This window comes from Siphateles boraxobius, unplaced genomic scaffold, assembly GCF_051911475.1.
Source record: "Siphateles boraxobius isolate OS27281-9 unplaced genomic scaffold, OSU_SipBor_1 49, whole genome shotgun sequence".
In the NCBI taxonomy this organism is placed as follows: Eukaryota; Metazoa; Chordata; class Actinopteri; order Cypriniformes; family Leuciscidae; genus Siphateles; species Siphateles boraxobius.
This window is the reverse complement of record NW_027509130.1, coordinates 3329512-3401600: the sequence shown is the minus strand read 5'-3', so window position 1 is coordinate 3401600 and position 72089 is coordinate 3329512. Positions and strand designations below refer to the sequence as shown.

The following is a 72089-nucleotide window of genomic DNA, read 5'->3' as shown; positions in this document are numbered from 1 at the left end:
TTAAAAGTTTTCTGTTTTTGAAGATGCAAAGTCCTGAATGCCTCTGAACAGTCTGTCTCTCTCATTCAATGCCTGTGTCATAAGTGATAATAAGCTATTTATAGTAAAGTAGTGTTTCAGTTGAAAACCATAGAAATATCAAAATAAATCATGCTACAGGCAGTTCAGGTCTGATACATTTAGAGGGCAATTTTTAAAACTGAATGATTTTAAAGAAGTGATTAAATACTGTTGTTATTAACCTGTCTCCTTGTGAACACTATTAGGTCCGAATGGCTCTGTGTGACTCTTGAATGTGCCTTTCCTAAGCTCCAGAGAACAACAGATTTTGTTGAAGAAAAAAAAAAGTCAAAGATTCAGTGTAGGGAAAGAGCGGTAACCGGTGTTGCACGAGGTGGCTACCCAACGACGGGTAAGATCCTCTTTGGCCAAGCTGAGGGCAACCTAAGGGCAGGGGGTCACCGCCGCCACTGGGCATCTCCAAAAGGGGGGGGGGGGGGGTTTAGGTGAGATGGCCATGAGTTGAACAGATGCCTGTGTTGGCCAGCGGCATCCAGATATCATTGAGGGGGATGAAGCTGTGAGAAGTTACGGCAGTCTGCCCCAGAAATGTAAGTTCCTCTATACCACTCACGAGAAACCGCATTGATTGTATGGCTTGTTTGTCATCGTGACAAGTCTACAACTATGCCAGGGGACAGCTCCCTGAAGAAAAGAAAATTATAGCTTAAGAGCTGATCTGAATGGGCTTTCAAGAGCCAGCAGAGACCATTGAACTAATCTAATTATCTGTTGTGGAGACAGTAACAAAAACTTTTGTAATGTTAGTTGCCTGATAGGCAAGGAAAATGCAGAGATTGTGTTGATGTTGAACTACAGTGTCAGTTCTGACTCCTGTAGGTCATTAGACATGACAAAGGACCATTATAAGACATGGTGGTGGCTGAAAGTCTGGATAACAAAGGAAAGGTCAAAGGTTAGTATAATGAATTGCATTCTGTCTAAATTACAGACTTAGGTGGCTGTTGAAAAATATGATATTGTTTACAGAGAGGGAGACTGTTTGGGACACATGGTATTGTATCTGTCTTACTGCTATCTGCAAGCTGAAGTAATGAATAATGAACCAAAACAACCCAGCTAAAGTCAAATGAATAATGAACAAACATGCTTTGAAACGGGTTAACTTTTTAGAGAAAAGACGTGAATATGAAAATATGATTGATTTATAGTCAGGTGTGTGTGTGTGTGTGTGTGTGTGTGTGTGTGTGTGTGTGTGTGTGTGTGTGTGTGTGTGTGTGTGTGTGTGTATGTGTGTGTGTGTGTGTGTGTGTGTGGTAATGTCAGATGAATAAATGTATATTAGATGCAGGTTAGGGTAGGATCAAATTTCTCTCTGTGGAAAAGAATGTGTGTAATACTCAAAAAAGTTTGTGTGTTTTAACGTGTGTGTGTCTGGGTAGCGTGTGTATAAATATATCGATACATATAGGTCCAAGGGCTCGATGTTTGCAAGCACACATGCTCATATATGTACATGAAATAATGAACATGCTCCTGAAAACTAAATTGTTCTGTTATTTTCAGTCTCTCCCATTCACTTTCAATGGTCGGCCATTGTGACCATTTTTGACCATGCCTACTCTCAGATAAATGAGGCCCACAATTAATCAGATGCAAACAGAAATATAAAACCAGTCCTAATTGAAAGAGAACAAGTTGACAAAAAGATTGAATCCAAGATTGATAAGCTATTTTTTATAGGCCGGTCATTTTTGACCGGGAACACCACAAGTGTGACTATGTGCCATATTTTTTTACAAAACAAAAGTTTCAAAACAAAATTCCTGGTGAAAATTGTAAGTTGACTAGTGTGATCAACAATAACAATTTTTTCCAGATTTTATTTAATATTTCCAAAATTATTCAAAAATGTAAAAAAAAAAATACTCAAAAAATGAAATGCCTACTCTCAAATAAATTAGGCCTATGATTATTCAGATGCAAATCAAAATATAAACCAGTCATAATTGAAAGAGAACATGTTGACAAAAAGATTGAATCCAAGATTGGGTGAAAATATGGTATAATGAGTGATAAGCTATTTTTTATAGGCCGGTCATTTTTGACCGGGAACACCACAAGTGTGACTATGTGCCATATTTTTTTACAAAACAAAAGTTTCAAAACAAAATTCCTGGTGAAAATTGTAAGTTGACTAGTGTGATCAACAATAACAATTTTTTTCAGATTTTATTTAATATTTCCAAAATTATTCCAAAATTATAAAAAAAAGACTCAAAAAATGAAATGCCTACTCTCAAATAAATGAGGCCTATGATTATTCAGATGCAAATCAAAATATAAACCAGTCCTTATTGAAAGAGAACATGTTGACAAAAAGATTGAATCCAAGATTGGGTGAAAATATGGTATAATGAGTGATTTATAAGCTATTTTTTATAGGCCGGTCATTTTTGACCGGGAACACCACAAGTGTGACTATGTGCCATATTTTTTACAAAACAAAAGTTTCAAAACAAAATTCCTGGTGAAAATTTTAAGTTGACTAGTGTGATCAACAATAAAAAAAAATTTCAGATTTTATTTAATATTTCCAAAATTATTCAATTTTTAAAAAAAAAAATACTCAAAAAATGAAATGCCTACTCTCAAATAAATGAGGCCTATGATTATTCAGAATCAAATCAAAATATAAAACCAGTCCTAATTGAAAGAGAACATGTTGACAAAAAGATTGAACACTCTCAGAAAAAAGGTACGGAAGCTGTCACTGGGGCTGTACCTTTTCAAAAGGTACATTTTAGTACCTAAAGGGTGCATATTGGTACCTTAATGGTACATATTAGCACCTGAAATCAGAGGTGGGTAATCCAGGGGTCAGAAAGTAAAAGTAATTTTATAAGTAAAATTATTAAAAAAAATAAACAAAATATGTTTATTCCACCCATCAGCTGATTTCACTAATAAGTTCCATCTCCTGTATGAATTAGCAAATCCAGGTGATTGGAATAAAATACTAATACTACTTTACTTTCTAAACCTGGACTTTACACCTCTACATAGCAATGCCACATGTCAGCCAAGAGCAAAGAAATAAACCAGAACTGGACCTTATCGTAGCCAAAACATATGTGTATATTAAATATGGAGTAATTTCAGCTACAGCCTTAGATGAAATCAACTGGAAGAGAAAAGAAGACATTAAATCTGTGAAGATCTCAGCAGAGGAGGATTAAACAACTACACAAACAGCATTACCAGCTTCCCTTATTACTAACCGGATTGACTTTATTTATGTCAGACTTCTACAGAAGTTTTATTGAGAATTAACAGAGGTTTAACTCTGTTTCATTTGAAGTCACCATAACAGTGATTAGTGTTTCCATTAGTTGGGCTCTTAACTCTTATTATATATTTTGTATTTTTTGGCTCCTGTGACAGTGTGTTTGTTAAACACATCTGCAACAGCAAAGGAAGCTAAAGTGAAATAAGATCAGGTGATGATGGTTACCTACTGATGGTTTAATAATCATCATGAAGTAGACTGATTTACTGAGATTTTTATAATCTAACAATTATCTTGTTCCACTAATATAATCACATTACAAACCCGGTATTACAGCAGCAAGAGGTCCAGCAATGTAACAGTCAGTTTAGACATTGTACCAAAAATGAATAAAATAAGTTTGGCTTACGCTGACACACACAGATATCAACAATCAGCACATGAATCTCAACAATGGTGACAGTCACAAATATTTAGATAAACAGATTAATTCAGAACATCACTGAAAAGCTACTAATTCACAACAAAAACAACAGAAAAAAATAATAGCAAATATTTAGAATCAAACTAAATTATAGGACAATTCAGCATAATTTATTCATGTTGCAATGCATGCTGGGAGTTTTGTACTGTGGTGGTATCCAGCACGCATTGCAGCATAGTACTTCTGATTGTCACCATTGTTGAGATTTATACGCTGATTGTTTATGTCTGTGTGTGTGATTATAAACTTTTGAGACTTTTGAGACAAAAAAAGACTTTTTTGTGCTCATGTTCGTTAAGGTCTTCTAACTTATTGTTATATTATTGCTTGATCTCATGCTGCAGGCATGCTACAAGGTATGTGATGTGAAAAAAAAATAATTGTTAGATTAAAATATCTCAGTGAATCAGTCTGTTTCATGAAGATTATAAAACCATCAACAGGTAACCATCATCACCTGATCTCATTTCACTTTTGGTTTCTTTGCTGCTCCAAATGTGTTTGACAACCACACTTTCACAGCAGCTAAAAAAAAACAAAATATACAATAAGAGTTAAGAGCCCAACTAATGGAAACACGAATCACTGTTATGGTGACTTCAAATGAAAAACAGAGTTAAACCTCTGTTAATTCTCAATAAAAACTTGTGTAGACGTCTGACAGAAATAAAGTCAGTCTGGTTAGTAATAAGTGAAGCTGGTAATGCTGTTTGTGGAGTTGTTTATTATTGGCTACGATAAGGTCCAGTTCTGGTTTATTTCTTTGCTCTTGGCTGACATGTGGCATTGCTATGCAGAGGTGTAAAGTCCAGGTTCAGAAAGTAAAAGTCCTCCTTAGTATTTTGTTCCAATCACTTGACCTGGATTTGCTAATTCAGACAGGAGATATAACTAATTAGTGAAATCAGCTGACTGAGTTCATGGGTGGAATAAACTATGGAAGGACTTTTACTTTCTGACCCCTGGATTACCCACCTCTGATTTCAGGTGCTAATATGTACCATTAAGGTACCAATATGCACCCTTTAGGTACTAAAGTGTACCTTTTGAAAAGGTACAGCCCCAGTGACAGCTTTCGTACCTTTGTTTCTGAGAGTGAATCCAAGATTGGGTGAAAATATGGTATAATGAGTGACTTATAAGCTATTTTCTATATGCCGGTCATTTTTGACCGGGAACACCACAAGTGTAACAAGGTAACAAAACAAAAAAATAAGAAAATTTGCACAAAAAAAAAGAGATTTAGTTATACCGTTTGGGAACAAAGTCACTAAATTTCAATCCAAAGCGATAACATTAACCCTCTGGGGACTAAGCTCTTTTTGGTCCGTTTTCTCTATTTTTACATTTGGGCTTATAAACTATATGTAATGGAGATGGAACACTATGTGTTTGGTATCTATGGATTCAGAAGACCCTAAGCTAACATAAGCACACATGTAATATGTTTATAAAGGAAGTATGAGTGAAAATGTACCATAAACTAGAGAATTTAAAAAACGGAAAACATTTTTTTCAAAAACGGAAATTAGATTTTTGGCATTTATTTTTCTGTAAATCACACATCACACAACAATAGTGAACAGTTTTTGAACAAAAAATATATTTGTCAAAGCCTTTGCTTGACAGATATGTGTAATTGTTAAATAAAATGTGTAAAGAACAATGAAAATTTTTACTTTATTTACAAATAGTCCCAGGCGTTTTTGTTAGGAATGTTTAGAATTTTCTAAGCAATGCTTTCTCCTCGTCACTCTCCAGTAATTGTTCCAGAGCTTGTTCCACCGTAAATCGTTTACTGCTTGCCATCATAAAAGTGCTAAAACAATAAATAATGCTATAATTGTATGTGTATATATATATATATATATTATAATTGTTCTGTCTCTCTCTCATAACTCTGTGCGCTCTCGCTCCGTAAAGCCTTGTTTATACTCGACGCGTCCGTTTGCTTTCTGTCATCTCTGCCACTCAACGCTGTTTGCGTAATAGTATACCACCCCTTGCAAGGCTACAGAGTCCTCTGATTTGATAGAATACGTCATGGTAACCTTCCTCTGATTGGGTAAGAAAAATATTCCTCCATCGGCAATTTTTCCATTGGTTGTTGCTCGTGAATCTGCCAAACAACATTGATTTCATTGGACTTTGACGAAGTGGTATTGCGCAACAAGGAAGTGTGTATACAAGCCGGGTAAGTTTGTTATCACTGTTTTCAGCTGAATCTGAGGAAGACGGCAAAAAAGACCGCACCTCTCTATCATTAATAGTTTTTAAGATAATTACACATTTGTAAAAGTATGTCATTTTGGGCGGTACCCCCCAATCCGTCCCCTGAGGGTTAACTATTTTCGGGAGAAAGAAATTCTTCTTCGGGTCAAATTGACCCGAACACCACATGAGGGTTTGACATCACAGGGGAGTTAAATGACCAAATATGTAAGTTGAAGATAATTCATAGCTCTAAAACAACATCATCAAACCTTATTGATTCGAATTCCATCGATATTTTGACAATTTATTACATATCGTGGGCTTTCGCGCTAATTGCGGAGCAGGCATGCTAGTCAAGTGATCAGCCGCACCGCACTGACCTCATTACAAACTATTATTAAAGTGATAAGAGCTGCTTTCAACAGGTAACATCTCATTCTCATACAACTCATTCATATTATGTTGAACAGTGTTTATACTAGGGCTGCACGATTAATCGCACAATATTGTTATGCGCATCTAATCTAATTCACCTGCTTTCAGATGGAGCGGCATTTACTACAAACAGCCTTAGTTAACCTGCAAGCTGAGCCAAATTGCGTTCAAATCGAGGCCATACGATATTTAATGCGAAATGGCTCAGCTTGTCAGTTAACTACGGCTCTTTGTACACAGCAAAAACTCAGTGTTAAATTAACACACCTGGGAGTGTATTTGAGTCCACACTCAAGAGTGTTAAAGTTAATGAGATATTTAAGTGATTAATTGAGTGATGATTGAGCATTATTGAAGAGACCTAAAGCAGAATCACTGAAGGAGAAAACCGGAATTTCAGGTCACCATTATGGAGATGAGTATTTGCTTTAGTTGGGGTCTTGACCATTATATTAATAACTTTAGATTTTGTTCAGCTGTTGTATCTGAATTATACTTGCCAGATGGACAAAGAATAAAATGATCTAATGGTGTTGGTTGTAGACATTCATCATTTAAACTAAACGTTTGTGATTTATGCAGTTGGTTACAGCATAACTGAGATTCTGCATAAATATCCAGAATTTGAGATATAATATAAAGGATTTCTAAGTTGTAAAAAAAAAAAAATCTTTCTTTTAGGCACACACAGATATCAAGATTCAGTGAATGCATCTCAACAATGGTAATGAGCAGAATTAAATTAGGAGAAGTAAATTACATAGACAATTCAGATCATAAGTTATTCATACCGCAATGCATGATGGGAGCCATTAATGAGTTGTGATTGGTGGCAACAAGGATTATTATTGTCACCACGGTTGAGATTCACAGGCTGATTATTGATGTCTGTGTTTATAAATAAATGCATTTCACAGTGATTTGATCAGAACAATTTTTAATAAAAGTTTTGGATTATAAGAAAAATATAATTAGCATATGCTGTAGAACCACTAAACTGTTGCTATCAAGGTAAACCAGATCATATGAATGAGTTTCATTTTTCAAATCACAGCATGATTATGTCAAATCATAACCAACACTATCAGATCACACTTGTCTTTGCTCATTTGACTGTAATAACTCAATAACAGCAGACAAACAAAATTTAAACTTAAAGTATAAGGATCAAGAGTCCAACTAAAGCAAACACTTATCGCCATAACCATGGCTTACAATTTTAGATTTTCTCCTTCAGTGATTCTGCTTGTTATGATCAGGTGTCTTCACTAATGCTCAATGATCACTAAATTAATCACTTAAAGTTGCAGTAGGGAGTTTTGAGAAAATGTTGACTTAGCCTGAAAATTTGAACAAGCACAACTTACAGGTCCAACCCCCTTGCTCTCTGCTGCGCTACAGCTCCTCCCTCCACAGCTCCTTCCTCCACAGCTCCTCCCTCCACAGCTCCTCCCTCCACAGCTCATCCCCCACAGCTCCTTCCTCCACAGCTCCTCCCTCCACAGCTCCTCCCCCACAGCGGAGCCTGCCGTGAACGCGCAGGCTAGTAAGCAGGACCACCGATGGCGGCGGATTATAAACAGTTATGGAACATTCACTAATAGGGACGAAACATCAACAATATGCTTTACATTGACTATGGCCTGCCCATACTTTGACTACAAACTTGGTCCTCAAATCATTATGTATTTTGCAATACATGTAACTTTATAACATTGCATTCTTTCTATTAGTTATAAATAGCTAGTAAGATAACGTTAAAGGATTAGTTCACTTTTAAAAAAACTTTTGCTGATAATTTACTCACCCCCATGTCATCCAAGATGTCAATGTCTTTCTTTCTTCAGTCGAAAAGAAATGAAGGTTTTTGATGAAAACATTCCAGGCTTTTTCTCCATATAATGGACTTCAATAGGACACAAACGTTTCAAGGACCAAATGACAGTTTCAGTGCAGCTTCAAAGGGCTTTAAACGATACTAGACGATGAATAAGGGTCTTATCTAGCGAAACGATCGGTCATTTCAAAAATAAATACAAAACTTTAAGTTTTATAAGCACAAATGCTCGCCTTGCTCTGTTCTGTGATGCACGTTCATAATCCTGTTCGAACTCGTTCATCAAAATGAACAAATCTTTTTTCGAGTCATTTCGTTCGTTGAATGAACAAAATGACTCGAAAAAAGATTTGTTCATTTGGATGAACGAGTTCGAACAGGAGAGTCACGAACGACGGTACGCGCTCGCGCTGTGCAAGAGAGGGGTGATCAGCGCGTACACGAGCGTGATTGACACTGCTAAGACATTCCTCCTGGCTCTGATTGGTTGTTTCTGACCGGGAGCGGTGTATTTCTGCAAATGGCAATAGGACCACAGGGAGGAGCCAGAGGAGCTTGATTTTTTCCACAGATTATCTGTCTCATATTCTACTGTCAGGACATAATGACAGTTTTAACAAATATTTGTTTACAAAAGTGACCTACTGGAGCTTTAAATCCAAATGAGCTTCTGATCCAAGAGGGCGGAGCTTCAATAGCTGTGGTGTATGTGTGTTAGCAGCTCCGATTACCTCACACAGACATGCACTAACATTTCAAAAACTTTTACCCTTTTATGTTCAAACCAGTCAATGATGGAGAGACTCAAGAAGAAGTGACGACATGTAGAAGCAACAGGGACATTTCTGAATGTTTAGTTGACGAATTTATGTAGCTTATGTGTAGTTATCTTCAAGTCATTGATTAGCATATTCTGTCATGATGATCTATAAATCGTGTTCCCCGGGAGGGGTTTGAGGAACCCTGTGTAGTGTTTGTTGTAGTCCTTAAAAAGGAATTTTTTTAAAAACAAATATCTCCATTTGCTTTGAACTTTGTAAATTTGAAGATGTTGTTTATGCTCAAACATTACACACTAACTAAAGTTTAAAAAAAAAAAAGAAATCATAATGAACCACCCTTTAATAATAAAAAAACAGCAAAAGACAGACAGGTATAAATGTCCAGCAGGTTTACCCTGGTAAAAGTTATTGGACAAAAGTGACTAAAGATAGGACCAACAATAAAAACTGAGGAGCTCCAAACCAAGGTCATGCCATAAGTCAAAACAAGTCATAGTGCTCGTTCAAATAGGAAGCAGCTGAGGTAATGAAACATTATCTGGAATTAATTATAACAAACCTAGATCTGAATTGTATTATAATTGTCTTGTATGACAATTTTAAGGTTTGTTTATATTCAGAGCTGTTAAAACATTGATAATGTTCTGTAATCCTTGTTAATAAATTGGATTTACTGCAGTAATATTGTAACCATCACTATAGTAAACACAACTATAATAATGATTAACCATGGTTTCACTACATCATTACTGTAGTATCCAAGGTAACTTGGTTTTAGTAGTAACCATAAAATATGATCTTAATAATATCTATGGTTAACTCTTGTAGTTATATATGGTTTATATTTAATCATTTTTAAAGGGAAGGCTAATCAAAGAAAACAGTAACTATGTTTTTGCAGAACATTATGATGCCACTGTGAAATTGACCTTTGACCCTTTGTCAAATTTAGTCATAATTATCAAATAAATTCTTGAGTTATGGCCCAAAATGTTTTTTGTGAGGTCACCTTTGGCCTTTGACCACAAATTCTAATCTTTTTAGTCTAGTTGGAAATTTGTCCAGATTAAATGAAATTCTTTCCAATGTTCCTGATATACCACATTTACAATAATGGGAAGTTATAGTGATCTTGACCTTTGACCAACAAAATCTAATCACTTTATCTTTGCATCTATGTGAACATTTGTGCCAAATGTGAAGAAATTCCTGTAAGCCGTTCCTGAGTTTTTGTGTTCACAAGTTGAATTATAGCCAAAGTCATGTTTTGTGAGGTCACAGTGACCTTGACCTTTGATCTCCAAATTCTGTTCAGTTCATCCTTGATTCCAAGTGAACATTTGTAACAAATTTGAAGAAATTCCCTCAAGGCGTTCCTGAGATATTGCTTTGAATATGCGGCGCAGTGAACATGGAAAGACAATAGGGGGCGATAGAGAGCAAACCTTGTGTGTATGCAGAGGGTCATACACACTCTTTTTTCTCAATTTTCCATCTATCTGAGGACCTCTCTGAAACATTGAGAGAAGCCTTTAAATAGTCAATGGAGGCCATTGCAGTGAAAATAAAGTGAGGACCGGCCTAAATGTCCTCACTTTGCAAAAATGTCCTCACTCCACAGGTTAAAAACTCACACTGGTCCTCACAAAGATAGCCATACAACACACACACACACACACACACACACACACACACACACACACACACACACACACACACACACACACACACACACACACACACACACACACACACACACACACACACACACACACACACACACACACACACACACACACAAACTGGCCGTGACTGCAGTGACCCGGCTTCAAAATAATCTTTCTTTCATGTTCTTGTTTCATCACAGCTTCCAGACAAAATATTATGACATTTTGTTTAGGAACTGTGAGGTTCTCACATGTCCGGAAAATTCACGCCCATTACCTTTACGGGCGAAGTTGCATGTGTTGATCATGTCAAATGTAAATAATGGTGTCGATACTGCAGTATCAGTATGAGCCAGAATCAGACCCAGACAGCGGCAATGAAGAGAGGCAAGCAGAACCTCCTCAAACACGGCTCTTACAAAACGTCTCTGAATGGTAATTTGCCTATATTTTTTTACTTTATACACGTTTTTTTTTACACAATAGCATTGAACTGACTGGCTACTAACGTTATATACATAAACAGCGTTTGCATTGTTTTTTTTTTCCATTTTTTTTTCATTTATTCATTCACTTTATTCATTCACAGAACACAACAAATTCATGTTTACAGATTTAAAGAACCATTCTGTAAAAGAAAAGGACCTCCCAGAAGCCAAATCCTGGCTTATAAATAGGGCCCTTCAAGACACATAATCAGCACTAACAACAACAAAGAATAATCCACCCATCCACACCCAACAACAACACTATTCACCACAAAATATCCACCCCCCAGCCAGCATACATCACGCATCTCATCCATCCCTCAAACAAAATCCAATAATAGGGGTATTTGAGAAAGTCAGATAAATCAATAAAATGTGAAACCTTCAGCCGTGTGGGTCTATAATGCATAATGTTGTAACAATTTGTGTTTAAGATACTTTTTAAATATATCAAGAGAAGGTAGTTCCTTTATAGAATTGTCAATCTCATTCCAGATCCCAGGACCCTTACATGCTATACTAAAGCTAGTACACTACAGCTTACGCTTTTTCCCTCGTACTAAAGTTCTCCTTCTAGTGTTATGGCATTGAATAGATGAGGTGACTGGAATGAGATGGCAAAGTTTTTGATGCAATTTATAAACTACGTTATATAGAATACAAGCATTCTGAAAACTGTTGCACTCAGCGAGCTTCAAAAGCTTATACCTATAAAAAAGCCAACATATTTTGACAATTCTTTTGTTAAACACTCTATATGTTGTTTAAACTTTAAGGACTCATCTAAATAAATTCCTAAGAATTTGATGTTCTCTAGTCTTTCAATTACTGTGTTATTTGATTTGTATCCTTTCAATGTTTGTCCGGCTTCTATTTGAACGAAATATAATAAATTTGGTTTTAGAAACATTTACTGATAATTTGTTACATTTAAACCAACTATCTACTTTAACTGATTCCTCATTAACAAGCTTTTGTAAAATATCCGGATTTTTATGAGACAAAAAAAGATTAGTGTCGTCTGCAAAGATAACCTGATGAAAAATATTTGATGAACTTATAATGTCATTTACATACAAAATAAAAAGAAGTGGACCTAATATGGAGCCCTGGGGGACTCCACAAACGATATCTGTGCATTCTGAATAACTATTGTTTATTTGGACAAATTGCTCCCTATCAGTTAGGTAACTTTTGAACCAGCAGAGTGCCTTCCCTCTGACACCATAGTGTTGCAATTTCCCAATTAGAATGTCTAAATCAATGGTGTCGAAGGCTTTTGATAAATCTAGAAATACACCAATACCAATTTCACCATTATTTATAGCGTCATAGATTTTTTCAATGAGATCCAGAATTGCCAAACAGGTAGAGCTCTTTTTCCTAAAGCCATATTGAGATGGGATTAGTATATTCATTTTATACAGGTAACCGCTAAGTCTGTAGTACACAACCCTCTCAAGTACCTTCAAAAAAGTAGGTAAAATGGATATAGGTCGATAATTTTGTAAGTAATTTTTTTCACCAGATTTATAAATTGGTATAACTTTTGCAATTTTTGTCATTTTTGGTACTACACCATGAAATAGAGAGAGGTTTATACAATAGACAAGTGGATCTAGAATTTCAACTGCAATACATTTAACAATTTTGCTACATATATCATCCACACCAGCAGTATAAGAGCTTTTCATATTCATAATAATTTTCAGAACTTCCATTTTGTCGGTAGGTGTTAAAAAAAAGAATTCAGGTAATTCCCTTTTAAATATTGTTGATATGAAGCTCCCCCTGGAGGATTTATAGATTTTGAAAGAGTTTCACCTATTGATTTCTGGAAGGACAGTTGCTTTTTGATTCCGGCTGAGCACAGTATTTAGTACTCTCCAGCAACGCTTTTGATCACCATGAGAAGCCTTAATTAAATCAGTGTAGTAATTTCGCTTCCTTATTCGTATTAACTTTGTGACTCTATTTTTAAATGTAGAATATTTTTCTTTATTTTGATTTGTTGGATTTTTAATATAGCATTTGTAAAGCTTATTTTTTCTTTTAATTGATTTTAGGATTCCCTTTGTAAGCCAAGTATTTTGATTGCTTCTATCTCCTTTAACAATTTTTTCCGGTATTGTGGTATTAATACTGTTGGTTAATTCATTGATAAAAGCACTATAGGCTTCTTCCGGAGTATTCCAGCTAAATACAGAATCCCATGTTTTATGCCCAAGATTGCCAAGCAATTTATCTTATTGTCCTGTTAATACTTTTATGCTTTTTTTAAGAGGTAATGTCTTCTTTTGTTGGTTTACGTTCTTGATCAAATCGAAAAATAACACCATAAAGTATATATACATGAAAAATACATTTACAACATTAGTACTTATACAAAATTCAGGTCCATAATGTTTGTAGGCGTTTGTCGTAGACACAAAATGGCATAACTAGTAGCCTAGTGGCTATAAAGCCAGCGCTGGCATTTGATAAAACTAAAACACAAGGCTACGTCTGAAATTATACATGCAAATACATTTAAAATGATTAAGTCTTAGCCTACTTACAGGTTGTGGCCCAACAACTGCTGCCTCTGGTTTTAAAGTTGGAACTGCTTCATGTTTTAATAACAGTTTCTTGTTGAATCCGGCATTGAATTCGTGGAGATTCTGGAAGCTGTCTTTCGTAAATGCGCAGCACAGAGAGCTAAATTACGATCGTCATTTTCAGGAACATAATCAAACATAAATTGCATCCATTGTTGACGAAGTACAGAGTCCGTGGGAAGCCTGAACACAGAAGACCTGACAGCTGGATGAACATAACACACTCGAAGAGCCGCAGAAATATGACCATGCCCTTTTTTGCATATTCGGAGGGAGGGTTGATGTAAATGTATGGGTTAGTGACGTCTAAAACCCTGTTGTAGTCCCAATCGAGTCGTTTTTCTAGGCATTAAACTTCCTGATTTTAATAGGACGATATCTCTGCTTACACTGAACTTTCAGCGCTGCAACTTTGTAGATACTGTTCATGCACAAACAGCAACACTATTTAAAATGAAAAAAGTCGCAATCAACCACCCCGTTAAAAACCCAGATAATTCAATATGCTTACCGAACGGTAGTGTCTGTCATTATAATTAAAATTTGGTTCCCTATTGAGGGGTTCACAACTGTTGAGCCATGAGTGGCTCCCAGCATGCATTGCAGCAGTTATTTTTCCTACAGTGTTTTTAAAACTCAAACTTTAGAATACCTGATCCGAAAACAAAGCAGTAAAATAGGTTGCAATAGAATCATAAAAAATTGCTAGTGCAATCAGCCAAGTTAACGATCAACAAAAGATGAATCAGCTATTTGTCACCATTTCCTCATGCAGTTATTTTTTATTTCTACAATTGGATTTGTAGAAACTTGACTTTAAGGTTTTTATCTATATCTATATTTTATCTCACTGGTGTTGTGATGGAATTCAGCGCTTGCTGCAATATTGCCACAATAATATTGTCACAAATCCATGCAGTCGTCAGCAGAAAAATAAGTTTTGATTTTTATAATCTTGCTTGTTTTGAAATTTCTAAGATTGTAAACTCCCATTTCCGCATTGGTTATCAACAGTAAACAGATGATAATGAGTGTGTGTTTGTTATAAAAACCATGAACACATATGCCTCCTTAAGAGAATTCCAGAGTTTCCCTTTGATTCACACCTTCAACATGCTTGTGCAAAAGCTAAGCTGGATCATTTGTAAGTAATGATTTAAAATTGTCTGAACTGGCATGATTTTAACTCTTCAATTCAGTGTTTTAGTTTGTTTCTGTTTGACTTTGATTTTCAGTGCTGCTGTTTCTGTGTCAACATGGTAAGAATGCCAATTGACTAATGTATAATGTATAATTTAGTTTAAACTTTGTTGTAAACTTTATTAAACTACAATTTTTTTAATTTTATTTCAAGTGATTTTATTATATATTCTCTGCAGGAATAAAAGCACGTGTGATCTGTGAAGGAAAGGCTGCCGTCCTCAGCTGTGGTGAGAAACTCAGTATTTTTTTTATATTTTTTAAGTAATATATTTTTGGCCTTTTGTGTCCCAAATGGATAGCATGAGAGAGACATGAATGGGGGAGAATTCTGAACATGTGTGTGCTTCAATCTTACCAATTTCCCTTTTTTTGATGTGTGTCAGAACATTCCTCTGGAACAATAAATATTATTAAAGCCACCTATGGACGCACTGATCACAGAACATGTGCTAACGGGATACCATATTCTCAGATCTCAAACACACGCTGCAGAGTAACAGTCACTAATACAGTTTCTCGTCGGTAAGATTTAAAGTTAAAAGTAAATGTTCACGATTTCATTTTAGGTATTTTACAAGAACAAGAAAAATATATTCCTAATGTCTATAAAGCTATTCTTAAGTACCTATTTTCTGTCTATGATTCAGGTGCAGTAGACTAAAGAGGTGTGTTGTTCCTGCATCAAACTCACTTTTCGGCGATCCTTGTGTTGGAACCTATAAATACCTGGACGTGACTTATACATGTCGGCCATGAAGTAAGCCAATTGTTTTATATGTAAAATTTTCAAAAATAAATTTTGATTTAATATCAATTAATAGTTGAATTGAATTAAGGATCAAAACTTCTTTAGCTTTAGATAAGCTATGCTCACGATAATAAATAATAATCTTTGTTGCTGCTGTTTTTTTTCTTTATAAGGTGCACTGCGAAGAATCTTGTCAACTGCTTCAAGATCCATGACAGCGTGTCAATAAGTATCTGAAAGTGACGTACAGCTGTATATAATTTTGTTTGTGCTGCTGTTTTTTATGTTTTGTGTGTTATAAATGGAAATGGTCCCTATTATAGATGTTAGATGCCACTATATAATATTGTATTTGGTCTATCCATTCACTCCTCAGTGAGACAAAACAATACAATACATTGAGATATGGGGTTCAGAAAAAAATAAAAATTCATTACAAACCTCATTTTACAACTTCCATTTTTATTATGGAAAGCTTTAATGATCATGTGTCAATGTGAATAATGGAAAGCAAAATGTCTCAAGTAAATTGTCAAGATGCTTGATTGGACAAACACATCTTGATCATAAAATGCTTTATTTTTGTAAATGAATGTCATTTTCTTGAGGTGAATTTTATCTCATTAATCTATCACTATTATTTTTCTATAGACTATTGTTTTATTAGTATATACAAAGGGTACAGCAATATTAATAAATCTAACCATTCATTTTTTTTACAACTATTAAGGGTAGACATGAACAGTCAATCAGACACTATTATATCTACATACATGTATTTAAAAATAATTTTTAAATTAATATAATGTTCATCATATTAATGGAAAACAATCATGTTATCTGGTGAGAAAACAACTCAAATTCTTGTAGAAAAATCTACAAAATGCAATAGTTATCTTTTCAGTTTTTTATTTCTTTTAAAGCAGTTTTGTAAACATCTGTATTGTAAAAATCACCAAAAATAAATATTGTGTAAATAATGTTGTAAAACTTAAGTACACCATAAAACAAATCTATGACTTCAGTTTTATTGACAACCACACACATATACCTTGAAGATCATGTTAAAAAATAACAATAGTTACATTAGCATGTCAAAATAGTTTTTGATTGCTTCCACTCATATAAACTGATCATGAATTTGGCAGCTTGCCATTACTAATCACTCTAAAGTGTAAACTATTTAATCTGTTATGCATGCAATTAGATGTGATAATTAAATTCAGCTTACTTTCTGATTGGATATTTTTTCATTTAACCTGATAATCTCCACTTTGTTTGTCCTCGGGGTTCCCCCCACACATCAGGATTTCTCAAGGCCTCTTTCCTTTCCCTTTATCTCTGTACTGATAAAACGTTGTCAGGATAATTCACGTTATAATATAATTCATGTGGCTATGATAAATAATGATTTCTTATACATTTTTAACCCTCTGATTATCTTCATTTGTGTCTACAATCTGTGAGGTCTCCAGAGACCCCAGACAATAACATTTAATTTTTGTAACAGAATAATATATATTTTTTTTTATAAATGTAATTTTACTCTGTTTAATAAAGTTTTTACTCAACATTTGAGCAGTTTTGGGAGGACTTTTGATATCTTTTAAATTTCTATAAATAACTATTTATTTAAATAGGCTTTTTTGACACACAAAAAAAGTTTTTTCAGTGCTGTAAAGACTAAAATATTTCTACCATATATTTTACGGTAAAGTACTGGCGACAACAGCTGCCAGTTTTTTCCGTAATATTTAGATCCCTGCCATAAAACCTAAAACATTACTACCATATTTTTATGGTAAATCACTTTAAACCAGCTGGCAGTTTTTTAGCGTAAACTTTGGTTCAATGCCGTAAAAAATACATACCGGGGGTTTTTTTTACGGTAAATGACTGTCAACCACAGATAGCAGTTTTTTACCGTAATTTAAGTTCAGTGATGTAAAAACACAATACTTGCTACCGTATTTTTTACGGTAAGTTATGATAAATGCAATGGTAATGTACAAGCAGGCCATAGCATTGCCACATGTCAGCCAAGAGAAAGGAAATAAACCAGAACTGGACCTTATCTGAGCCACAAAACTATGTATAATAAATATGGAGTCATCCCAGCTAGAAATGTTTTGTTCTAAAAAACGTTCTGGGAACATTACCATGAAGTTCTAATAATGTTTTCAGCGGGTAGTTTTATTTTGGTTCCCAGAATGTTATCCTAAAAGGAACACAGCAAACACTCCAGTGATATAAGTTAATGAGATAATTAAGTGATTAATTAAGTGATTATTGATTATTGATCATTATTGATTATTATGGTGATCAGTGTGTGCTTTACTTAGGACTCTTGACCCTTACATTTTTAACTTTAGATTTTGTTTGACTGTTGTAACTGAGTTATAACTGCCAGATGAACTTCAGGTGATCTGAAGTTGTTGGTTATGTTTTGACATAATCATAATTTTACCTGAATGACAAAACTAATTTAAGCCTAATCTCTGACATATATTTTTATTGTCGATTGCAGCATCACAGTGATTCTACAGCATAAGAGCCAGAATTTTCAATATATTGCAAAGGATTTCTTAAAACGTCTCAGGTTACGGCTGTAACCTATGTTCCCTGAGAACAGGGAACGAGACAATATGTCATTGACGTTATGGGGAACGCCTCAGGCGTGACAGGTTTCTGAAATCAAGGATCAACTCACAGCAATCATGTTGACCAGCGACAGCCCGTGTTTCATCAGCTCGAATGATGAGCACCCAACCTGGATGTATAAAAAGGGCGCCTTGAGAACATCCTATCGTCGGAAGGGACTGTTGCAGGCAGGCCCCGAGGTATGGCAGGGAGACGTATTGTCTCGTTCCCTGTTCTCAGGGAACATAGATTACAGTCGTAACCTGAGATATTCCCTTTCGAAGGGAACTCAACAATACGTCATCGACGTTATGGGGAACGAAATACCCACGCCGCCATACTGAGGGGAGTGCATGCCCAATGGCAGTGACAACTGTCAGAACCAGTAATACAAAGGACACTAAAACCACTCACCCTAGGTCACGTTGGGCTGTCAGTGACAGCACTCCCCACCGGTCATAGCCCAAGTTAATGAAGCGAGAAAACTGCCAGGACATAGTTCATGGGAAGTATATCTGGGCCAGCTCAAAGGCTTAGGACCACAACTCCCTAATAGAAGGGGTCCCTTCTAGGGATTGTGGCTAAGGGACTCAAGGACTCCCAGCCAGTCACTAATCAGGAGAGCATGCCTCCTGACATGCCACCAGGCTGGCCTGGTGATCTATACTAAGACGCACAGTCTGGCCATTGCCTGTCTGTCCAAGAAAGAGCCTCTGGAAACTGCCTTGGAAAAGGCATCCAAAACTGAAGGCCTGCAAAGCTGGCAGAAACCATTCAGTTCCGGATCACAGAGACGGGACCACCTGGAGAGTGTAACTCAACCTCAAGCAATGACGGAAGTCGTCCACTCAATCCATGGGTCTACCCAGTTCTCGTTCTGAACACTGAGGAAGTAAGAGAGAGATCAAAACCAGGAAGGTCTGCTGATGCCAAGACCTGATTACCCCCTATGTGGGGAGCTCCAGTACATGAGAGCTCATATCAGGAAGGCCAGTGAGGCCTGAAACCTGACGACCACAGCATGTGGAAACTCATACTCAGGAAGGCCTATGAGGCCTGTAACCTGGCGACCACAGTATGTGGGAGCTCATATCAGGAAGGCCGGAAAAACCTGTAACCTGATACCCAGAATATGGGAGCTCATAACCAGGAAGGCCTGATAAGGCCTGTAACCTGACAACCACACCACGTGGGGCTACATTAGAAAGTACATGAAACAAAAGTGCATGTACTTAGCCATTCTGAGTCCAGAAAAGGCCTGGATCAGAATGTGGAAGTTAGCTAGAAAGGCGTCTGTCGTAGCATACTCTGATGACAATACGTATCTGGAGTGGGACCCGAGGTGAAAGACCTGGGTCTGGGCCACATAGAAAGGGACCGAAGCGTACAGCGTATGACCCTTACCATAAACATTTATTTTATAAAGTACACAAGATGTTCCATCATGTGACTTACCATAAGTATGGTTTTGACATGACCAGGAAGGCCAGATGAGGCCTGTAACCTGATAGTCAAAATGTGTGGGAGCTCTCATTCAGGAAGGCCTGATGAGGCCTGAAACCTGACATGTGAAAGCACACAACCACACCCTAGCGACTACAGTGAGTGGGAGTTCACATTCAGGATGGCCTGGTGAGGCCTGAAACCTGACATGTGACAACTCATAAGCAGGAATGGCAAGAATGCCAAGGAGGCCTGAAGCCTGGTGACCACTGAATGTGGGAGCTCAAAACCAGGAAGGCCGGCAAGGCCTGTAACCTGACGACCACCGTAGGAGGGAGCTCATATCAGGAAGGCCTGACAAGGCCTGTGACCTGACAACCACACCATGGGGGGGCTACTTTCAGAAAGGCCATAAATATGGATTTTAGAAAGTACATGAAACAAAAGTGCGTGTACTTAGTCATTCCGAATCTATATTCAAGCTCATATTCAGGAAGGCCGGGTGAGGCCTGTAACCTGGTGACCACAGTATGTGAATGAATGAAATACACTTTATTGTCCCCAAAGGGGAAATTTGTGTTGGACTCAAGGTGTTTACATTGACATTGAAACATTCAAATGCATACATTAAAATCACTAGTATTATAATAAATAACAATTCCTATTCACACACATACATACACATACATATACATATATACACATCATTCATCATTTAACAATTTAATTGAAAAAGGGATAAAAGACTTCTTAAAACGGTTATATCTACACATCGGAAATCTGTATCGTCTTCCAGAAGGTAACAATTCATACTCAGTGTACAGAACATGCAATGGATCAACCACGATTTTATGTGCTTCTCTCAGGACCGATTGTTCATATAATGACTCAAGAGACAAAAATTCTTTTCTCCCAATGGTCTTCATCGCTATTCTAACCAAACGTGCAAGCTTCGACTTTACCTGAACTGTAAGGTTACCAAACCAAACTGTAATGCCATATCTGACTATGCTCTCTATAACTGCCTGATAAAACAACCACATAATTTTCTGGTCAACTCCATAAAGTCTGAGTCTACGTAAAAAATACAGTCTTTGCTGCACACGAGAACAAATTATATCAACGTGAATCCCCCAACTAAGTGTATTATCCACGTAGATACCAAGGTACTTATAGGAACGTACTTGCTTAATTGATTTTCCATGTAAAACCACTGGTGTGTGATCACCTATTGATCTAAGATCAAAAATCATCTCCTCAGTCTTTTCTGTGTTAAAAATAAGATGATTTAGATCACACCACTCTGCAAACCTTGATATCACTGAGAAATAAACTGACAAATCATTCTTCTCATACAAAAGACTAAGTATCGCTGTATCATCTGAGAACTTCACTATAAAATTGTTATGATCACAACTTGAACACTCGTTAGTATACAATGTAAATAAAATCGGAGAACTAACACATCCCTGTGGAACGCCTATACTGATATGTTTCAACTCCGATAAAGTATGATTGACTCTAACCTGTTGGGTCCGATTAGTCAGAAAAGAAAGATACCACTTAATTAAAAAGGAATTAACATTGAACATCTTCAATTTCTGAATTAAACGGTGGGGCTGAACTGTATTAAAAGCAGAACTAAAATCAACAAATAATAAACGTGCATAAGCTTTTGGATTTTCCAGATGTTTAGTTATATAATAAGTCACAGTGTTAACAGCATCTTCTGTACTGCGGCCTGGCCTATATGCGAATTGTAATGGGTCAAGTACAGAGTTAACTTCAGTCTTTAAAATAGAAACGATATACTTCTCAAAACTTTTCATCACACATGATGTCAAGGCTACTGGCCTGAAGTCCTTATTATCACTTGAACCTGTTTTTTTTGGTAATGGAACAATAATAGATTTTTTCCATAGATCAGGTATGACATGAGAATCCACAGATTGCTGAAAAATTGGGCACCATGCCACAGTTAGTTCTTCGGCACAAGATTTTAACAATAATGCCGAGATACCATCAGGACCTGTGGACTTCTTGGTACACAGTCGACTGAAGATTGAACAAACTTTCTGCTGGTCCACAATGATCCTATCAGATGTGTTCTCAATTACAAGTGAATCCAAAGCTTCTCTACTTTCCAGTGCACAGTCCTGTGTGTCAAACCTGAGGTAAAAGTCATTTAATTCATTTGCCTTCCTCAGGTCATCATTAGTAATAAGACGGTCAACCTTTGTATTCATATTACTCATAATTTTAATGGTGTCCCATAATTTATTAGAATTTGTGGACATAAAACTCTGTTCTAAAATATCTTTCTGTTTTTTCCTAGCATTTCCTAGCAGATAATTCAATTCCTTCTGGATCAATCTCATACCCACTCGATCATGTTCTCGAAAGGCTTGTTTTTTCCGATTGATACAGTCTTTTATCTCCTTTGTGATATATGGCTTATTGTTTGGATAAACAGTCACACATTTTTTTTCCAGCACATTGTCAACACAAAAGTTGATATAATCGGTGATAGTATCTGTGGCCTCATTAATGTCCAAGCTGTGAAACATATCCCAATCGGTGCACAGAAAGCATCCCTTAAGATTTTCTATGCTGTCCTCGGACCAGACAGAAACAGTCTTTACCTCTGGTTTCCTAGATTTAAAAACAGTCTTATATATCGGGGATAAATGAATAATATTATGATCGGAATTTGCCAATGGAGGCTTTGGTCCAGCAATGTATGCTTTTTTAATATTACCGTAGCATTTATCTAGAATATTTTGATCACGTGTTGCGCACTGAACATACTGTTCAAAACCAGTGAGCACTTGCTCCAGTTTGCAATGGTTAAAATCTCCTAAAATAAGAACTGCTGCTCCTGGTGTCTTGTGCAGTTGCTGCTGGACACAGTCAGTTATTCGAGCTGCGGCCCTCGCAGCATTGCCATCCGGGGGAACATATACCGCACACATGACAATATTCCCAAACTCCCTTGGCAAATAAACAGGTCTTAAAGATAAACAGAGTAGCTCCAAATCGGGGTTACATACCGCCTCCCGCACAGTATACTGGTTACACCAGTCGTCTCTGATGTAAATGCCAATGCCTCCCCCTCTGCTCTTTCCAGCTGCCTCTGTTCTGTCCAAGCGAACCAGGGAGCGTCCTTCCAACTCCACTAGTGAATCGGGAATGTTCTGATGTAACCATGTCTCTGTGAACACCATGAGGCTTGATTCACGGTATTCATAACACACTCTGTTGTTAATACGAAGCTCCTCCATCTTTCCTCTCAATGACCGTACATTTCCAAAAACAACCGAAGGAAGCGGTGGTTTATTTCCTCTCCTCCGTATGCGTTGTCGTACACCACCCCTCTTCCCCCTCTTCCGTAAGCGCTTTGACTGAAATAGATGAGAATTCCGTGCCTCTGAGAAATCCACAGTTGTTAAAATGTCTTTTGTTCGAAGCGACAACAGTGTGTCTCTGGTGTAGGTAATCGGTGACAAACACCCATCCTCCCCGCTTCTTCGCACTGCAAGGCCTCGATACACAAGTTCCCAAACAAACAGCGTCAGCAGAATAGTTCTCATACAGATCCCCATGGTACAATACGACCGTCTTCCGAATCAAATAATATGTGGGAGCTCATAACCAGGAAGGCCGGGTGAGGCCTGTAACCTGGCGACCACAGTATGTGGGACCTCATATTCAGGAAGGCCGGGTGAGGCCTGTAACCTGGCGACCACAGTAGGTGGGAACTCATACTCAGTAAGGCCGGTGAGGCCCGAAACCTGGCAACCATAACCTGTGGGAGCTTACTTTCAGGAAGGCCTAGTGAGGCCTGTAACCTGACAACCACACCATGTGGGGCTACTTCCAGAAAGGCCCTAAATATGGATTTTAGAAAGTACATGAAACAAAAGTGCATGAACTTAGCCATTCTGAAGTTGCATACTCTGCATACTCTGACGACAGGATGCAACTAGAGTGGGACCCAAGGTGAAAGACCGGGGTCTAGCCACATAGGAAGGGACTGAAGCATACAGGGCACGACCCTTACCATAAAAAAGGGATTTTAGAAAGAACACAAGACGTTTCGTCGTGTGACTTACCATAAGTATGGGTTTAAGAAGGTACGGAGCGTACAAAGAAAATAGATGAAGTAAATGTGCATGTACTTCATCACTCTAAATTCAGGAGGCCGGTTTTGAGGCCTGAATTTACCCATGATCAGGAAGGCCAGATGAGGCCTGTAACCTTATAGTCATAGTGGGTAGGAGCTCACATTCAGGAAGGCCTGATGAGGCCTGACATGTGAAAGCTCACAACTACACCCTAGCGACCACAGTGAGTGGGAGTTCACATTCAGGAAGGCCTGGTGAGGCCTGTAACCTGGTGACCACAATATGTGGGAGCTCATAACCAGGAAGGCCGGGTGAGGCCTGTAACCTGGCGACCACAGTATGTGGGAGCTCATATTCAGGAAGGCCGGGTGAGGCCTGTAACCTGGCGACCACAGCATGTGGGAGCTCACACCCAGGAAGGCTTAAGAGGCCTAAAAACCTTGTGACCACAGTGTGTGGGAACCCACATTCAGGAAGGCCGGATGAGGCCTGTAACCTGACCTGTAGAAGCTCATGGGGGCTCATACTCAGGAAGGCAGGGTGAGGCCTGTAACCTGGCGACCACAGTATGTGGGAGCTCATATTCAGGAAGGCCAGGTGAGGCCTGTAGCCTGGCGACCACAGTAGGTGGGAGCTCATCCACAGTGCGTGGGAGCTCATAACCAGGAAGGCCGGATGAGGCCTGTAACCTGGCGACCACAGTATGTGGGGGACCAGCAAGGCCGGCTGGGGCCTGTCACCTGCCACAGAATGTGCCGGGCCACAGTATCTGGGAGCTCACATTCAGGGAGGCCGTGTGAGGCCTGTGACCTGTAATGTAGAAGCCCATCACCAGGAAGGCCGGTGAGGCCTGTTACCTGGCAACCACAATAACCTCATAACCAGGAAGGCAGCAGACTGTTTGGTGGCCCGGAGAGACAAATCCGTGGTGTGGCGCAGCTCTGCGACCGCGTCAGGGGACAGACCGGCCCCCTGATCGAGGTCCCGCAGCAGGTCGGCCTGGTAGGTCTGAAGGACCGCGAGGGTGTGCAGAACCGCTCCTGCCTGACCTGCTGCTGTGTACGCTCTGCCATTCAAGCGTGATGTAGTCTTAAGCGGCTTGGCTGGCAGGGACGGAGCTCCTAGTGACGAAGACCGACCAGAGGCGAGATAGTTGGCCAACGTCTCGTCCGCTGGCGGCATCGACACATACCCGTGCTCCGCGGCCCCATCCACAGCAGCGAAATTATTCCGCTGATGCAGATGAAGACGCGCAGAGAACGGGTTCTTCCATGCCTTCTCGATCTCAGAGTGGAGATCAGGAAGGAATGGAAGGCTCGTCCGGGCTGGTGGCTTATGGGAAGGGAGGAACCGATCATCCAAAATACCACGAGCAGGTTCCTCCCGGAAGCGCCTCCACTGTAGCTGCAATCCGTTGGTGGCACGCCCCATAACATCCACCAACTCAGCGCACACTGGGCAGGAGGGCTGAGATGATTCAGTCTCAACCAGACTGACATCATCAGCAGTCAACTCCTGCCCGGCCCGAAGAGAACTAGTTACAGATCCATCAGAAAGAGAAAGAACCTCTGCAACATTGACCTGTAACTCATCCTCGTCAGCTGGCAGATCATCCGCAAGGTTAACGCCCCTCTCCAGACGACCTGCCAGCTCCATCTGAGAGCCCCACGAGCTCACGCGCCGCTGAGCCTCAGCCCGAGCGGGACCAACACCGCGGGGTTCAGATGCCGCGCCCTCTTCCCTCGAGAAGTGGGAAAGACGTGTCAAATATCTGGGAAAACGGGTCGGCACACTTGCGGAAAGTATTTCTCCCCTTCTCTGCACGCTTCATTTTTTTTGACTACTCAAAAACAGACAAACAGTCCCTGAAGACGAAAAGGATGTTGTTACGGCTTCAAGGCGCCCTTTTTATACATCCAGGTTGCGTGTTCATCATTCGAGCTGATGAAACACGGGCTGTCGCTGGTCAAGATTATTGCTGTGAGTTGATACTTGATTTCAGACACCTGTCACGCCTGAGGCGTTCCTCATAACGTCGATGACGTATTGTTGAGTTCCCTTCGAAAGGGAACTTGTTCTGATAAAATAATTTAAAAAACAATTGTGTAGGTACAAACAGACATCAAGCATGAGTGTATGAATCTCAACAATGGTGACAAATGAAATATTTAATTAGGAAAAGGACAGTTCTGATCATAATTTATTCATACTGCAATGCATGGTGGGAGCCATGAATGAGTTTTGATTGGTGGCACCCAGAATGCACTGCAACATGGTTTATTATCGTCACCATTGTTGAGATTCACAGGCTGAATCTTCATGTCTGTGTGACTTAATAAAAAAAATCCTAAATCTTTTGAACAGAAATTCTATGGAAAATGCTACAAATTGTATGCTGTAGAATCACCAGTCTGCTGTTATCAACAAGGTAAACCTAATTATTTAAATTGTAATCCTCTGTTGTAAGTCACATGGTGCACAAAAGGGCTGCGTGAGCGACGTGCTCGTCAGGTGTAGTTTGCTAAACTATATATTTTTGGCCTTCATGCCCTAATCCTATCTCATAATTTTGCATCAAATCGAATACGAACTGCCTTTGTCTGTTGCAAAGTTTCCAATTATTCAGACATAGATCAGCGTGTCTTGAGCTCGCTATGGAGCAAACTCTGATTTCCAATCAATCAATCTGGGATGCTATACAGCAGCTGAAATTGGATTTGTTTTCCCATTTCAAAGCGAAAATTGATAATATCCAATCGGGCTTACAAACAATACAAGGCTCGCTGTCCACACTTGGTGATCATGTGTCAGAACTTGAACAAAGAGTAAGCTCAAATGAAGATAATTTAATTGAACTACGAAAGCATGTCAAAACATTAGTGAGCGAGAACTCTTACTTGCGTGATAAAGTTGAGGATGCAGAGAATCGCAGCAGGGCATAAAACCTGCGCTTTCTGAATGTTCCGGAAAAATTTTCCGGAAGGCCAGGACATCATCGGCTTCATGAGAGGTCTTATCCAGCTACTTTTGGGGGAAGATAACTTTTTAGTTCCTCCAGTCATCGAGATAGCTCACCGTTCTCCCACTATGTTACAAACAAATAAGCTGAAAGCTGGGCCAAGGCCAATCCTGGTGAAATTCCTCAGCCTCCAGGATAAACAACTAATTCTACGTCTGTCACGTGAGAAGAAGGAACTAAAGTATAAAGGCAACCACGTCCACATGTTTCCTGATTTCAGCGCTGGCATTGTTCACAAACGGCGGCAGTTTGATGGCATCAAGAAAAAGCTCCGCGAGCTGAAGTTTGAATATTCTCTTCTATAGGGCTGGGTGATATATCACATGAGATTGTTATGTGCATCTCATCAGTAAAGCCGGTTCCTTGATTAATAGTAAATCGCCTTAACCTGCTTTCAGATGGAAGATAATATGCAGATATGAGTGTTAAATTAACACTCAAGAGTGTTAAAGTTAATGAGATAATTAAGTGATTAATTTAGTGATGATTGAGCATTATTGAAGACACCTGATGTTAACAAGAAGAATCACTGAAGGAGAAAACATAAAATTGTAAGCCACCGTTAATGCGATCAGTGTTTGCTTCAGTTGGGCTCTGACCCTTATACTTTTACTTTAAATTTTGTTTGGCTTTTGTAATTGATTTATAACAGTCAAATGAACAAAGAAAAGTGTAATCTGAAAGTGTTGGTTATGTTTTGGCATAGTCATGGCGTGATCTGATGGTTTAACTTGTTAGCAACAGCTTTGTCATTCTACAGCATATGATTATCAGTATTTTTCTTATAATCCAAAATAATTAATAAACATTGTTCTGATCAAAACCCTTTCAAATAAGTTTATAACACAGACATCAATAATCAGCCTGTGAATCTCAACAATGGTGACAATAATGATCCATGTTGCAGTAGCTGCTGTCAATCACAACTCATTAATGGCTCCCATCATGCATTGCGTTATGAATAAATTATGATCTGAATTGTCTATGTAATTTACTTTCCCTAATTGAATATTCTGCTCGTCACCATTGATGAGATGCATTGACTGAATCTGGATGTCTGTGTGCCTAAAAGAAAGACTTTCCTTTAGAAACAACTTTTCAGAAATCCTTTATATTATATCCAACATTCTGAATATTTATGCAGAATCACAGTTATGCTGTAACCAACAGCATAAATCACAAACATAAAGCTTAAATGATGAGTTTCATAATATAACCAACACCATTACATGACTTTTTGTTTTTAATCATCTGGCGTTTTTAACTCCAATACAACAGCCAAACAAAGTCCAAAGTTAATTATATAAGGGTCAATAGCCCAACTAAAGCAAACAATGATCGCCATAACGGTGGTTTACAATTTTAGATTTTCTCTGTTTTAGATGTCTTCAATAATGCTCAATCATCACTCAATTAATCACTTAATTAGCTCATTAACTTTAACAGTCTTGAGTGTGGACTCATATACACTCCCAGGAGTGTTTATTTAACACTGGAGTTTTTGCTGTGTACAAAGAGCCATAGTTAACTGACAAGCTGAGCCATATCACATTAATTATCGCTGGCGATACGTCCGCGATATTGATGCGATATGGCTCAGCTTGTCAGTTAACTACGGCTCTTTGTAGTAAAATGCGATTAACTACTAATCAAGGAACCGGCTTTACTGACGAGATGCGCATAACAATATCGTGCGATACATCGCCCAGCCCTAGTCACAAACCATTAATTTTTTCTTCAACTTATTAAAATATCTTACTTTACTGCAACTATTTGTTTCTGCTTCTTTATTATATTTATAGTGTGTGATTTATAAAATACACTATATCCTTCATCACACATAATGTGTCTGATCACTTTATATCTTATATCAGAATATTATATTACTGTTAAGCCTACTATGGATATTAAAATACGCCGAACCATGTGTCCGGTATCATAGCTACATGAATGACCTTTGCAGCAAAAAAAAAAACGCGTGAAAATCAGTTCAGTATTCAGTGAGATATGATTAATTTAATGCGCTGACAGCTCATTTCACCTGCCATTCAGATTACACTTAGCGGAGCGGATGACCGGTTTAAGATGGCGGCTCCAATTCTCGTCCGTGCCAATAGGCAGTAGCGGTCGATAAGGCGTCTACCTATTGGCGCTTTTCCACTGCATGGTACGGCTCGGTTTGGCTCGGTACGGTCCGACTCGGCGCGGAACGGTTCGGCTCGCTTCGCTTTTCCACTGCGTGGTACGACTCGACTCGGTACGGCACGGTTCGGTTCGCTTTAGCTTGGTTGCTTTTCCACCGCAGTTAGTACCCCTTCAAAGTGGGTGGGACTGATCGTTATTTGCGCCGCCTCTACTGCCATGACATCATCGTAAACGCGCCACATTTCAAAACGCACAACACAGGAACAATGGAGCCTATCGAGGGGATGGTGTTCCTGATTCTCGGCATGTGGATGTTTTTAACTGCAAGACGGAGAAATGTGTTTAAAATGAGGCTGATGGCAGCAAAACAAAATACTGCTAAAAAAACCAAAATAGTCTGGGAACTCTTACAATGAAGCGCAGATGACGACATCACTCGGTTTGCCCGACGGCGCACTAGGCTAAGCTAATCTTGTTTAGGGTGTCAATCGCTATATCGTCACAAAGAATATAATGAATTTAGCTGGCAATATTATGTATTAACCCTCTGGGGACTAAGCTCTTTTTGGTCCGTTTTCTCTATTTTTACATTTGGGCTTATAAACTATATGTAATGGAGATGGAACACTATGTGTTTGGTATCTATGGATTCAGAAGACCCTAAGCTAACATAAGCACACATGTATTTATAAAGGATGTATGAGTGAAAATGTACCATAAACTAGAGAATTTCAAAAACGGAAATTAGATTTTTGGCATTTATTTTTCTGTAAATCACACATCACACAACAATAGTGAACCGTTTTTGAACAAAAAATATATTTGTCAAAGCCTTTGCTTGACAGACATGTGTAATTGTTAAATAAAATGTGTAAAGAACAATGAAAAATTTAACTTTATTTACAAATAGTCCCAGGCGTTTTTCTTAGGAATGTTCAGAATTTTCTAAGCAATGCTTTCTCCTCGTCACTCTCCAGTAATTGTTCCAGAGCTTGTTCCACCGTAAATCGTTTACTGCTTGCCATCATAAAAGTGCTAAAACAATAAATAATGCTATAATTGTATGTGTATATATATATATATATATATATATATATATATATTATAATTGTTGTGTCTCTCTCTCATATCTCTGTGCGCTCTCGCTCCGTAAAGCCTTGTTTATACTCGACGCGTTCGTTTGCTTTTTGTCATCTCTGCCACTCAACGCTGTTTGCGTAATAGTATATAGTACCACCCCTTGCAAGGCTACAGAGTCCTCCGATTTGCTAGAATACGTCATGGTAACCTTCCTCTGATTGGGTAAGAAAAATATTCCTCCATCTGCAATTTTTCAATTGGTTGTTGCTCGTGAATCTGCCAAACAACATCGATTTCATTGGACTTTGATGAAGTGGTATTGCGCAACAAGGAAGTGTGTATACAAGCCGGGTAAGTTTGTTATAATTGTTTTCAGCGGAATCTGAGGAAGACGGCAAAAAAGACCGCACCTCTCTATCATTAATGGTTTTGAAGATAATTACACATTTGTAAAAGTATGTCATTTTGGGCGGTACCCCCCAATCCGTCCCCTGAGGGTTAACAACTGTAATCTGTATATTTCAGATGTATCATATTTCGCAAAGTCGCCGCCACAGACCATCTGTTTGGACGTTTAACAGAGCTTCTGAGTGGTGGGATGTGGTTGTTCCTGGTTTTACAAACACGCAGTGGTTGGAGAACTTTAGAATGTCGGAAGAAACGTTTATCCATTTGAGCAACAAACTGCGTCCTGCGATGGAGCGACGGGACACAAACTTCCGCGTGTGTGTACCTCTAAAGAAGAGAGTAGCCATTGCACTGTGGAAGCTTGCAACCGGCTCTGAGTACAGAAGTGTTGGACATCTTTTTGGAGCAAGCATTTCAACTGCGTGTCAGTGTGTTCAGGAGTTCTGTGCTGCAGCAGAGACGTTGTTGGTACCTGAACAAATTCGTTTTCCAGATCAGGAGAGGTTTAAAGAAGTGGCTGCCTACGTTGAGAACAGATGGGGACTCCCGCCACAGTGTATTGGTGCTATTGATGGATCACACATACCCATAATAGCACCACAAGACTATCACTGTGACTGTTTCAACCGTAAAGGCTGGCACTCCATCATCCTTCAAGGTGTTGTGGATGGGAAGGGACTTTTCTGGAATGTTTTCACAGGACTGCCTGGAAGCCTGCATGATGCTCGGGTTTTGAGACTGTCCACGCTGTGGGAGGTGGCAAGCCATGGAAACCACATACCAGCTAGCACCAAAAACATTGATGGGGTGAATGTTGGCTACTCCTTGGAGACTCTACCTATCCCTTGCAGAACTGGCTCTTAAAACCATTCATTGACACTGGACGGCTGACAGCGGAACAGCTGGTCTACAACACGAAAATATCCAGAGCACGTGTAGTGGTTGAAAATGCTTTTGGAAGATTAAAAGGAAGATGGCGTTGCCTTATGAAAAGGAATGACTGTTCGGTCGACCTTGTGAAATCTATGGTGCTGACATGCTGTGCTCTACACATCCTTTGTGAGAGTCATGGAGAGGCCTATGAAAGTGCATGGGATCCACCTTCAGCAGCAGAACCTGTGCTGGCACTGCCACAGCCTGTAGAGGAGGAGGGCATGGATGTCCATGAGGCTCTGATGCGTTACTTGAACAGTTGACTATGTCTGTTCTGTAAAGTGTGTGGTCAATAAACTTTTGTGCAGTATTTGCAAATGTTTCCCTTGCATATTTCTTAACCCCTTTCACGGAAAAGATCACAGATTATTTTAGTAAAACATTTCACCACTCGTTAAAACATCACACTCTTACTTGATATGGAAAAACTTACCCTCATTATAAAGATTTAAGACTCCAGCTTTGATATTTGACCACTTTTATGATAAATCTGCTTTGCAGTGACATTAAATTCTTAATTTATTCCAGGAGTGCAAAATTATTAATTTGTAACATTTGATATTTTGAATAGGAATCATCACTCATAATGCAGTCAATAATGTTTTCTCAAGTGTATTTGTGTTCACTTACATGCAATATACAGCATCAGGAGAAATAATTATCACATGTTTTTTCAATATTTTATCATACAGAATAATATTTCTATTAATTTTATGTCATAACACTATTTTAAACCGTGACCGGAATCTGATACAAATACTCGTTGGTGGTTTAAAGTGAGTTTTAAGTAAAAGTGTATTAGTAATATTTTATATTGTGTAAATGTAGCTTGCTGATACCTGTTGCTTTAATCCACCTGCTGGAAAAGCTATTCTATTACATAATTCAATTTGTTAAAAGAATTCACATAAGGTCCCAAAAATATGTATATATTTTGTTTTTTAACAAGACTTAATTTGCATGTATAGTAGGATGACATGGGTGTCGATGGCTAAGCATAATGCCGGAATAAAGGCTATAATGGCTGAATTCAAACAAAAGAATAACGATAAAAGAAGAATGAAGATTAAGTCCCATACCGGCAGAGGTGTGAAAGGTATGTCAATTGACTACAATAAAGCATGAATGGGACAGTTCTCCTCACCCAACGTTAGTCAATAGACTGTAAATGGGTGTCTACAGGGCAATAAAATATTTGATAAGAATCTAATCAGCCTTCTCTTAAAAAAACTCCCCATATATACTCCAAAGCATGGATAATTTTGAAAGATATCTTCCGATTTAAAATGGAGCAGGAAGTGGGTTCCTGCTCCATTTTAAATCGGAAGATATCTTTCAAATTATCCATGCTTCCTTGAGCTTATATATCTCAATCTCAATATTAATAACAGTCTGATTAATTCTGAGTCTTGAACTGTAAACTCTTACTTCTAGACTTGGCTTTCTTAATATATGTTGGTTATGTCTCCATTCAGAATAGACTATATTCAAGTGGGGCATACATGACACCCAGAATAAAAAGGTTGCTGCTGTAAGGCCGTCTAACTCGATCCAATGGCGGTATACGAATTAGCGGTGAAGGTCTCTGCGTGTGACTTTTTTTTTCTCGCGGCAAAGTATTTTTGGTTAAATGCAATACATTTCTCATATGTATTAACTCGTTATTTCATCTGACTCGATAAATGAAAAATGTTTTAATGATATCTGTGCATCATTAAATGTGAGTGAATGTTTTACTATTCCTTTAAACTCTTGAATGAAAATAATGTCAAAGTCAATTAGAATAATCAAATTTTATAATTTAATATGTCAGGTAAATGTATCTTTACAATTCCATAATCAATTCAAAGGTAATCAATGCAAAACATCAAATGCTCTAGAACAAAGAGGAAAAAGTTTACCTGACAAGAAATGCGTGAGGCTGAGAGTCTCGCAACTCTCAGCCTCACTGGCCGATCTCAAATATAGAAAAGGCCCTGAGCTCTCGCTGCGTTTCATTATATACCCAGACCTCATTTCAAATCTAAACATCATCCACAGTGGAATTTTACCTGTAAGTCAACATTGCTAGAAGTGAAAAATTAGCATTCAGTGAAATGGTCGAAGGTGTTAACTCAAAGACACACCCTCCAGTATTGGAGGGTGTGGAAGATATTTCCAAACTTCCTAAGAACTTAATTAACTTTTGGTTTATTTCTCATGGGAATGAGACATTTGTACCAGTCGCACCGAGACATTTCAAATAATACCAAATATGTATAAAACTAGATGATAATCATTCACATTAAACCATTTAGATTCTTGTGTGAGTTTGGGAGATCTCTGCCAGGATGAAGAATGGGGGAGAGAAATGTAGATTAGGATGAGGGAGGTGAGACCTTCGTCTCAATAGTGCATGAGGGGGAGTTCAAATGTTAATTTCCTTTGTTTTCTCAGAGAGTGGCCCTTCCTTAAAGTCCTTCAAGTTTTTCCAGTCTTACACTGCTCATAAGTCACAGCAACCCGCTTTTTATTTTGGGTGTCATGTATGCCCCACTTGAATCTAGTTTATTCTGAATTTCAAATGTATAATTAGCTATATTAAATGCTCATGAAATATTGAAGCTTTAAAAAGGAAAGTACACGTTTAACAAGTATATTTTATTGAAGAAAAAACAGATCAAACTTCAAACAAAGTGCACATATATTTACTGCAAAAATAAAATATATAAAGACATATATAAACAAATTTAAAAGTAAAAAATGTACACCAAGCGAACTTGACATTTTGTGCAAATGTATGTAGTGCAAAAAAATAAATATATATATATATAACATATAAAGACGACATATATATAAACACAAATTTAAAAGAAAAAAAATGTACACTAAGCAAACTTTAAACGTCGTGCACAAACGTATTATATAAAAAAATTCACAGAAAAACAAGTTAAAAAATAACTATTTCTATGGACTAGAGAGGTTTTAGTCGGGCAGAGAGGTCTGTTGTTGCTGGCCACTCATCGCCTGTACAAGCATCCCCATGACATTGAGGAAGGCTTGATTGAATGCAGCCGTTTGTGCATTTTCCTCCGTCCTTAAGGCCGCTTCCGGCTCCCTCGCTTGCCGGGCCTCATCGATTGCCATCTGCAAATGGAGCTCCCTCTGTGCCCGGTTCAGTTCCTGCTGTTGAATATCAGCCACCTGCATCTCCCTTAAAACAGCTAGATGCTCCTGATGGTGCATGCTCCTTTTCCTCTTGCCTAGATACAAAGGAAGAACAGTTATAATTGTGATTTTTTTTCTAAAGGTAAAAAAAAAGGAGAGTAAAAATAAAGCTAACAGAATCACATATCAATTAATTTATGAATTAACTGTTCATTAACAACCCTTACATGATCTACAGTGTGAACTAATCATAAAGTTACAGTAGCTAGCAATAATGTATTTATGGTGAGCAACAGGATTTCATGATATATCCAATTTTATGGCAGGCATTCAAATCGACATAAGAAAAGGATTAGGTAAGCTTAGTCTAGATATATGATTTGTAACAGAAAGTGTTTTAGTCATATTTAGTCATATTTCATACCTGGTACGACACGCTCTGGTGTCCTGCTGGTGCTGGAGGTTGCTGGTGTAGGCGGTCGTGCTGGTGGCGAAGCTGCTATCACCATTTGGGACGTTGAGGCATCACTGCACGGAGAAAGTGCTAACGAGTCAATCGTAGACAATGCATCTGAAACAAAATGTTACACAAATTATTGCAACACAAATCAAACTAGCAACAATAACAAATCCAGAACATTTAAATAATTAAATAGTCATAGATGTATAAAAAAATCAAAATAAAGCTCTACAGTAGATGGTCAATAAAGTGAAGCTTTCAAACTTGATATATTGTTAACATAACGCAACGTACAATCATCGAATGTGTTGTCTAACAACGAGGTGGCCGAGTCCAGGGCACCCTCTCTCCATTGCTCGCAGGTCGTCTTCCGTAGATAGCGTCCATTTGGTCGAACCACTTTCACGTTCTCCTGTTCACACCACTCCGGCCGTTGTGATCCTTTATGGTTCTATAGTCACTCTTAAGTTTTTTCAATTTGTCCCTACACTGTTTGTAGGTCCGGTAATAGCCGTGTGCGGCTAAGAGCTGAGCTACTTCTTGGAACACTTTTTCATTCCGTTTTGCCCCATCCAGCTCTCGCTGGATCCGCTCCTCGGCAACCAACGAGAGGAACGTCTGCACCTCGTCCACTGACCACAATTCAGCCATTTCTTTTTTAAAGTTTTGATCTCTTTTTTTTCCAAGAAAGTAAAAATCAGATGCTATCGCGTTGCCTATTGTCTACTGGTTATTTAAATCTAGAGGGTTTAGTGTCTCGTGTCGCAAATCCAATGACGCTGGTAGTGACGATTCTGTCTGACCAATCAGTGATCTGCAGTGTTTTTACGGCACATTTTAGTACCGGTACGGTACGCTTGGAACCTCAACAGACCAGGTACCATTTAAAGCGAGCCGAAGCGAGCCGTACCGTACCGTACCATGCAGTGGAAAAGCACCACAAGTGAGTTGTACCGTACCATGCAGTGGAAAAGCGCCAAAGCATGCCGTACCGAACCGAACCGTACCGTACCATGCAGTGGAAAAGCGCCATATAAGATGTCTATGGCTCCAGCGGCCAATAGACAAATCTGGCGAAACTACCGGAAGTAAGCGGGCGCCATAACTGAGCTGTTGCTGTGTAGTAGGGGTGGGAGAAAAAATCGATCCATCGATGCATCGTGATTCTCTCTCCAACGATTCTGGATCGATTCTGAGCTTAGTTTTTAACCAGATGTGCGATGACGCTGAGTTTGCTTTAGAAACACCCGTATTCTGCTTGCTTCCAATTCCTCACACACTTACACCACTCGAACCTTCCGTAAAATAATCTTTCATAAAGTTTGGAAAGGTTGAAGCGAATTACAAGGACATTCACAGGCTTCATTGCACAGGATACGCTGTGAGAGACGCGCGCTTTCTTTGATGTTACACTTGAAGTGTGCTGTCTCGCCCGTCGGTATTTTCCTACAAATGCTCCACGAAGTCATCATTTATGTGGTTTGGAATGCAGTGGACTTATATATTTAAAATATGAACCTCACTAACAGAAGGCTGCTTTCAATTTCAAATGCTGACGTGCGCTTTGTTTGTGAGACTGCTCGCGCATGCGGCTGTGCGACTCCGTGTAGTGGTTTAATGTACTTGTGCAAAATTAACGTAAACACAGCCAGTTATGTTTTAAGGGATTAAACGGACAGGACTCACCGCATTACTTCTTTTATTTCAAAAGAGATGCGTGCGTGAATGCAGCTTAATAGATCTCCCGCAGTCTATGATGTCATAGTAAAAAACAACAGTAAAGATGAAGAAAAATCACTCACAGTTCTTGAATGGAAAACGTTCAGATAATCTATAGGTTACTGAAAGCACTTTTTGTTTGTTGTTATATTTTTCTATGCTCCTCTTTATTATTTTTTATATTAGTTTAAAATTCTTAACATACAACTGTTTTAATAAAAAAAATTTAATTTGTAATTATTTTTTAAAAAGTACTTAATTACTTATGTAAACTAATGAATTAATAACGGGGAGAAAGGTAGATAAAGAATCGTTCTGGAATCGGATCGTGACTCCCAGAATCGGAATCGGATCGGATCGTGAGGTGACCAAAGATTCCCACCCCTAGTGGATAACGTAGGGGATACCGGCGACAGTTGCAACACTTTTTGCATTTGGCTCTGTTACTCAGAGACGGTTTGGATTAGACAAACCAATTGTTTATACAATAAACTTTCATCTGTATGTTTATAGTCAAAACCATTTAAAGATAATTACAGAATTTACATTTTTCACAATTTGCATTTGAATGTAAGGAGTCAGATGTTGCAACTGACCCCGGGCCCGGGGACAGTTGCAACATGTTACAAATACAATATATTACAATATATGTCAGTGTTAGCAAAATGATTATTACCAAAAATGTAAGTTATAATAATATTACAGTGTTCTTTATTCATCAGCTTTGATTAGATGACAATTATAGATTTGTCTAGATGAGTAAGCCTTATGTGCAGATGTCAAATATTCAAATTGATATAAAATACAGTAGGCTTTTAGTGACATAAGAAGAATGGAACAATGTGTGAGGCAATTGAATCCAATTAAGCATGTGCAGTGTGAGTGTCATTACTCTAGCTTGTTTCTGGTTGGAGAAAAATGACATGTTGCAACCATCCCCTGTTGCAACTGTCCCCGGTCTCCCCTACGCATGGATAAGCGCGTGGATAAGCGCGTGGATTAATACTTAGGCAAATATCTATTATCTTTACTATTGTACCTTTTTAATTAATTAACCACACACACTCCCTCCCTTCTTCTCACCCATCCACGCCCATTTAAGTTGCATTTTTCTAAAAGATTGTGAGGTAGACTTGAGCTGAAAGAGGGGGGTTTCATGACCCTTTAATTCTACTTTAATCTTTCCTGCCATTGATTAAATTTTCCAACTATCCCTGTTATCACTGTTATACGGTAGGGGGCGCTATTACACATCTTTAGTAGAGAATCTCTGGATCAAAACACAGGAAAGAAGAAGCAGAAAGAAGTGATAGAAGATTGCTCACTCATATGTGAAATAATGTGATCATTACACAGCGGTACATCAAAACTGCTTAATGTTTCCAAATAAAATGAAGCGTAACCCATGAAGAGAAAAGTAGGGGTGTCGGACTCAATCGACTCCATCTGTGTTTTGATCATCGTTCTGAATCTGATCAGATATTCTCAACTTTTTTGTTTAAAATGTTGCCTTTCTTTATGAAACTCACCAACATTCAAGTGTTGATAAAAAAAGAATGCATGAAGCTAATTAAATGCTTTTAAATAAAAGTAAAGGTATTTTTTTCAAACTATAAAAAATAACATTTGAAAATATAGGCCTCCTGCAAGAACAAAAATAATATATAAATAGTAAACTATAAGTATAATGTTAAGTTCACCTAAAGTAAACTTGCAGTATAGAACTGCCAGTAGTTTACTGAAAGTATAAGTTCAAAGTTTACTTTCATAAACCAAAAATTTGCTACAAGTATTAAAATAGTAAACTACTAGTATACCCATAAGTTTACTTGCAGTACAAATGAGAAACGTAATTATCAACTATAGTTGTGCACTTAAAGTTTACTACTGTTACACTTATAGTGTACTTAAACATATACTTTTATATCCTTAAAGTTTAGTCAATTTAGTCCCAAGGGGTATTAAAATAGTACACTTACAAGTTTACTACTAGTAAGGGATATACAGTTAACGACCCAGAACCAGATATGATGAATGTAGACCTGGAGTCAGAATTATAATAAATTGAAAAAAAGTTTTACTGAAGATAGTTTGCAGTTTCATCAGCAGAAGTCAGCTTTAAGACTCTCACAGGAGTTCGTAGGCCGCCCCGCTTACAGTTACACAGATCACAGCAGTTGTACCCTACACCAAGGTCTAAGCTACGTCATTGCTTACAGGTTGAATGATTCTCATTGGCTAAGAAATAGATAAACATAGTAATTTTCCACAAATATACAGGTAGACGGAAGCATATCTCTATAGATTATGCAGCTGACACTCGGACCCTGAAGTTAGGACCCCTCGAGTGTTAGGATTTTGCCACCTCTGCCTCATTTTGAGACAGGAAAAACCCTGACATTGGTCCATATATATTTTGCCTACAGTAGGCTACATAGCAAGGTAGTCTTCAGAATTTATCATTTTATAATTACATACGTTTTAGGGGACCCCCCCAAGAGTCATAAATCAATTCGAACCCTGCCCATAGAAAATCGTTACAAGAACGCTTAAAGTGGTTTAGTGCAGATTAGACTGTCCCGTTATTACGTTGAAATAACTATGTCAAAACAACTATGTCGAAATAACTATGTCGAAATAACAGAAACTTATGTTGAAATAATGACTCAATATCTCGAAATAGAAAGTTTTCTTTTTTCCCTGCACTATTTGTTTCAGGGCTGCATAGAACACAGCCTGAATATAGGCTAATCGAATTGGCGGAGCTTTGGTCTTTATTGGGGGTGCTGAGCACTGCTAGCCCGCCCTAGCGCCGCCCATGATTAATGTTACCAATATTAAAACACATAAATATATAGCCTGCTGCCTATATAAATTATATATATAATAGTGTTGTAAACCCTCAAAAACAAGAAAACAGTGTGTGTTATGATCATATCCCAAATTTAAAAGGTACAATAGTGAGATGATTAACTATTAGGCTAATAGCCAGACGTTGATCCACACGTTGATCCACACGTACGTTATCCAGACGTTTATCCACACGTTTATCCACACGTACCACTGCGTGAAAAGAGCTGTAATCGGGCATGTAAAACTCCTGAGTACTCCTGTGTACTCCACAAATAAACGTGTGTGTACGGGAGTTTGCTGTCCCGTCACACAATCCCGAATACTCTTGGATATGTACCAAGTTTGGGCCACAGCAGGGAGCCACTAAGGGCCATCAGTTACCATGGTGAATAATCCCCCGGTCGGGGGTCAGAGGTCTTACATAGGATTGGCTGCTCAATGCTTTGTCCCTCCTCTAAACCCCCACACTATTGGTCCAGTTTATGGCCTCATTTGGGTTTATTATTACTCATTATTAATATTATTAGCATTGGTGTTCATGGTTATAATGTCAAGACAATCAGACAAAGTTGAGTTTGTTATTTTTATTATTTGTAAATGACACTGGGCACATGGCATATATATACACACATTAAAAATTCTATAAATAAAAATACATTAGCACAGAATACACTTTACTATTAGTCATACAATATATAACCCCATATAATGTATAAGGTCTGTGTATAATATATAGAAAACAATATAATATACAAATACTTTAGAATATATAAATAGTACAATATATAAATAATACAATTTATAAATAGATAACAATATGGAATTGTATAGAATATATAAATGCAGTATATATATAGAAAACTATATAGAATTATATATAATACAATCTATAAATAATACTTTATAATATAAATAATACTATATATAAAAAAACAACAGAATATTCAAATTATACTATAGAATAATATTTAGATGCGTAATACTAAAATAATTCACAGGCCAGCTTCTGTGGTCTCCACCGCGACTCGATCTGCACCAACTCGTGCATGATGAGTTCCCAAGTACTTCTGGTCTGCTTCCAGTCTTTTTTGTAGCACCCCACACAGCGCAGACAAAACTGTACTGCGGGTTGGAGGCCGAACAACCCACACTGACTTTCCATCCAAGATAGCATCCTCCTCTTCAGACATGTGGTCAACTGTTGTAGTCTTCCAGATAGCTGCCTCTTCCTCTTGTCTGGAGAACACCAGTCCTGCTGCTCAGCAGCTGCAAAATAGGAGGGAAAAAAGTAATTAAACCACTGAAAATATCAAATTGGTTGGGATGGGAGCCTCTCCCAGGCTGAGTCTTTTACTGAGATTTATATTTATTTACACTTACTCTTCTTTTTCTTTGTCTCATGCGCACAATGATCCTGCTGTCCTCCATCTTGTCTTTGTTCTCATCTTGGGCCATCCTGTAACCCCTTCTAACAGTTTCAAAATACGTCTTGCAGGATGCTAGAGAGAGGAAGATAGTGAGGGGGGAGAATGTGTTTATTTATAACTAACTAACCTATACAGATAAATAGTTGTAGCCTTGGGACATTCTCTTGTGACTTACCTTTAACAACAGCAGGATCTACGTCCAGTACAGCCATGGAGACGCCATTATAAAGATAGGTTGTGACCTCGAGGTTGTGGGGGGAGGATAGACTGTGGAGCAGTAATTAAAGAAGGTTGATTAAAAATGTAATTTAGAAGAAAGGACTGTTATGAAACAATAGTTTTAAATATATACCTTGTCTGTGGGTCATATTTGTGTATGTAGTTTTCCCCATTGTGCAATCTCCGTACAGCTTCCTGTAAACATCCAACATAGTATGAGGGCTCAATTCAAATACATTAATAAATAAAGCAAACAAAGTTAAGCGGTCACCGTCAAATGTTTGTGACGGTCAGAAAATAACTTATCGCAACAGAATTATTCCCAGCTCTCTTTAATTTCTTTGAAGCAGGCTCCTCTTTTGCCTCTTTGAGCTCATTGATGTCAGCCTCCATCTTATCCAACCTCTTGTCCATCGTCTCCAGCTTTTCAAATATCCTCTTCAAACTTTCATTTACCATATACACCAGTCTGTTTTCGTTCGGACTCGGAGTTTGAATAGCCACATTGTCCCGACGTAAAGGAGTAACATCTTTACTCTGCTCTCCGTAAAACTCCAGCGATCTTTTGCAAGCCATCTTGAAGAGCAGAGGACACCTAGATACAAACTGCTTTTCAGGGTCTACAGTCTTTGTTGTAGATTGACACAATGTAAAGCACTTATCAGCCCACCTTTCCTGAATACTAATGAGGGGGGCAGGTGAATAGGGGCAATCTTGAGCTGCCAGTCCCAAAACAAATTAGCATTTAGAAAGCAAGCCATCAACTAACAGCATGTGGTCAGACAAGTTCCTGTTTTCGGGCCTTTGCGGGCATTTACAGGTACGCGTAACAAAGTTCCAAAGATCCCTGCCAAACAGCACATTTAGCGGGCGTATTCATTGTCTGAATTCTCCCGTATACACCCCTTTTGACGCAGTGTACGTTATCCAGACGTTGATCCACACGTACGTTATCCAGACGTTTATCCACACGTTTACCCAGGCGTACGTTATTCAGACGCAAAGTAAATACAATCCTTTTTCAGCTACGTCGCCGCCACGCCGCCGCGGACTTTGAGCGCAGCTCCAACACGTGACGTCTGAATACTATGGGATTTTGGCCAGGCGGCTCATGAGCGTATACACGTTAGTTCAACTCTCAGTTTGCTTAGCGATCGCCAAAAAGAGCACAAATCACACCTCATGCAGTAATGCTGTTGCCACAGGATGGCAGCCTACACAGAACGCTCGTCGGATTCGTGTATAGGGCGTCTAAGTATTTATTATGTCTATGGGCGGGACTTACTGTTTTAATAACCTCAAATGTCATTGGTTACTTCCCCTTTTCCGGAAGTCTTTTGTGATTGGACGCCTGTCCAATGACCCGTAATTCACTTGACTTGATACATGAGACTTAATTTGTTTTATTTATCGTGGTTTATTAATGTGTATGTGATTTAATGCATTGTTAATATAGAATAGATTCTTCCCAGATACTTTATTAAAAGGAAGTCGTACTAGTGATTGCATTGTGTTGTTAAGAGATATTTACAGACTGGCAATTAGCATTGCAAATGTACCCACATTTTTATACATTTTTACCTAATATAAGTGGTTCATTATGTTTTTCTATTAAATGTAAAAGGGGTTCTGGCTTCTGGCTTCCCCCTACTTCCCCCTGAGGAGGACAAGAGGACTGAGGATGAACAGCAGGAGGACTGAGGAGGAACAGCAGGAGGACTGAGGAGGAGGACTGATGAAGAACAGCAGGAGGACGACTGAGGAGAAACAGCAGGAGGACGACTGAGGAGGAACAGCAGGAGGACTGAGGAGGAGGACTGAGGAGGAACAGCAGGAGGACTGAGGAGGAGGACTGAGGAGGAACAGCAGGAGGACAACTGAGGAGCAACAGCAGGAGGACGACTGAGGAGGAACAGCAGGAGGACGGCTGAGGAGGAACAGCAGGAGGACTGAGGAAGAGGACTGAGGAGGAACAGCAGGAGGACGACTGAGGAGGAACAGCAGGAGGACTGAGGAGGAGGACTGAGGAGGAACAGCAGGAGGGCGACTGAGGAGGAACAGCAGGAGGACGACTGAGGAGGAACAGAAGGAGGACAACTGAGGAGGAACAGCAGGAGGACGACTGAGGAGGAACAGCAGGAGGACTGAGGAGGAGGACTGAGGAGGAACAGCAGGAGGACGACTGAGGAGGAACAGCAGTAGGACTGAGGAGCAACAGCAGGAGGACTGAGGAGGAACAGCAGGAGGACTGAGGAGGAGGATTGAGGAGGAACAGCAGGAGGACTAAGGAGGAACAGCAGGAGGACTGAGGAGGAACAGCAGGAGGACTGAGGAGGAACAGCAGGAGGACTGAGGAGGAGGACTGAGGAGGAACAGCAGGAGGACTGAGGAGGAACAGCAGGAGGACTGAGGAGGAGGACTGAGGAGGAACAGCAGGAGGACTGAGGAGGAACAGCAGGAGGACTGAGGAGGAACAGCAGGAGGACTGAGGAGGAGGACTGAGGAGGAACAGCAGGAGGACTGAGGATGAACAGCAGGAGGACTGAGGAGGAACAGGAGGAGGACTGATGAGGAACAGCAGGAATGCTGGGGAGGAACTGGAGGAGGACTGAGGAGGAACGGGAGGAGAACTGTTTTAAAGGTCTCCAACAATAGGTTTACATGCATCAAACGTCAAAAAACACATTCATTTTTCAAAATTAAAGGGATATTTCACCGCTGGAAAGATGAATGTGTATTTAAATTGGGTAATTTATGTAGTAGAAATGTGAAATTATTTTACAAGTTGGTGCCTTCTAGACTGGGAAAAGCCAGAAAATGTATTTTTGGCCCATGTGGATGAAAGACAACAACTCCCGGAGTGCACTTGCTTCGCTGCCCTAAGAGGCCACTCCGAAGCCAGGCCTACCGGTTACAGATGGCAGTATCGGAAGAAATGAAACAACTATAAAGTGAAAAGAGAAGAGGGCCTAGAATGGACCCTTGGGGCACACCGCATAATAGGGGAACCGACGAAGAAGAAAACTTCCCAATGCTCACTGAGAAGGTTCTATCTTTTACGGTAAGTGACCAATCACTGCCAGGCGACACCCTGAATACCCACCACCTTTTTCAACCGATGTAACAACCGAGCATGGGGGAACCACAGCATGTTTAAAACTAGCAGGAACAATTCCATTCGCTAAATAACTAAATAATAGCTTTCACAGTTGGCCTCAAGGTTTTAAACACTTTCTTAAAAATACGAGTTGGGATGACATCAGACACACAGCTGGAACATTTAGCCTTGGAAACAATATCAACTACTGAGCAGAGGTAACTGGATGAAAACAAGTTAGCGAATCAGTTGGTGAACAAATCAAAGGGGGATCATATGTTGCTGGCAGTCTTTGAAAGTCTTGATCTCCAAAACTTTATTATCATGTAATAAACTTTATGTGTGTTCTATAACATCGCTCTGCACAGACGGCAGTGGAGGACAGTGAGAGGATCTTCACTGAGCTCATCCGCTCCATTGAGAGACGTCGCTCTGAGATGACGCAGCTGATCAGAGATCAGGAACAATCTGCAGTGAGTTGAGCTGAAGAACGACTGGAGCGACTGAAGCAGGAGATTGATGATCTGAGGAGGAGAGACGCTGAGCTGAAGAAGCTTTCACACACACACACACACACACACACACACACACACACACACACACACACACACACACACACACACACACACACACACACACACACACACACACACACACACACAGGATCATGTTCATTTCCTCCAGGTAACAGAGATCTTCTCAAACACTGAGGTTTTTAACATGCTTCTGGAATTCCATCAAGTTTGTGTGTTTGTCTTTGTGTCTGTAGAGTATGTCGTCTGTCTCTCTCTCTGGATCTACAGACAGCAACACTGTCAATTCTCATCTGTCTTTTCATGATGTAGTGAAATCTGTCTCTCAACTCAGAGACAAACTTCTGCAGTTTTGCAGTGATGAGATACAAAAGATATCTGGAACAGGTACTTTGGTAGGTTTTACTGACTTGAGCAACAATCGAGCTACTGCAGGTTTTGCATAGTCATGCTAATTTTTTAATATGTCTGAGTAAAATACCTTGCTTGTAAGTCTTTCACACATGTCACCTCTGTCTTTGGAGTGTGAGGACATCAAATTAACCAATTAACATGCATATACACAGCAAAATCCCCAGTGTAAAATCAACAATGCGAGTGTGAATTATATAAACTCTGAGCAGAGTGTTAAACATACCCTGAAGCAATGTTAAAGTTGATGAGATAATTAAGTGAATAATTGAGTGATGATTGAGCATTATTGAAGACATCTTAACAAGCAGAATCACTGAAGGAGAAAACTGGAATGTTTACGTCACCATTATGGTGATCAGTGTTTGCTTTAGTTGGGCTCTTGACCTTCAAATTATTAACTTTAGATTTTGTTTGGCTGCTGTACCTGAGGTATAACAGCCAAATGAACAAATAGAAAATGTGATCTGATGGTGTTGGTTGTGTTTTAACAATCATTATTTGACCTGAATCACTGATCTCAATGAGAGCATAATTTCTAAGTTAAGTTTACCTTATGGATTATAGCAGCACTGTCATTGTAAAGCATACAATTTTTAGCTTTCTCAATGAAATGCAAATGATCAAATCAATAAAAAATAAACTTTTACAAAATATTTTATGTAGGCACACATAGACATCAAGAATTAGTGTATGAATCTCAGCAATGGTGACAAACAGATCACCTCTGAACATAAGCTCATTATTTATACATGCAGCAATGCATGATGGGAGCCATGAATAAGTTTTGATTGGTGGCACCCAGAATGCACTGCAACATGCTTTATAATGGTCACCATTGTTGAGATTCACAAAAAAATTATATTATACAAATATAATTTTTTTTGTATAAGAGAAACGTTTAAGAATGTATTTGGATTACATTGTAAAAGTTAAAAACATTATGCTGTACAAGGACAGTGCTGTATAATTAATAAAGTAAACCTAACTCAGAAACTGGGCTGGAAACATTTAAAATACTTGTAAACGTATAGTCAGAAATTATACGTTTGCTCAGAAATTATTTTTAACATTGAGATCGTCCTCCCTGTAGTGTCCAGCAGTAGAGTAGGAGTGTATTTGGATCATCAACATGTCCTTCTACAGCGTCTCAGACACAATGAGTCTCATCCACAGAGTCCATACCACATTCACTCATCCGCTCTACACCATGATTGGATTAGATAGTAACTCAGCGGTGAAACTGTGTCGTTTGACCAATTAAATCATACATAGATTCTATATATTATTTTGTCATATCCATTACTGAACTTTTAATAATCACACATATATTAAGAGTAAAACTTCTCCTCAGATGAGTATAATAATGGCTGTATTGAGAACTGATCATGAAAAATGTTACATTTGGTCTTTTTTGTTAAACTTCATGAAACTCTTGTTTGTTTGTCAGAAGTAGCTTTAACAATATTTTGACAACAATTTGACAATATTGGGATTTCTCGTTGAGATACTTGTAAAAAAAAAAAAAGATCATACCACATTATAACTGAATTACACAATCTAACTAAACTAACACTAGTAACTAACTACTTGTAAACACTCATGACACCGACATCTAGGACAGTAAGTCTCAAAGCAAACAGAAGTTTCGACAGATGTAGGACTACACAGAGTTCAACCAAGAAGTCACTCCGAGTCTCGCCATTGTCTTAATATGGTCTTTGCCTTAACAATCCATCCCGCGTGTCTTAATATGGTCACAGCAGTGCCGTCTAGTGTAAAGGACAGAAAACACAGTACAGCAAAACACAAGGAAGAATTTCATTAGTTTGCTTAGATATTCAGGTATTATCCAAAAGTCATTCTTCACCAAGTTTCTGTTACTGGGACATTTGTGTATAGTTTTTTTCTGAACTTAAAGACATCTCTAACATCTCGACCAACAGGTTTCTGAAAGCTCACTGCTTCTGCTATATCTTGATCATTAGTATGAATATATTTCAAATTTTAAGATTGTTTTTAGTTCATTATTTCCTCTGAGCTAACCTATTCAAAATAAATAAATAAAACTGCATTCAAAATGTCTGTTTTCTACTGATAGGACTATACATTTATTGGTGGTGGTGATGGCGCAATGGATAAGACACATGCCTTTGGTGTGAGAGACCCGGGTTTGAATCCACTGTGAGACACCATTGTGTCCCTGAGCAAGACACTTAACCCCTAGTTGCTCCAGAGGCGTGCGACCTCTGACATATATAGCAATTGTAAGTCGCTTTGGATAAAAGCGTCAGCTAAATGAATAAATGTAAATGTAATACTGTAGGCCCTAAATGACACACAGATTCGCCTCATTCTAGATCATTCTCAGTTTAGTATTGCCAAGAAAATAGAACATTGTATTTAAAAATAAACACCATGTGTTTTGATTTTGCTTGAATGAAAACCGTATATAAACTGCGTAGTTTCATGTAATGTAGATCAGGTGACTTCACGGAAAGCAGAAAGTGTCCGACTTCACGCCTCTCAATCACGGATCAGGGAATCTTTAAAACGCCCCAAATACTGTCAGGTCGATTGACAGATCGTGTTCTCCTTCAACTAAAGAGCGGTGGTGGTGATTTTCTCGACTACAGGCAAATTCTGAGTCTGATTCACTTGAGTTCACAGAGTATATTTTACTCTTTAATGAGGGTTTTAAGCAATTCACATTTTTGGTGCACAGCAAAATCCCCAGTGTACATATGTACACTCTTGGTGTACATATAGGTCCAACTATAGGGTGTTAAAAATGAACACTGAAGCAGTGTCGAAGTTAATGAGATAATTAAGTGATTAATTAAGTGATGATTGGCCATTAGTGGTGACACCTGATGTTAATAAGCAGAATCATTGAAGGAAAGAGAAACAACAAGAACAGAAAAAAGAGAAACACAAGAAATACTTACTTCGAGCCATTAGACATTATTGTACTTATTATTACCAGTGTATTTCTGTCATACATCTACACACATTCTTATTTATATTGAACAGAAGTTTAGATGGTAATGCTTTATGGAATGTTTCGTTTCATGTCACCATTATGGCGATCAGTGTTTGCTCTAGTTGGGATCTGGACTCTTTGCTTTTTAACATTAGTTTTTCTCTGGCTGCTCCAACTCTGTGTTTATAAAGCACACGTGTTACTGCAAGAGAAACCATGACATGGGCTGTGTTTCCCGAAAGCATCGTAAGCCTAATTTGAGCGTACAGACCTTTTGTTGCAATCGTTACGATCAAGTTAGGCTTAAAATGCTTTTGGGAAACACAGCCCAGGTCATGATGGTTATGTTTAAATTATGAAATTACAATCCTGTTGTGTCCTGATGCACTCAACCAGCATTATAAACTGATTATACAAATGTTCTATTCATTACAGTAGCTAATTCCAGCAGTGCTTTAATAATCTGAAGGTTTTAAAATCCCACACAGATATCAATAATCTACATATGAATCTCAACAATGGTGACAATCACACGAAAGATTCATATTGCGGTGTATGATGGGAGCCACCAATCAAAATGCATCCATGGCTCCCTTCATGCATTGCAGTATGAATAAATTATACAGCTGAATTTGTCCTGAAATTTTCATTGTTTTTCCTGTTTGCATGTTTTTTTTTGCTATTCTTTTGTTATGACTTTAATAGCTTGTTTTGTGATGTTCAGAGTTGATCTGTGTGTCACTAGTTTGTTTATTGTCACCATTGTTGTGATTTATATGCTGATTATTGATGTTTGTGTGTCTAAACATAAGAGCTCCAGTGCACAAAGATTTTTCAAAATTTTTCATATTGCTGTTGGATCTCAAACTGTAGAATCTCTGGGCTACAATCACCAATATTAAAACACAACATCAACAATATAGTCAAACATTTAGACTCTGAATGCCATCAGTGAATCAGGTCACTATGTGATGATAATGTCATCATCACAACATATTGTTAGCAGGTTATCTCACGCAATAACAAATGTGCTTTATAAACACAATGGTGGAGAAGCCAGAGAAAAACTAACAATAAAAAATGAAAAGGTTCAAGAGCCCAACTAAAACAAACACTGACCACCATAATGGTGGCATGAAATTAAAAATTCCATAAAACATTGCCGTCTAAACTTCTTTTGATTCTCAATAACTTTTGTAGATGTATGACAGAAATAAAGTTGCACTGGTAATAATAAGTGCAATAATGTGTAAAGGCTCGAAGTCAGTAGTTCTTGTGTTTCTCTTTTTTTCCTTTCTTGTTGTTTCTCTTTCCTTCAATGCTTCTTCTTATTAACATCAGGTGTCACCACTAATGGCCAATCATCACTTAATTAATCACTTAATTATCTCATTAACTTCAACACTGCTTCAGTGTTCATTTCTAACACCCTGTAGTTGGACCTATATGTACACCAAGAGTGTTAATTTAACACTGGGGATTTTGCTGTGTGCTGTTTACTCATTCTGTGCATGTAATTGCTGAATTCAACAATGAGAAAAAAGCAAATTTATTGAACTATAAAAAAACGAAATTACTCTGAATTCTAAATGTTTCTTTTGTCAGTTTGTCTTCAGTACTAATTAGGTTTGGGCGATATATCGCACGATATTGTTATGCGCATCTCGTCAGTAAAGCCGGTTCCTTGATTAGTAGTAAATCACCTTCACCTGCTTTCAGATGGAGCGGCATTTACTCTACAGCACAAACTCCAGTGTTAAATTAACACTCAAGAGTCTTAAAGTTAATGAGATAATTAAGTGATTAATTTAGTGATGTTTGAGCATTATTGAAGACACCTGATGACAAGCAGAATCATTGAAGGCAAAAATCACAAATTGTAAGCAACCGTTATGGCGATAAGTGTTTGCTTTAGTTGGGCTCTTAACCTTTATACATTCACTTTAAATTTGTTTGTCTGCTGTTATTTTATTATAACATTCAGATGAACAAAGAAAAGTGTGATCTGATAGTGTTGGTTATGTTTCGGCATAATCATGATGTGATCTGAAAATTGAATTTTATTGAGATAGTTTGGTTTAACTTATTGGCCTTTGTGATTTTAGAGTATATGTGAGTATAGGTATGTGTCTTATAATCCAAAATATTTAATAAACATTGTTCTGATCAAAACACTTTCAAATAAATTTATTTAGAAACACAGACATCAATAATCAGCCTGTGAATCTCAAAATGGTGACAATAATAATGCATGTTGCAGTGGCTGCCACCAATCACAACTCATTAATGGCTCCCATCAAGCATTGCGGTATGAATAAATTATGATCTGAATTTTCGATGTAATTTACTTTTCCTAATTGAATATTCTGCTCGTCACCATTGTTGAGATGCATAGACTGAATCTTGAAGTCTGTGTGTGCCTAATAGAAAGATTTTTTTTTAGAAAACAACTTTTAAGAAATCCTTTATATTATAGCTAAAATTCTGGATATTTATGCAGAATCACAGTTATGCTGTAACCAACAACATAAATCAAAAATATAAAGTTCAAATGATGATTGTCATAATATAACCAACACCATCAGATCACTTTTTTTCTTTGTTCATCTGGCAGTTATAACTCAGATACAACAGCCAAACAAAATCTTAAGTTAATAATATAAGGGTTAAGATTCCAACTAAAGCAAACAATGATCGCCATAACGGTGGCTTACAATTTGAGATTTTTTCCTTCAGTGAATCTGCTTGTTAACATCATTTGTCTTCCGAAATGCTCAATCATCACTCAATTAATCACTTAATTATATCATTAACTTCAACACTCTTGAGTGTGGACTCATATCCCAGGAGTGTTAATTTAACACTGGAGTTTTTGCTGTGTACAAAGAGCCGTAGTTAACTGACAAGCTGAGCCATGTCGCATTAAATATCGCTGGCGATACGTCCGCGATATTAATGCGATAAGGGTCAGCTTGTCAGTTAACTACGGCTCTTTGTAGTAAATGCCGCTCCATCTGAAAGCAGGTGAAGGCGATTTACTACTAATCAAGGAACCGGCTTTACTAACGACATGCGCATAACAATATCGTGTGATATATTGCCCAGCCCTTCTTCCCAGTGTGTTACTGTAAAAACCATGCACTAAATTAAATCTCGAGTTAATTAATTTTTGCTTTGCCTTGCCTTGCCTAATATTTATAATGTGCTAATAATATGAGCATAGTACTAATATGAACTTGTTTCATTTGAGCAAACTAAAAAAATATATTGTATATAAAAAAAATGTCACTGGATCAGCAACTACACAGTCACTGCCTGTTAAATAAAGCAGCGTGCAGCATATTCTCAATGTTTTGTGATCATCTTCTGGACTGAAGCACAGGCTCTACTCTTCGGCAAACAATGGGGACCCACAAAAACTCAACAGAAACCGTGCCATGCAGTGGAAAAGTGCCAAAGCGTGCCGTACCGAACCGAGCCGTATCGTGCAGTGGAAAAGCGCCATTAAAAACCCTGCTGCTGTGATTTCTGTCATTAATTGGGGCTTTTCCACTGCATGGTACGGTACGGCTCGGTTCTGCAAGGCACGCTTTGGCACTTCTCCAATGCATGGCTTGGTTCGGTACGGCTCGCTTTGGCTCGCTTTAAATGGTACCTGGTCTGTTGAGGTTCCAAGCATGCCGTACCAATACTAAAATGTGACGTGAAAACACTGCAGATCACTGATTGGTCAGACAGAATTGTCACTACCAGCGTCATTTAAAATAGCCAGTAGACAGCCAACGCTGTAGCACCTGTTTTTAAAGTAAGTTACTTGCTTGAAAAAAGAAGATGAAAACCCCTGAAAACTGATCAGGGTCAGTGGACGAGGTGCAGCTCCTGTTGTGGGATTGCAAATAACTTTTCTGTTGTGGGATTGCAAATAACATTTTGGAAACATTACCAAAGACCAGATAACTCTGAATGACATTCTAATAATGTTACTGGAAATAAAACAGATCGGATATTTTAAAGTTTGAGTTTTAAACACACTGTAGGACAAATAACTGCTGCAATGAATGCTGCATGCATGTCATATGATTGCGGCATGTGTCAAATGATTCATATGCTGACTCTTAATGCAGTTATGTCTAAAAAATAATTATTCCACAGTGTAGGCTATTTAAAAATCCAAATTCAGAATGTCTGGGGCCGTATTCACAAAACATATTGTAATGTCTTTTTCTTAATAGGCTGTTGCGTATTACAACTTCGCTACACACCACTACAACTTTGATCAAAATATGTAGTTTTATTAACAGAGGGAACTACAAGGACAGGCTAAACACAACCTGGAAAGCCGTACGACTACAGAGAAAACTATTTGAATTCACTCACTTCATTGATTACAAACCCCAGAATCAATCACTTCAAACTCATTTTAAGGGGTCGTGGACATCACATGTTCCCCAGATAGCAACATTATCTCGGCCCACATCTGGCACTTGTGGAATGATGATCTGGTAAATGCAGTGTGGAATGATGGCCCTTGGGTGGCTCACTCCTGTTTGCCATATCTGGGCCACAAGCAGGCCATAGTAATGCCACATGTCAGCCAATAACATGTTTTGGCCTTGGGCTTGTGAACTCACATGCGCTCTAATATAAACGGTGATGACTTGGTTTTCTGGAACGGGTACTCTTTTTCCGCCAGTACGAACTACACCAGTCTCTGAATAACCGTTCTGAATCAACTTCACCACACGACGAGCAGTTTTGAGAGCCAACTGCTTCCTTTCACCTTCAGTCTTTTCCTCTTTTCTGTTGATGATGGCCTCAATACGTTGTAAACGATGATAGGGTCACTGGCAACTGCTGGGTCGCTCGACACTATTGGCACTTGTAAATCATTTGTCTTGGTGCGGTCACTGCCTAGTCTGAAACTGACTTGAATCCAGCCAATATATGGAAAGGGTGTGTTATTAAAAGCAAAGACTGTCAGTGTCTCATCCCCCAACAACTCTGAGATAGGCTTAACAATGGTGTGGGGGAGGTGGTTCAGTCGCCAGAGGTCATTCACAATGCTGGACTGTGCTCCCGTGTCCCACAGGGCTCTAACTGGGCAATTATCCATGCCGCAGTCAACTATACATCGACTACCCACAAGGCTTATCAACTGTGGCTGGTGTTGAGGTGGTATGTAGTTAATCACACTTACAGCCGATGAGGTGCCAGCTGTTGTTGGTAGCATGACTGGGCTGGTTGGTGGCTACTTGTTTCGGGGCAATCGGCTTCGTACTACTGCTGGCCCCCTCAGTAGTCCATGCCCTTTCCTGACGTGGTTCTGTCCCCACGAGAGAAGTGGCCCTCCTGCCCACATTTAAAACAGTGCAAACAGTTCTCACCCGTTCCCTCCTCCTTGCACTTCTTGCAGCCTCTCACTCCCTGCTTCAGTCCACGAGGGCCGGGACTTGCCTCCATTACAGCCCAAAACTTCTGCTGCATTTCCTTGCAAAGATCTTCCATCATCTGCTGCTCATTTTTGCTGTCAGGCTTAGTCTCATTCCGCTTTACTGTTTTAATTGACACTGACTTGAAGCTCCTGTACTTTGGGGGTTTTACCAGCAGTGGATATTTTCCATTTATCTTGTCTCTCACTTTCAAATTTTTTCTGCCCCACTTTTTGTATCAGTTCCTCAACCATTATGCTGAGGTGGGGTAGAATTTGGAACATCACAGAATCACTCAACAGTCCAGGTTCAATCGAACGATTGGAACTTGCGCTGAATGACAGCTCTGCCCTACTGTTCATATGTGTCTTCATTCGCTGCTTTCCATAACAGTTTCTTTTTCTGCTCGATCGCACAGAATACAAGGTTCAGGGCAGTCTCTTTGGGCTCTTGGGAGATGCTAAGAAGCTGGTGGTAAAGCTCTGTGGAACTATCTACTCTATAGTGGCCCTTTAGGATGATGAGGAGTGCACTGAAGTTCAGCCCAACAGCCCTGATTACAGCCTCAACCATTTCTGTCTGTGTGTGCCCCTTTTCTGGCGGACTAAACTGAGATATGATAATTTATCCCTCTGACCACTCTCTCCAGTTGACCAATTTCGAGCCGACGTCACAGTTATGTCACAGCGCTAGCTGGTTGCAAAACAAAGAGAAAACTGGAGGTGGCTAATACAAACCAGCACAGATTTGGGTTCATAAGGAATTTAAATAACAATTATTAAATGTCATTCTGTTGTGTTGTTGGGTGCAAGAATCAATGAAAAGTGAGTATGCTGTATCTGGAATTTTTTTTTCTAGAACAAAATTCACATTAAAATTGCACCATAATGTCACTCTTTACATTGTCGTCTTCTTGGTGCTGGCTAGGCAGAACTGCGGATCATACCACACAAATCTTGTACATGACCATTCAGCACATACACTCTCAGAAAATAAAGTACATAATTGTACCTTTAGGGGTACAATGGCTTGTCACTGGGGCTGTACCCTCAAGGGTACAATATTGTACCCTTGGTATAGGGTACATATTTATACCCTTGTGATTTGTACCTTAAGAGACCAGTCTTGTACCTGTGGTGACAATTTTGTACCTTTATTTAACAGTACAAAAATGGACCCTTCAAAAATGGCAAAGAATTGTCTTTGACAGGGTACAATTGTTGACTATAATGATATATATATATATATATATATATATATATATATATATATATATATATATATATTACACACACGCTGAACTAAAATCAGAAATTATAAAATTCTTTTTATTTTCACATTTTCCAACATTTCATTTTAAACTCTATGTCTAACTGTGACATACAAATTATCATCATCTGAGTAAGATTCATTTGCCTGAAAGTCCATTTCATCTCCTTTCATCTCGACGTCGGTTACTTCTATGGCTGCTTCTGATATTTTCTGAAGGACCTCCTCGGTTGAAAGCCCTGGAAGAACCATGAGTAACCTTGCCATGACTTCTTCTCAACCGATGGCCAAAAGAAGTAAAGACCGAAAACTGGACGTTCTTTTAAATTGAGATTCAAGCAGCCAATCAGGGCTGGCTCTACATACAGTCTCAGAAAATAAAGTACATAATTGTACCTTTAGGGGTACAATGCCTTGTCACTGGGGCTGTACCCTCAAGGGTACAATATTGTACCTTAACCTTTAAAATAAACGGTACATATATGTACCTTTTAATGCTTTTTGACCCTCAAAAAGGTACATTTATGTACCTTGAGATCCAACCGCAAAAACTCAAGTGTTAATTGAACTCTCCTGGGAGTTTATATGACTCCAGACTCAAGAGTGTTAAAGTGTTAAAATATGAGTGTTCAATTAACACTCAAGAGTGTTAAAGTTAATGATCTAATTAAGTGATTCATTGAGGGATGATCTACCATTATTGAAGACACCTGATGTTACCATCAGAATCACTGAAGGAGAAAATATAATTTTTTAAGACACCGTTATGGTGATCAGTGTGTGCTTTAGTTGGGTTCTTGACCCTCAAATCATTAATTTTAGATTTTGTTTGGCTGTTGTATCTGAGCTATAACTGCCAGAGGAACAAAGAGAAAAGGTGATCAAGTCGTGTTGATTATGTTTTGACAATCATAATTTACTTGAATCATTAAACTCATTTGGAATCTAATCTCAGATTTAAATGTATATTGTTGATTTTAGCAGCCTGTGATTCTACAGCAAATGATTTCCAGCATTTTCAATATAAACCAAAATATTTTTTGAAAGTTGTTCTGATCAAAAGACTTTTTTAAAAATTATTTTATGTAGACACACTGACATCAATAATCAGCCTGTGAATTTCAACAATGGTGACAATAATAAAGCATGTTGCAGGGCATTCTGGGTGCTACCAATCAAAACTCATTCATGGCTCCCATCATGCATTGCGGTATGAATAAATTATGATCCGAATTGTTTTACTAATGTCCTTTCCCTAATGGAATATTCTGTTTGTCACCATTGTTGAGATTCATACACTGATTCTTGATGTCTGTGTGTGCCTAAAAGAAAGATTTGTTTTATCAGACAAACTTTTAAGAAATCCTTACGATTACAAATTTCTGGATTTTAGTCTGTAGAATCACAGGCTGCTGTATTCAACAATATACATTTAAGTCAACAATTAGACTTTAAATGAGTTCAGGTTAAATTATGATTATGTCAAAACATAACCAACACCACTTGCTCAACTTTTCTCTTTGTTCATCTGGCAGTTTTAACTCAGATACAACAGAGAAACATAATCTAATATTAACAGTTTAAGGGTCAAGAGCCCAACTAAAGCAAACACTGATCACCATAACGGTGTCTTAATTTTTTTTTATTTTCTCCTTCAGTGATTCTGTTTGTTAACATCAGGTGTCTTCAATAATGGTCAATCATCACTCTTTGAATCACTTAATGAGCTCATTAACTTTAACAGTCTTGATTGTTAATTTAACATTCATATTTTAACACTTTAACACTCTTGAGTTTGGAGCCAAATAGACTCCCAGGAGAGTTCATTTAACACTGGAGTTTTGACTGTGTTATAATGATTTAATCTCAGTAAATTGACTTACAAAACTTTTATTTCCTTTATTTCAAGGCTACTTAAATATAGTGATAAGTTAAAATCTACCTTAACCTGTTAACCGTTTCCAGAGCGTCGGCGCACTGAAGCGGTTTTTTTTTATTTAGTTCAAATTTACTATCAGATTTAATGTTATACCTTGACAAACTATACATCATTAAAAAGATATAATACTCAAGATTCAGTATTTGACCACTATTGTATTCTGAGAAACTTATAGTGACAGTTATGTCTTAATTTGTGTCAGGAGTTATGAAATGAAAAAATGAGTCGATACCTTTAATATGAATTATGAGCGTCAGCTGGTCCATTCATAAAAAACACTCCGTGCTGTCGTCATGACAGCGATTCACAAAACAACGTCCCTCAGGGCTTTAGCTCAAAAATGTGCAGACTTGGAGAAATATTGATATATTCTCATAGATTCACATCATATTTCTATAGACAGGAATAATATTTGTTGAATTTATACCCAAATGCGTCGATGTAATCATTATGATCGCTTCTTACTGAGATGTGCTGTGTTTTCAATTCATACCAATAGCCTGAGGGCGCTATATGCACAATAACAGTCCATATATGGATCACGAAGAAGACCCAGTCATGTGACATTCCAGGACGTCACTGATACAGAAAGTAGCTGACAGAGATCGCTGTAACATGCAGATAAAGATGTTTTGAAGACAATAAACATGATTGCAATGATATTTGAGTTACCTGTGTTCTTCAAGCCATGCCAGGTATTTCATAATAATAGATTATATTTATAATGCAATGCTAATCGATATAGATTTCATCATCGTGCAGAACACTATAAATAATACATTTTCTGTCGGATTTTTTTTTATATGAAGCCAAATCAGATCACAGAAGATTATTTAAAACACTCGACTTGCGTTATAAAGTAAGTTTGGAGCACAAACATGGTTTTAATCTCATAAATGGTCGTGTATTGATGGTGTGCTAAGCTAACATGCTAGCTAGCCCAGGTGCACCTGCCACCAGCAGTTATTGATTTATGATTTTTTTTCTAAATAGGAATGCTTACTGAAATGTTTCAGTGCATTTGATACCAGTTTCAAATATTTAGTGAGAACTTTGATAAAAGAAATTAGGGTTTGAAACCCTATGAATAGCCTGTGAATAGCCAGTCGTTAGTAGCTATAATGCAGACAAAAGAAATGCATATTTAGAGCCATAACCAGTCTGGAGAGGTGTAAATGTGTGCAAGGAGAGACTGACTCTGAATGGGGCTCGTTTGCACCACAAAATAATAGAGACAATAGACTGATTAGATGACTCAGAAGATGACTAAACATCAGTTTGCATTTTAGAGTCTAATCAAAATAAAGTAATTTGAAATGATCTTGAAAAACATTTAACTAAATACAGAGTTTTAGACTTATCATTTTCAGATTTTAAATATAAAATGGTCACACATATGGCTTTAGCTGCAGTGCATTTCTAGATTCCTCCAGGGCCAACTTCAATTTTATTTTTATGAAGATGTTTCATAAAAGTAAATTTCTAATAACTTTACAAAACTTTGAAGCTATTTAAACATTTTTTTTCATTATGACAATAATTATTTCTACATTTACAATAAACTACTAGGTGTCAGCTTTCAAATGAGATCATACTTGTGCTTTTAGTGCAAAGGGTTCATGAACTGTATCTGTTTAAGTTTGGGTATGCCATTTCTGGGGATTTTTCAAAAGTGGCCTTGAAGGTTAACAGGTTAAATGATTAAGGTATCCTTAAAACCTTAAAAAAAACTAAATAATTTTTACAAAAAAAATTTACTTGGCAGAGGCTGTCTTTTGATATTGTACCTTAACCTTTAAAAGAAACGGTATATATATATGTACCTTTTAATGCTTGGGGACATATATGTACCTTTTTGACCCTCAAAAAGGTACATATATGTACCTTGGGGGACAGAAATGGACTCCTACTGTACCCCTATTTCTGACAGTGTAGTTATAGGCATCTAAAGATTTATATGCCCTCAGTTTCTCTTTACCCTCGGTTTCTTTATCAAGTAGGTGTGGAAGTCAGGCCACTCAAACGGAGGAAGCTTTAACGTTAATCCTGTCAGCTCACCCATCCATTGACTGAGCGTGTAAGTGTCAGCCAATCTGGTTCCGTCTGTTTAAATTAACTTTTGCAAATAACAATTGCAGTCCTGGACAGTGAGTGACCTTGCACATTAAGATAAAATCAGATTTTCTCCAGTCATTGTTAAAAAACAAACTAACAAAACTTGCAAACTAACAGTGACTACAGCAACTAATAGTGAAGCAGCCAGAGCGATCGTTCTGCATCCATCTAAGCTCCGCCCACAAAAAACGTCACCATCTTTAAAAGGGTCTATTTGCCCACAGATTTGAAATGCCATTCGCATCGTTACCTCAGGCATTTGGCGAGTTGGCTCTAACCGGCTCTTGGAGCTTCTCTGATGGGTATACTTCCTCTGGTTGACTACACCCTTTACTTTGTCTTTCAATGAATGTTAATAAATCAGCACAGTACTGTTCACCTTCATTGCCATCTAGTTTCTCTTCAAACTCATGCAATTGACACTTGGCCATTCTGATGAGCGCCCTCCGTGTCCTGCTGCGAGACTGTCCACTGTCCAGACCATCACATACCTGCAGACATCCACGAGAGACTCTTCACTTAGCAGCCACAGAGCTGCACTCACTTGATCACGCATAATCTGACTGGCGTCCATCTTGTTGAAGGTTTGACTTGTGGGAAGGAGGGGGTTAATGGTACTGGTCACTCTGTCGCCTCCTCCTGGCTGGCTCGCCAAAATATGTTACACTTTTAAAAGTTACTTGTTTTCTTTTGAGTTGTTAACATCTCAACTCGTTTGCCATTTTACTTACGACACTCTTAATCACAGTCAGATTAAAAATGTCTGAATGTCTCAGGCACGAATTACAGCTCTAGAAAAAAAACAATACTGTTGGGCAATACTTGTGTAAAGATTGTTGTCAACTTACCTGTTTAAAAGACCCAGGTCAAAAAAGGAGTGATTTTCTTTCCATGTACACAGCACTTCATCATGTACTGAATGCTACTTCTATTCTGGTAGTCAGCTACTGATGAGCAGTCTAATGCTTAATTGCTGATGAACCTGAGTTTAACCAAAATTATTTTACTCAGAACACAGTGCAAGTCAGTAATACAAATACATTTAAAACAGTAATAAAATAAGGGGGTGCATTTTATCCATCCCTTTTGAAATCCTCAGTGCTACATAAATATTTAATGATCGGGCGGCTCCAACCTTTTTGAAAAAAAGCCGAGCATCTTCTGCAGAAGACAACTCCAGATTTTTGCTCACACTTATATACCATGCATCCTTTTCAAAAGATGGTAACACACCCTATAGATATTTTTAGGTGTGACATACTAGAATATAATTTTCTGCTGCAAGCAACACTCCAGGCCTTTCTTAATGCTTCAAAAAGCCAAACCAAATTCACAGACAGGGGAAATAATAGTGTACAAACATATAGCTAAATTACTTATTTCCCAGGCTAATTTACTTCTTTTCTAAATAAGAATCTTCTACAAGTTCTATTTTTTTTAATCTTGGGTAACGTTTCAAAACGTTTCATCCATCTACAAAACGTTTCATCCATCTAAGCTCCGCCCACAAAAAACGTCACCATCTTTAAAAGGGTCTATTTGTCGACAGATTTGAAACGCCATTCGCAGCGTTACCTCAGGCATTTGGCGAGTTGGCTCTAACCGGCTCTTGGAGCTTCTCTGATGGGTATACTTCATCTAGTTGACTACACCCTTTACTTTGTCTTTCAATGAATGTTAATAAATCAGCACAGTACTTTTCACCTTCATTGCCATCTAGTTTCTCTTCAAACTCATGCAATTGACACTTGGCCATCCTGATGAGCGCCCTCCGTGTCCTGCTGCGAGACTGTCCACTGTCCAGACCATCACATACCTGCAGACATCCAGGAGAGACTCTTCCCTTAGCAGCCACAGAGCTGCACTCACTTGATCACGCATGATCTGACTGGCGTCCATCTTGTTGAAGGTTTGACTTGTGGGAAGGAGGGGGTTAATGGTACTGGTCACTCTGTCGCCTCCTCCTGGCTGGCTCGCCAAAATATGTTACACTTTTAAAAGTTACTTGTTTTCTTTTGAATTGTTAACATCGCAACTCGTTTGCCATTTTACTTACGACACTCTTAATCACAGTCAGATTAAAAATTTCTTAATGTCTCAGGCACGAATTACAGCTCTAGAAAAAAAACAATACTGTTGGGCAATACTTGTGTAAAGATTGTTGTCAACTTACCTGTTCAAAAGACCCAGGTCAAAAAAGGAGTGATTTTCTTTCCATGTACACAGCACTTCGTCATGTACTGAATGCTACTTCTATTCTGGTAGTCAGCTACTGATGAGCAGTGTAATGCTTAATTGCTGATGAACCTGAGTTTAACCAAAATTATTTTACTCACAGTGCAATCCAGTAATACAAATACATTTAAAACAGTAATAAAATAAGGGGTGCGTTTTATCCATCCCTTTTGAAATCCTCAGTGCTACATAAATATTTAATGATCGGGGTGGCTCCGACCTTTTTGAAAAAAAGCAGAGCATCTTCTGCAGAAGACAACTCCAGATTTTTGCTCACACTTATTTACCATGCATCCTTTTCAAAAGATGGTAACACACCCTATAGATATTTTTAGGTGTGACATACTAGAATATAATTTTCTGCTGCAAGCAACACTCCAGGCCTTTCTTTAGGCTTCAAAAAGCCAAACCAAATTTACAGACAAGGGAAATAATAGTATACAAACATATAGCTAAATTACTTATTTCCTAAGCTAATTTACTTCTTTTCTAAATAAGAATCTTCTACAAGTTCTATTTTTTTGATCTTGGGTAACATTCCAGAAACATCATGGGGACAAAAGACATCACTTGTTTATCCCATGGAGAAAGTTTTTCAGTGACCGAGTTCTGGACTTGTGACAAAACTAATAATCAATGAATCTCTTATTTACATTGTATTTGCACTGTTAGTTATGTTCAAAGCACCCCCCATTGGAGAAGTCGCTGAGCTCAAGTCGCCGAGCTCAAGTCAAAAGTCAACCCCCCCCCCCACCCCCCGTTGGAGAATCAAAAGTCCGTATGATACCAAACATGTATATTTACTTTTTTGTACATCCTTAACATTGCATAGGTTTGTAGTGAGTATTAGGTGAGGAGGAGAAGGGGGAGATGGAGCTGCATGTGTGCTGTGTCTCGGATGTTTCTGTTACATATGCAAAAGAGAGTTCAAGTGTTAATACTCAGGAGAGTCTTTGTTTTCTCGAGGGGTCGCTCAGAAATTCTGGGACCTGCCTTACAACATATTACAATATGTTTTGTGAATACGGCCCGAGACATTCTGAATTTGGATTTTTAAATAGCCTACACTGTGGAATAATAAAAAAAAATCTTTAGACATAACTGCATTAAGAATCAGCATATGAATCATATGACTCGCTTCATGCCGCAAAGCATGCTGGGAGCCACCACAGCATTAAACTCATGGCTCCCATGCATTCATTGCAGCAGTTATTTTTCCTATACAGTGTGTTTAAAACTCAAACTGTAAAATATCCGATCTGTTTTATTTCCATTAACATTATTAGAATGTCATTCAGAGTTACCTGGTCTTTGGTAATGTTTCCAAAATGTTATTTGCAATCCCACAACAGAAACGTTATTTGCAATCCCACAACAGGAACAACTTTTCCGGAAATTTTCAGGACTCTCAATTGGGTCATGAAGGTGACTGAACGTGATCAAAACAAAGCAGTAAAGTAGGTTGCAATAGAATCATAAAAAATTGCTAGTGCAATCAGCCAAGTTAACGATCAACAAAAGATGAATCGGCTATTTGTCACCATTTCCTCATGTAGTTATTTTTTTATTTCTACAATTGGATTTATAAAGCTTGACTTTAAGGTTTTTATCTATAATGGTGTTGTGATGAAATTCAGCGCTTGCCGCAATATTGCCACAATAATATTGTCACAAATCCATGCAGCCGTTAACAGAAAAATAAGTTTTGTTTTTTATAATTTATTTTATTTTATTTTAATTTATTTTTTTATTTTTTTATTTTACCAGGAAGGTCCCATTGAGATACAATATATCTTCTACCAGGGAGTCCTGGTCAAGATAGGCAGCACAAACAAAAATACAAAGTAATATGACACAACATAACTACAAAACAAGAGTACCCATATCTGAGAAGCAATATTAATCCTAATCAACTGTTAAAATATTTACACCGTTCTATGAAAACAGACTTTAAAAGTCTCCAAGACTTTAATAATATTGCTTGTTTTGAAATTTCTAAGATTGTAAACTCCCATTTCCACATTGGTTACCAATAGTAAACAGATGATAATGAGTCTGTGTTTGTTATAAAAACCATGAACACATATGCCTCCTTTAGAGAATTCCAGAGTTTCCCTTTGATTCACACCTTCAACATGCTGGTGCAAAAGCTAAGCTGGATCATTTGTAAGTAATGATTTAAAATAAGCTGAACTGGCATGATTTTAACTCTTCAATTCAGTGGTTTAGCTTGTTTCTGTTTGACTTTGATTCTCAGTGCTGCTGTTTCTGTGTCAACATGGTAAGAATGCCAATTGACTAATGTATCATTTAGTTTAAACTTTATTATAAACTTTATTAAACTAGAATTTTTTATTTCAATTGATTTTACTGTATAATCTCTGCAGGAATAGAAGCAGCAGTGATATGTGAAGGAGGGATTGGCATCCTCAGCTGTGGTGAGTTACTCAGTATTTTATTTTATTTTTAAGTAATATTTTTGGCCTTTTGTGTCCCAATAGGATAGCACTCAAAAAAATTATATATTGGCTTTAATTAACTTTTTTATGTCAACAGGATCCATAAATTAACTTTTTTATGTCAACAGGTTCCATAAATTAACTTTTTATGTCAACAGGATGCACATAACTGGGTTACGTTAAACAAACATAATTTGTTCATGTAACCTCACTCAAATAAATGATATGTTGGCTTTAATTAACTTTTTTATGTAATCAGGTTTTGATTTGTTGGCTTAAATTAACTTTTTTATGTCAACAGGTTCTGATATGTTGGCTTAAATTAACTTTTTTATGTCAACAGGATGCACATAACTGGGTTACGTTAAACAAATGGAATTAAGTCATTTTAAGCGACCCAATTAAACTCTGAGCTGAGTGTTGAATGAACACTGAAGCAGTGTTAAAGTTAATGAGATAATTAAGTGAATAATTGAGTGATGATTGAGCATTATTGAAGACTTCTGATGTTGACAAGCAGAATCACTGAAGGAGAAAACCTGATTTCAAAGTCACCATTATGGAGATCAGTATGTGTTTTAGTTGGGCTCTTGACCCTCACATCATTATCTTTACATTTTATCTGGCTGCTGTACATGAGTTATAACAGCCAGATGATCAATTAGAAAATGTGTTCTGATGATGTTGGTTGTGTTTTATCATAATCATTATATCACAATCATTTGACCTGATATAGGATATCTGATTCTATAACTCATATAGAACCCAATTTCTAAGTTAAGTTTACCTTATGGATTATAGCAGCACTATCATTGTAGAGCATACCATTTTTAGCCTTTTTCAATGAAATTCAAATGATCAAATCAATAAAAAATAAACAAAAAGAAACTTAAAAAAAGAGTTTATGTAGGCACACACAGACATCAAGAATCAGTCTGTGAATCTCAACAATGGTGAAAATTATAAAGCATGTTGCAGTGCATTCTGGGTGCCACCAATCAAAACTCATTCATGGCTCCCATCATGCATTGCTGCATGAATAGATAATGAGCTTATATTCAGAGGTGATCTGTTTGTCACCATTGCTGAGATTCATACGCTAAATATTGATGTCTGTGTGTGCCTGCATACAAATGTTTTGTTATTATTATTATTGATTTGATCATTTGGATTTCATTGAAAAGGCTGAAAATGGTATGATTGTATTGCTATAATCGACAAGGGAAACTTAACTCAGAATTTGGGTTCTATTAAGTTCAGGTAAAATGATCGTGAAATAATGATTATGTTAAAACCCAATAAAACCCATCAGAACACATTTTCTAATTGATCATCTGGCTGTTTTAACTCATGTACAGCAGCCAAAACAAAATCTGAAGTTAATGTGGGGGTCAACAGCCCAACTAAAACACACACTGATCTCCATAGTGGTGACCTAAAATTACGGGTTTCTCCTTCAGTGATTCTGCTTGTTAACATCAGGTGTCTTCAATAATGCTCAATCATCATTCAATTATTCACTTAATTATCTCATTAACTTTAACACTGCTTCATTGTTCATTTAACACTCTGCTCAGAGTTTAATTGGGTCGCTTAAAATTACTTAAAATTTTTGTTTAACGTAATGTTTGTTTAACGTAACGCAGTTATGTGCATCCTGTTTACATAAAAAAAAGTTAATTAAAGCCAACATATCATTTTTTTTGTGTGTGTATGACATGAATGGGGGAGAATTCTGAACATGTGTGTGCTTAAATCTTACAATTTGCTTTCTTTTTATGTGTGTCAGAATACACCTCTGGAACAATAAATATTATTAAAGCCACCTATGGACGGGCTGATCGTGTAACATGTGCTTTCTGGATACCATATTATCATACCGCAAACACGCGCTGCAGAAGAACAGTCACTAATACAGTTTCTTATCGGTAAGATTTACAGATAACAGTAAAATGTGTTAATGTTCACGATTTCATTTTATATATTTTACAAGAACAATAAAAATATATTTCTAATGTCTATGAAGTTTTTCTTAAGTACATATTTTCTGTCTATGAATCAGGTGCCATGGAAGAAAGTCGTGTTATCTTCCTGCATACAACACAATTTTCGGCGATCCTTGTGTTGGAACTGTTAAATACCTGGACTTGAGTTATACATGTCGGCCATGAAGTAAGCCAATTGTTTTATATGTACAATTTTCCTAAATACATTTTGATTTAATATTAATTAATAGTAATTAATAGTTGAATTGAATTAATGATCAAAAATTATTTAGCTGTAGATAAGCTATGCTCACGATAATAAATAATAATCTTTGTTGCTGCTGTTTTTTTTCCTCATAAGGTGCATTGCGAAGACATCTTGTCAACTGCTTCAAACTCTGATCCATGACAGTGTGTCAATAAGTATCTGAAAGTGACGTTGTACAGCTGTATATAATTTTGTTTGTGCTGCTGTTTTTTTATGTTTTGTGTGTAATAAATGGAAATGGTCCCTATGATAGATGTTAGATGCCACTATATAATATTATTTTTGGTCTATCCATTCGCTCCTCAGTGAGACAAAACAATACAATACATTGAGATATGGAGTTCAGAAAAAAAATAAAAATTCATAACGAACCTCTTTTTACAACTTCCACATTTATTTTGGAAAGCTTTAATGATCATCTGTCAATGTGAATAATGGGAAGCAAAATGTCTCAAGTAAAATGTCCAGATGCTTGACTTGACAAACACACCTTGATCCTAAAATGCTTTATTTTTGTAGATGAATGTCATTTTCTTTTGAGGTGAATTTTATCTCATAAATCCATCACTATTATTTTTTATAGGCTATTGTTTTATTGGTTTACAAAGGGTACAGCAATATTAATAAATGTAAACATTCTTTTTGTTTACTACTATATACTACTATATAATGGGTAGACATCAGTCAATCAGACATTATATCTACATAAATGTATTTAAAAATAATGTTTAAATTAATATAATGTTTATCATATTAATGGAAAACAATCATGTTATCTGGTGAGAAAACAACTCAAATTCTTGTAGAAAAATCTACAAAAGGCAATAGTTGTCTATTCAGTTTTTTATTTCCTTTAAATCAATTTTGTAAACATTTGTATTGTAAAAATCATCAAAAATAAATAATGTGTAAATAATGTTGTAAAACTTAAGTACACTAAAAACAATTCTATCTGACTTCAGTTTTATTGACAGCCACACATATACCTTGAAGATCATGTTAAAAAAATAACAATAGTTACAATAGCATATCAAAATAGTTTTTGATTGCTTCCACTCATATTAACTGATCATGCAGTTGGCAGCTTGCCATTACTAATCACTCTAAAGTGTAGACTATTTAATCATGTGATATTTTATGTAATTAGATGTGATAATTAAATTCAGCTTGCTTTCTGATTGGATATTGTTTCTTTTAACCTGATAATCTTTTGTTTGTCCTCGGGGTTCCCCCACACATCAGGATTTATCAAGGCCTCCTTCCTTTCCCTTTACCTCTGTACTGATAAAACGTTGTCGGGATAATTCACGTTATAATCTAATTCACGTGGCAATGATAAATAATGATTTGTTATACATTTTTAACCCTCTGATTATCTTCATTTGTGTCTACAATCTTTGAGGTCTTAAGGGACCCAAGACAAAAACATTTAATTTTTGTAACAGAATAATATTTTTGTTACAAATGTAATTTTACTCTGTTTATTAAAGTTTTTACTCAACATTTGTGCAGTTTTTGGAGGATTTTTGATATCTATTAAATTTCTATAAATAAATATTTATTTAAATAGGCTTTTTTACAAAAAAAACGTACGTTTTTTCAGTGCTGTTAAGACCAAAATATTTCTACTATATATTTTACGGTAAAGTACTGGCAACCACAGCTGCCAGTTTTCTACTGTAATATTTAGATCCCTGCCATAAAACCTAAAACATTACTACCATATTTTTACGGTAAATCGCTTTAAACCAGCTTGCAGTTTTTTACCCGTAAACTTTAGTTCAATGCCGTAAAACATACATATTTCTACCGTTTTTTTTTTTTTTACGGTAAAGGACTGTCAACCAAAGCTAGCAGTGTTCTACTGTAAATTTAAGTTCAATGGTGTAAAACATAATAATTGCTACCGTAATTTTTACGGTAAGTTATGGTAAATTCAATGGTAAGGTTTTTTTTACAGTGTACTTCCAAAATCCGTACATTTAACAGTATTTTACTGTAAAACTACATGAAATGTCCCGTGAGAGCTATTACAGTTTTTCACGGTATATAATAAGGGTACATACTGTTAAGCAATTAACATGTCTTTCCGTTGCTTTTTTACAATATTTTACCGTTCGAATTACCGACATTTTTTACAGTGTACAATACATTGAAATGAATAGAAAAAAAACTTCCATATTTATTTTAGAAAGCTTTAATGATCATGCGTCAATGTGAATAATGGGAAGCAAAATGTCCAGATGCTTGACTGAGCTTGAAATTAATGTCAAATGCAAAAACATCTTGATCCTAAAATGCTTTATTTTTGTAAATGAATGTCATTTTCTTTTGAGGTGATTTTTATCTCTTAAATCCATACTATTATTATTATTATTATTATTATTATTATTTATTTGTACTGGAATATACAAAGAGTGCAGCGATATTTATAAATGTATACATTTCTTTTTTCCTTTTTTTTACAACTATAAGGGTAGACACAGAAATGAACAGTCAATGAGACACTATTATATCTACATAAATGAATAAAAAAAATTAATACATTTGTCATGTAAAAATCACTAAAAAAATAATGTGTAAAGAATGTCGCAAAACTTTACACTATAAAACAATTCTATCTGACTTCAGTTTAATTGACAGCCACACACATACATGACAGGTTTGCAAAGGCTAGTTCTTGATTCCATAAACTGATCATGCAGTTTGCAGCTTCTCATTATGAATCAGTCTAAAGTGAGGACTATTTAATCATGTGATATGCATGCAAATAGATGTGATAATTGAACTCATAAAAACATAACAAATGTGCTTCACAAACACAGAGTTGGAACAGTCAGAGAAAAATGTATATTAAAAAGTGACAGATCCAACACATTTATTTCTATCATATACTCTAAATTATGATTGAATTTTACAAGATTAAACTTTTCCAGCACAAACAATAACTATGTGGGGAAAATAATCAGCTTTAAATCAGCCAAATGCAATTTCATTTTTTTTAAATTAGTACACTGTAAAACCTAACAGTAATATGTACTAAATTAAATTGAGTTCACTGCACTCAAATAATACAGAAACTTGAAGTGGCTTGAATGACTGAAACAGAACTCAAACTGAATGAGTTATAGAACATTTCTAGATCCCAGAATGATAATTGAATAATAATTGTATTGTTAAGTTAATTAATCATCAATTAAGTGATGATTGGTCATTAGTGATGAACACCTGCTGTTAACAAGCAGAATCACTAAAGGAAAGAGAAACACAAGAAATACAAGGTTTAAGGTCCCCATGATGGAGATCAGCGTTTGCTTTAGTTGGGCTCTTGACCCTTGACGACTGAGCGCAAGTTTTTCTTAGGCTGCTGTAATTGAGTGTTTATGAAACATTTGTTATGACACAAGTCAAGGAAAAGTATGATGATGACAATCACTGATCTCATTCAGAGTCTAATCTCTGATTATATTATTAGCTGTATTTGAAAATAAATTCTACAACATAAGAACTAGCAAAGTTATGACTATCAGATAGTATGAAGGATTTTACAGAAAATGGAATTCATTGTCAAAACTAACACAGATATCATGAATCAGCATATGAATCTCAACAATGGTGATCAATAAAAAACGATTCATTCTGCAAATCACGCTGGGTACTACCATAATACAAACCTTATCCATGGCTCCCAGCATGCATTGCAGTATGAATCGTTTTTTAATGGTCACCATTGTTGAGATTCATATACTGATTCTTGACGTCTGTGTAAGTCAGCATGATACCATAGAGGTTTTTAAAATCTGATTGAAAGGGTCTTACAGCAGAATCACAGTTCTTTTAAAATGAATAATACAAGTTATATATTACCTGTTTAATCAGAGATTAATCTCTAGTAAAGATCAGAGAATCAAGACACCAAGTGATGATTCATCATTCCATAAATCATCATCAAAACAAAATTTTCTTTTGGCTTTTGTGCCATAACAAATGTGTTATATAAACGCTCAGTTACAGCAGCCAGAGGAAAAAAGTGGTGTTATAAAGTCAAGGATCAAGAGCCCAACTAAAGCAAACTCTGACCACTATAATGTTGTCTTTAAATGAAACTCAATAAATCATCTTCATCTAAACCTCTGTTCATTCACGATAACACCTTCTGTAGACGCATGATAAAACTCAAACTGGTTAGTAATAAGTGAAGCTGGTAATGCTGTTTGTGGAGTTGTTCAAACCTCCTTTGAGATCTTCAGAGATTTTTTTTTAAACTTTATTTTTTTGTTTTTTGACAGAAAAAAGGAAAGAAAAACAGACAGACACAACAAGGAATAGCAGGCAAATACGTCAGATTAACAGAAATGCTCAACATCATGTAAAACAGGGAGAAAAAAAACAAACAAAAAAACAAGACATATACATCTCAATTTGTATTCAGATAAGATGTCCATTTTTCCCAATATGCTTCACATTTACTCCTGGCATGTCTCAGAGAGAAAGTCAAATGTTCCATAACATAAATTTCCCGAACTATTTCTATCCATTCAGCAATTGTCGGGGATTCTTTACTTAGCCATTTCCTAGTTATTGTTTTCTTGCTACCTGCTAAGAGTATTTGTAACAAATATCTATCTGCCTTTCTCAGTCCTGTTGGTAGATTTCCTAAATACATAACGCTGAAATTAAACTCAAGCTCTGAGCCGATTATTGACCTAATTGCCGTCACCACCTCTACCCAATACAAAGAAATAATAGGACACTCCCAAAAGATATGATAATGACCAGCCGACATATTACCACCCACTCTCCAACACTGACCATGTTCAGGATTATTGCTCTGTGACTTTTTAATATTGGGGGTTATAAAGAATCTTAAAGTGTTTTTTCCAAGTGAATTCCCTCCACAGACCTGAGCTAGAGGTGGTAGATTGTGTTCTGCACATATTCAACCAGTCATCCTCACTTATCTTTATGCTAGCTTCTTTTTCCCACCTCATTTTTACATACATTGTTGAGAGTCCCCTATCCAACTGTAAATATGAATATAACTTGGAAATCAGTTTTCTGCTAGTATTACCCTTATATGCGTCGATGAATATTCTAATCAGGTCTGTTCCCTTCTCTCCAGTAGTTTTAATATGTTTATCAAAGTTGTGTCTCAATTGAAGGTATCTGAAGAAATCTTCCTTCCCTAAATAGTATGTATCTATGAGTTTTTTAAAGGTATCCAAACCGTCAGTAGAGGATATCATACAGTACGAAGTGATACCTGAATTAGTTCATTGCTTAAATCTACTGTCCAGACTAGCTGGTGCAAATTCTGTATCATGTTCCACCCAGTGTAATATTCGTGTATTTCTTTCAAATTCCTTATTTTTAAGTAGTTTGTGCCAGACATTAAAAGGGGCTGTCATCCAATTAGTTAGTTTGTTCAGATGTTTCTTCAGGAGAGTTTTTTCACCCAGTATAGATTGAAGAGGTATGCTTATTTGACTTTGCTTTAAGTCCTTCCATTTGGCATCACACTCAGGGTCACACCAACAAACCAGAGAACGTAACTGTGCTGCTCTATAATAATCTTCCAAGCACGGTAGAGCCATACCACCTTTGTCCTTGGGGAGTTGTAATGTTTGAAATCTAATCCTTGGTTTTTGTTTTCCCCAAATAAAAGATGAGATAATTATATTCCATTCACTGAATTGTTTGAGAGGCACTTCTACAGGCAATGATTGAAAAAGAAAAAGCAGCCTGGGTAGTATATTCATCTTTATAGCATCTATTCGGTTATGCATGTTCATTGGTAGTAATGACCAACGGTTTAAGTCTGCTTTTAATGTCAGCTGTTATAGGAATGTAATTGTGGTTATAAATGGCAGAGACCTCTTTAGGTATGTGTACCCCTAAATATTTAATAGTATTACCTTTCCATTTAAATTGACAGATTAATAAATGTTTTTTTGTGGTTCGTAGTTGAAAGTAAGCGTTTGAGT

General features: G+C 37.6%; 1 protein-coding gene across 2 annotated transcripts; it reads left to right on the top strand.

The window, feature by feature from the left end:
- Window positions 1–14844: 14844 nt before the first annotated feature.
- LOC143710893 (L-rhamnose-binding lectin ELEL-1-like) lies at window positions 14845–67606 on the top strand. Of its 2 annotated transcripts, XM_077202113.1 has the most exons (6): window positions 61853–63559; window positions 63651–63674; window positions 63781–63831; window positions 65642–65780; window positions 65915–66024; window positions 66199–67606. In XM_077202113.1, the coding sequence occupies exons 1-5, from the start codon at window positions 63469–63471 to the stop codon at window positions 66021–66023; spliced, it is 414 nt and encodes a 137-aa protein (XP_077058228.1). In that variant the 5' UTR covers window positions 61853–63468; the 3' UTR covers window position 66024; window positions 66199–67606. The 2 variants fall into 2 exon arrangements, 1 of the variants encoding a protein (XP_077058228.1); XR_013194682.1 differs by lacking the exons at window positions 61853–63559; window positions 63651–63674 and adding an exon at window positions 14845–15073.
- The last annotated feature ends 4483 nt before the right edge of the window (window positions 67607–72089 follow it).

Coding starts and splice junctions, on each gene's coding strand:
- LOC143710893 (XM_077202113.1), top strand. CDS start 63,469: ATGAACACATATGCCTCCTTTAGAGAATTCCAGAGTTTCCCTTTGATT. Junction 63,675..63,780: donor GCTGTTTCTGTGTCAACATG/GTAAGAATGCCA, acceptor TAATCTCTGCAG/GAATAGAAGCAGCAGTGATA. Junction 65,781..65,914: donor ACTAATACAGTTTCTTATCG/GTAAGATTTACA, acceptor TCTATGAATCAG/GTGCCATGGAAGAAAGTCGT.